Source organism: Podarcis liolepis (genome assembly GCF_965112155.1).
Source record: "Podarcis liolepis genome assembly, chromosome: Z".
In the NCBI taxonomy this organism is placed as follows: Eukaryota; Metazoa; Chordata; class Lepidosauria; order Squamata; family Lacertidae; genus Podarcis; species Podarcis liolepis.
Window position 1 is genome coordinate 32006545 of NC_139570.1, and position 54466 is coordinate 32061010.

Below are 54466 nucleotides of genomic sequence, written 5' to 3' on the forward strand. Positions count from 1 at the left end.
TTCTGTGCTTAAACAGCTCTCTCTCACATACACACACCTCAAAGCACAGACAGTCTCAGGCCCATGCCAGCGAGTTCTTATAGGTCCTTTCCAAGGCTTGCAAGACCTGCTGCTCTGCACTTTAGCAGGGATTTTGTGTTCAACCTGCTAAAAGATTAAAAAGCTGATGGAAACATCTTTAGGCTCATTCCCCTTGCCGTATGCCTAGTAACCACAGGTCTGAGCAGTTTCTTTCTGGCACGAGTCTGAGTGGTTTCCCCCTTGCCCCACTCCATTGCCGGGGGAACCCCACTCTTTAGTGCTAAATCAGAGCAAAGGTCAATACAGAGACAACCCGTTTGTTCTAATTGAGTGCTAAAGAGACATTTTCCTTGGGGGGGAAAGCAGTGGGGCGAGAGGAAGTATGGATGAGCCCTTATTGAAATACTGTAGTTGGGTGCATGTTTGTGCATGTAGGAAGACAAGTTACAAAAAAAAACAACTTGCTGCTGTCCTCCAACCCTAACCATGGCCATTTCCCCATGACTACTGAGCATGGGCAAATGTTCACAGGCAGGTGTGTGAGAGAAAATGCGCTCCCACCAGAAAGAGGACTGAAAAGTGAGATGAGCGCCACACCCCATAGTCACCTTTGACTGGACTTAGCCGTCCAGGGGTCCTTTACCTTTTACCTTTGCTGGAGGGAGGGCCTTCCTTAATCCATCTTCAAGCAGAGCCCTGCTGAGCTGCACACTGTCGGAGCTGAACTTAATGACCTCTGAGAATCCTTCCAACTCAGCAGTGCTGTGAAAAGCAGTATCAACACAGTGCTGCCCACCTTCAGCCCACCTGTGACACAGAAACATTCCCTAGCAACAACTTCATGGCTCAAGCACAACCACTGATGGGTTTAGGAAAGCCTTCTGAGTCTCCCCTGTGACCACAACAGGCAATACTGGGCTCAGTGAAAAAACTGTTCTGACCTGCATGGAGGTAGCTTTCCGTCATATGTTAGGAAAGCCAGGGGGAAGTCCACCTCCCCCTTCCCTAATACCTCCTATGGCAACACCTATCCGCCACCGTGCTCTTTATGTCAATCATCTACATGGCAACAGGCCTGTGAATCAATCCTCAGTCCTTTGCACATGAAGCCTTGGTTTGTTTGCAAAGAGAGATTGAGAGGGAGGCAGTTTGCACCTGAAACCCACCCTCCCCAGGCCAGGAGATTCTGGCTTGGCCTACATGGGCAGCAGGTGCCTGTGGGTAACCTCAGAGCCACCAGTACCTGTCTAGGGGGCAGCACTATGTATATGGCAGGAGAGGGGAAACCCCCATGCAGGGCCATTGACTCATCCTCCCTTCCCAAAGCCAGAGGCCAAGGACAGGATCCCCATCCCCATCTTGCTAGTCCTCGATGCAGCCACTCAGGCCAAGTAGCTCCTGCCTCGCAGCTGAATCCTGGCTTGGTCTCACCAGGAGCTCCTTCTCCAAATGTTGGGCCTGCTGCAAGGTAGTGAGGTTCACCCTCCCGCTTCCCCAGAGTCCCTGTGAGGCTCGTTTTGTGACTGAATTGAACATGACACATCATTATTCGGATCATATTCCACAGTGTCAGAGCCCATCTCCCAGTCTGCCTGGATTTTCTCTCTGAGAAGAGGGCCTGGCTATCCCTGTCAGCGTCTTTTCCACATCCCACATGATCGCTCCCAGAGACAGCCCTTTAATGTAGCACTCACTCGTAAAGTATGTTCTCTTTAAAACATTTATTTGCAATTTACATCATGAGTAAATATTAATGGGATGAGGCTTTGAGCAAATGGAAACAGATTGTGAGGCTGACAGCAGGGGCAACTGCCTTCCCTGTGGCTTACACTAGTTCAGGATCCTGTTCTTCAGGGAGATGCTCTGTGCTTTTCACTGAGCTGTGCATTTTCCAGCTCTGGTGAGGGCTGCACTGACTGCCCCCATGTCCATTTATTTGACCTGCAAGGGGGGGGGATGAAGTAGAAAAGGTCCCCTCCCACCACCTCTCCTCATTCTGTTTAGCAGATTTGTGTGAAATGGCCATTGCTGAAAGCACCAACCTTGATGGGAAAGCTGGCTGCTTGCATCCAGCACGTTACATTTCCAGCTACCTATAAGAACATAATATTGGGATGTGAATAGATGCTAGGAGAGGATATAAAGTTAAAGGTAAAGGGACCCCTGACCATTAGGTCCAGTCGTGGATGACTCTGGGGTTGCAGCGCTTATCTCTCTTTACTGGCCAAGGGAGCCGGCGTACAGCTTCCGGGTCATGTGGCCAGCATGACTAAGCCGCTTCTGGCAAACCAGAGCAGCGCACGGAAACGCCGTTTACCTTCCCGCCGGAGCGGTACCTATTTATCTACTTGCATTTTGATGTGCTTTCGAACTGCTAGGTGGGCAGGAGCAGGGACCGAGCAACAGGAGCTCACCCGTCTCGGGGATTCAAACCACCGACCTTCTGATCAGCAAGTCCTAGGAGAGGATATATTTATTAGTTATTATCCCTCCTCCCTCATGTTTGTGAGTCAGCAGTGCTATCTCATTGCAGCTTAAAAGGGTATCTTAGGCTAATTTTAGCCTTTTCATTCAACTAATCCGGGACGTTTTAAGGCAGACTGGATTTTCCTGGAGTTTCCCCCTTTACTCCCCCTTAAAACAATAACCACACAAACAGTCTTGTAAAAGGTAAAAATAACATTTACTCACTCAGAATACTTTTTGAAGAGTAACAGACACAGCAGCTTTGTTCAGGCAGGCTTAAAATGGTAATTCAGTTACAAAGACATAATTAAGTCTAGCTTAAAATGGCATCTGAGCTGGAGCTCAGACTTGGCAGATGTTCTCACATTGCTGGCACAGCAGAAAGAGATGAAAAAGAATAAGGAGAGACTGCCAAGGCAGGCAGGAGAATATATACAGCTACACCCTCCCCCCTGTCAGGGCACAGTGGGAGCATCTCTTGCAAAGTTCTCTAGCAAGTTTACAGGAAAACTCCTTCAGCTCCTATTATGTGCCTATCTAGCAAAACATGAATTGTTGATTTGACAGCCTTTTAAACATCCCACACATAAGATGAGCCCTGCGGGATCAGGCCAATGGCCCATCTTAGTATAGTATCCTGTTCTCACAGTAGCCAGCCAGATGCCCCAAAAGGGAAGGAGCTTGCCAGCAGGACCTGAGCACAAGAGCCCTCTCTCCTTTGTGATTTTCAGCAACTGGAATTTAGAGCTGTTCGGTCTCTGGCCATGGAGACAGAGAACAGACATTGTAATAAACTACAGGGGGTGGGAGTGGTGGTGGAATTTGGAGGATATGCAGTAGGGTGAGTGAGGGGACAGCAATGGCTTTTTCTCAACTGAATATTACAGACAAAAGCATTTAAAATGTGTCAAGTCTACATAGAAAGCCTCCCTGGCCACTGCAGCACCACCAAACCCCTATATGTCCTAGCCAACATGGGTCAAGAGGGAAGCCTCACAGTCTCCCGGGGCAGCAACTCTTTAGACCGGAGGGGGCTGGCAGCTGCACCCTACAATCCCAGCTTTGGCAAGTGAGGAGGAAAGGAGAGGCGAACTTCAAAGTCCTCCTTTTGTGCAGACATTTACTGTAGGAAACTCAGAGATAGAGATAAGCAATCCAGTACACAATGTTGAACAGCAGGAAGGCTGTGGGGAAGAAAACCCGGGAGTAGGAGTCCAGGCGGGAAATGTGGATGCGGATTCTGCCCTCTCGCCAGGTGCCCGTCTGACAGTCCTCAATGCAGCAGAAGAACCGCTGACACTCCTTCCCTTCCAAGCAGGAGGGCTCCAAGTCTTCGCTCTCCACCTCTTCACTGTTGCCCTTGACTTCAGGGGGCCAGTGCACCAGGCTGTTGATGTTGATGGCAGTGTAGGAGGGCATCATCAGGTGGGCATGGCTGGCTGCCTGGAGAAGGACAAGGAGCAAATGAGAGAAGCAGAGAAGGGGCACAGGGGCTCCCCCCCATACCTTGTGGAACTGGCAATCAAGTGCTCGCTTGGAAGGTGGTAGCAGGCGCAGCTCAGGGGTGTCCTTTTCTCCATCCCTCTGGCACAACTTTCAGAGGGGGAATAGACCAGCTTGACCCCCTCCCTAACCAATTAGCCCAACTGCCTTCTGGGACAAGATTTGGGGGCCCCCAAGGATCATCTGGAGTGAGGAGCCACCCACCTCGCCCCACATCCTTTTTAATGCAAATTCCTGATGAACTTTGCACTGTTGACGCTTTTGGGGTGGTTGCACACTCCAAAAGCATCAAGAGCACAAAAGAATACTATTTGCAGCTGCAAAAAGCTTCAGGGCAGTCACAGTGCTTCACTTCCAGTCATCACATCTCCCGTAATTTGCTGCTTGAAACCTCATAACTTTGTTATACTGCAAAACGCTCTGGTTTATTTTTCTCTGGCTTTTCCCTCTGGACAGCAATAACATGGTAGCATCAGGGTAATACCACAGAGCTACTGATAAGGCAGAATAAATATACCACTAATGTGCTATTTATTGCATCAAGAGCATGTTGCAGAAAACATACCGGCTACAGCAAAATGCCAGCCTGGAGGGGTCCCTCATCACTTTCCTCCCTCTGCTGGCTCCTTCCCTTACCTGGATCCTTTAGAGGGACCCTGGGTGAGGCACCAAGCTCTGCCAGGCAGTGTCCCCCCCCGCCCCCCATCCTCTCACCAGTCTGGGTTTCCTGCTGCTATGCTGTGTTGGCTTCTTGTTTCCTGCCAGGTAGTTGAGGGTGGCATACTCCATGAGGGCTGCAAAGACGAAGATGAAGCACACTGAGACAAAGAGGTCCATGGCAGTGATGTACGAGACCCGGGGCAGGTGCTTGCGGGAGATGGTGCTCAGGGTAGTCATGGTGAGCACGGTGGTGATTCCTGGGAACAGGAGGAGAACACCTGGGTGAAACTGCTGGGCGCCTTGTTGAAGGTACAAGTTTAATTGTATATGAAATGTTGTATTTAATTGCATTGTATTCAAGTTGTTGTAAAAGAAGCTCTAGGCATATAGCTAGTAATTTTTCCACTTGGTGTGGCAGGCTACCTAGTGACTAAGCCTTGTGACTAGATCAGGGATACAGTGGTACGTCCAGTTACGAACTTAATTTGTTCCGGATGTCCATTCTTAACCCGAAACTGTTCTTAACCTGAGGTCCGCTTTCACTAATGGGGCCTCCCGCTGCTGCCGCACCACTGGCGCACAACTTCCGCTCCATCCCAGGGCAAAGTGTGCAACAAGGGGCATCTACTGCCTGGTTAGTGGAGCTCGTTACCCGAAGCATTTGTAAGAAGGATGGTACGTAACACAAGGTTCCACTGTATTAGGATTGCTACTCAACAGACAAGCTGTAATATGAGTGCTTCCATGTATGTGTACAAGTGGTGGCCATTTTAGGCACATCCAACTGACGCGCAATTGCCAATGTGCAGGTCCTTTTGGACCTGGAAGAGGGCAGAATGGAGAAGGAACAGGGTGTAATGGTTATAAGCACTCCACCAATGTGCATGGGGGCCAGAAACAGAACACCCCCCCCAAAAAAAAAATGGTTGCCACCTGTATATATGTAAATGAGACTGTTTGCAACACAAAGGTGCAGGTAGGCTGTTTCCAGCAAGCAGGAGAAGGACAAAAACACAGTATGTTGACTTTAGCAGAAAGTTACATTTTATTAAAGACATTTAAAACCTCACCCTAGGATTAGTGTAAGCAAGGTTTGTAAGAATGAAACTCAGTGCTTGTTTTTCTGCAATGTATCTTTTTGTTACTTTGTAATATTTAAAACCTTGCTCTGCAAGTAAAAATTTATTTCTTGAGCTGAAGAAAATTTATTTCTACACAAGGGTCAGATCAGATCTTCCTCTGGCACCATATTTAACATGCCTATGACCACCAAGTGGAGTGAGCGAGCCATGGGAAACCATGGACATGGGGCTTGGCTTCACAGGCTTCGGGGAAGGGGCTGGACGGGGTCAGCACAGTTGCTGTGAAGGTGTATGAAATCCACGTGGATTGGTTTTTCAATGCTGCTACTAATAAAATCAAATATATATTCTTCCTAATTCTCCTCTCCCCCCCTCCACAATCCACACCCATTTTTGATGATGTTTAATTTAGACCCCCACCCCCATCCACCCAAAATATTTGCCATTAAAATGCCATGTTTGAAAAGCATCCTTAATTGTCTTAAAAGCCAAACAAGACTCAGGATGCAGAGAATTCTAATGAGATTGAGACAAGGAGCTGCTTTAGGCCGTGGTTGAAATTGCTGATAGAGGTGGGTTTGTTCCTCCCAAGAAACTTGGCATCTTTTCCCCTGGTGGGCAAAGGGGGGTGGTCCAGAGATCCTATCACACACAGGACAATAATTTGGCATGTTGCAGGGCAGGAGGAAGTGCAGAGAGACAGGGGTGCAGAGGCAGGGGAAGAACCAACTCTCTGGTAGGAAAAATAGCCTGCCTGGAGCCATGAGCTCTGCATTTGTTCAAAGAGCCCACACCTCCAGCTCCAGAACTTGTCCTCTGGTCTTCTCCAGCTGTGAGTACCAGTTGTAGATGCCATGACAGGACCTGGGGCTGAGCCAAGAAGATCCCCATGTACCCTAAACCTGCCCCACAAATGAGGGTGTGCATGGAACTGGAACATCACCCACAATCACCAAGTAGATTATTATTGTTGCAAAGGTTGCACACAACCCCAATTCTGCCAAGTAGTGCATGAGATCCCAGGGGGTTCCAGATGCTCACCCAGAGATGTGTTTCTGTTGAGAATCAAGATGCAGTGGAGGCTGAAGTGTCTTTTAAAAATATGGTTTAATTACACATATTTACACCTGAGTTTATGGAATGTGTTAGGTTTTAGGGGAGGGGTAGTACTTCTGGCTATGCTCCTTCTGGGGACGTTTGTCTACCTTTGCTTCCCACCCTGCACTCATCTCTCAACTGTGGCTCCTAGAAGCTGTCAGAATGTGACAATGGGCACACCGTGGGAAATGGTTTCCACTGACCAGCTAAACCAGGTAGCCAATGGGTCTCAAACCCTCAGTGAGTTAGGGACTTCTCACTGCATGCAGTCTATGTTGGATTGAGCGGATGAGACCAATAATCATTCCAATGGTCAAGAAGGCAGTTTCTGCACATGCTGTAGAGGGAAGGGAGGAGCAGATGGGGCTCATCAACTTGGGAAGGTAGCCCATCTAAGAAAAGGTAAACTTTGATTCTATACCTCCACTGCCTTGCAGCTATACTCATTCATCAGAAAGGCTTCGAGGGTAAACCCTGATGAACAGTCCATACATGAACAGCCTTGTGTGTCATATTTGGGAGAAGAAAAGGCTGAGGAGGGAAACCTACACAAATCAGGAGTGGAGTCCCTAAGGCAGTTGGATAGTGCCTTGTATGCTTCCTTTAGGCAGCTCCTGCAGCTGAGTTGGTGCCAAACATATAGCTCTGCTTTCCTTTGGACCACCGGAGAGGTGCTGCTAACACAGCAGTTTCACCCCTAACAATATATTCCATTGTGTCTTGAGACTGACGGCTGCCAACAACACCAGTGGTGTTAGACCTCTTTGCCTTTGGGCCACAGCCCTCCCCTGCAAGGGTCTTCCCCTCCTCACAAGAGTCATTCTAATTCCCTCAGCTTCCCTCCAGCTTGCTTCATCTCTTCCCTCTCAGTTTTGAGTGAACTAGCCTTCTTGCTCCATCATGCCATGCTGCCTGGTGTAGTCATCCCACTGAGATGGAATAACCACTGAACTTGGCTCCACCTCTTGGGTGCTGCAGGGGTTAACCAGGGCTGAGGGCAATGCCTTCCTTACCCAGAGATGTTCTGGCTGGTGTAGAGTCTCTCTTGATCCAGAAGGAGACCCAGGAAAGGACCACCGTCAGGATGCAGGGGATGTAGGTCTGGATGGCAAAGTACCCCATCCGCCTGCTCAGGTCAAAGGAGACGGTCATGACTATGTACTCCCCTAGAGAAGGCCACAGAGAGGCGGGCAGGTCAGAAGAACAGGCCACTCCGCAAATCACATTGCTACCTCTGCATGCCTTGATTTTATGCTGGGCTGCTGCAGAGGTCATGGCTTCCAGCTTGAAAGGCCATCTAAAGGCACCACACATGGCCTGATACTTGTATTTTCAGTTGAGGTAACACAGGAAATGACCCAATACCTACGTAATCTGACCATTCGTCCATCCAGCTTAGTATTGTCTATGCCAGGCATGGGCAAACTCGACCCTTGAGATGTTTTGGGACTACAGTTCCCATCATCCCTGACCACTGGTCCTGTTAGTTAGGGATGATAAGAATTGTAGTCCCAAACCATCTGGAGGGCCAAGTTTGCCCATGACAGGTCTATGCTGACTGGCAGCAATGGCTCCTCAGGGTTTAGGCAGCGAATGTTTCTTAACACTACCTGGAGATGCCCAGCATGAGACTGAAACTGGGATCTTCTGCATGCCAAGCAGGTGTTCTGCCAGACATAGGCCCTTCCCAAGGGGGAGGCTGTGCTTCTGCATCAATGCTCAACAATGTCTGGAACTACCTTCACCACTGGAGCTGCACCTGCTCCATTTTCCTCCTTGGCTCCTAAATCCTTTTGCTCACCACTTTGTAGGAAACATGTCTGTGAGAACTCTGGGTGTGGCCGACACGAGGGTCCAGAATAAGAGACCAGGAGGAAGACCTGCCCCCCTACAGTCCTGCCCCCCACAGTCTGGTCTGTGTGATGATCTATGCGTGCTTACAATGTGCCATATATGTGCATATATGAGGAAGGATACTTGATTGCTTTGTGAAAGGAAGGCCCCGTGGAGAATCCCCCCCCCAGTTTATTAACTGAATAACCTTGCTTTCTTTTAGCCAAATATTACAACATATTGGACAATGCAGGAGACATTCTGAACATTTTCAGTCACAGAGGTCAGCCTCCAGCAACCAAATTCAACTAGCCGGGAAAATGCATGATTAAGGCAGCCACCTTCCTGGAAGAAGGAACACTTGCCTTTTAGGCCTATCAGAGAGAATGGCTCCAATTAAAACCTTCTTTTTCCAAGCAATAAAAAATCCTCATTTGCAGTCTGCCAATCATAAATGGATTAAGAGTATGGATTAATCAATGCATGATTTTAGCATAAATATTTCCTTTTCCAATATAGCTTGTAGGAGTTTTGAATGTGCTCAGTAAGTGGGGCTCAGGAACTGCAAGGGGACTTCCAGGGAACTGGACGTATTAAAATGAACTCCAGAGAGCCCAAAGAGGTCCTGTGCCAGAGTGGAGGGGAAGCCCTGAAGGATGTGGTGGTGGTGCCCTAAGGACAGCCTGGTATCTGCTTTTGGGAGCGGGGGAAGGAAAAGGAAGCAGCTACAGCTTCTGTGGACTCTCAGCAAGAACTGGGGGGGCCCTGAGAGAGGCTGCCTCTGCACCCTCCACTCCCGCCTCCTCCTGCCCTCCCAACCCTCCAGTCTCCAAACTATTCACTTGTTTTTCATGTGAAAAAGCCACCACCTACAATGTGCCCAACTCCTGTGGGACAAATGTCTTACCAGCACCTGTCCTGAGCACCTCAGATGTGTTCCTCAGACCTGTGAAGTCAAACTGGTAGAGCCTCCAAGTTCGCTGGTCAGAGACTTCAATAGAGTACCTTCTCCAGCGGTAGATGATCTCCTCTCGTGGGTAGCCATCTGGAAGGAGCAGAGCAGACACAGGCAGGAAGGTCAAGGCCCATGTAAGGTGGATTCTCTTGCAAGCCACCTCACAGCTCCTCCCTCCTTTTAATTTGATGAAAGGGGCTTTACACTCTGTCCCCCAGGAGATATGTGATGTGCCCACTGGGCTGGCTCAGAAGAACTGCTAACCAAGGAAGATGTGCAAGGACTGTTTTTAACCACCCTGCCCATCTGTGGAAGGTTCCTGATTGCATCTCCTCACCAGGGAAGGGTCTATGTAGCTCAGTGGTAGAGCATCTGCCTTTTATGCAGAAGGTCCCAGGTTCAATCCACAGCAGCATCTCCAGGTAGGGTTGCAAAGGACTTCTTTCTTGAAACCCTGGGGTACCATTGCTACCAGTCAGTGTAGACAATACTGAGATAGATTGTTTCCTTTTTTGCTTCACATTATATTCAGGGCAACAGAGGGGGTCAGGAGGCCATGAGCTGCCTGGTGGTAGCTGGCAACCTCCCTTCCTAACAAGGGGCAAGACAGGGCAGCTGTCTACCAGCTCCATCTGGTACACAGGCTGAGACCCTACCTGCCCACAGACTGCCTCGCCAGAGTGGTGCATGCTTTGGTTATCTCTCACTTGGACTACTGCAATGTGGGGCTACCTTTGAAGGTGAACTACAACTAATCCAGAATGTCGCAGCTAGAATGGTGACTGGGAGCAGCCACTGAGACTACATAACACCAGTTATGAGAGCCAGTGTGGTGTAGTGGTTAAGAGCGGTAGTCACGTAATCTGGGAAACCGGGTTCGTGTCTCCGCTCCTCCACATGCAGCTGCTGGGTGACCTTGGGCCAGTCACACTTCTGTGAAGTCTCTCAGCCCCACTCACCTCACAGAGTGTTTGTTGTGGGGGAGGAAGGGCAAGGAGAATGTTAGCCACTTTGAGACTCCTGAAGGGGAGTGAAAGGCGGGATATCAAATCCAAACTCTTCTTCTTCTTCTTCTTCAGTCTTGAAAGACCTACATTGGCTCCCCGTACATTTCTGAGCACAATTCATAGTGTTGGTGTTGACCTTTAAAGCCCTAAATGGCCTCGGTCCAGTATACCTGAAGGAGCGTCTCCACCCCCATCGTTCTACCCAGACACTGAGGTCCAGCGCCGAGGGCCTTCTGGCGGTTCCCTCACTGCGAAAAGCCAAGTTACAGGGAACCAGGCAGAGGGCTTTCTCAGTAGTGGCACCCGCCCTGTGGAACACCCTCCCACCAAACAACAACTACCAGACTTTTAGAAGACATCTGAAGGCAGCCCTGTTTAGGGAAGCTTTTAATGTTTGATGGATTACTGTATTTTAATATTTTGTTGGAAGCCGCCCAGAGTGGCTGGGGAGGCCCAGCCAGATGGGCAGGGTAAAAATAATAAATTATTGTTATTGTTGTTGTTATTGTTATTGTTATAGATCTAAGGTTGCCATATGTCTGGAATTTCCCGGACACAGTCGGTATTCAGCCTTCGTAAACAGTCACCACGTGAAAATTGCTGAAATGTCTGGGGAAATCTGAACGTGTGGCAGCCCATGTTGGAAGTGTAGATTTTGCCAAATTAAAAATAGCTCAAAGACTCAGCCTTTGTCAGAAGCTGTTTGTGGTCCTGAATGTGATCAGACTGCCTCTCTCAAAAGTATGGCTGTTACCCTCAGACGTCCTTTCATTGGGATCCCCGTGCTTTTTGACTACTAATGATTTCAGAATATTTTATATTGTTATATTTCATTATACCCATGTTACAATTTTTTAATGATTTTGACTGGGTGCATCCATTTGCAAAATAGTAACTTAGCGAACTGTTCACCCCCACATCTTAAATTATTGCTGCTTTAATTTAATATTTATATAAATGTTTATACAACCCAACCCACTTCAATCTGCAGAACTGGCCATGTTACAGGTGCCACACAATGCTCATTCTGCATTTGGGAGGAATCAATCTTTTAGTGTGGCAGAACCCACACTTTGGAACTCCCTGCCTATTGACACAAGCAGGTGCCTTCCCTGTACTCTTTTAAGCACCTGCTGGAAATGTTTTTTTAGACAAGCCTACATATGTTTACATACGTTTCAATCTGTTTTTAGCTTGTTACATCTTTTAATTATTATCTGAACATTTAAACAGCTGTTTTCAACTGTTCTTTAACAGATAATTGTTTTATTCTTTTTGTAAACTACTTTGAGGATTTTCTTTCAATTCACATGGTGTATAAGTTTTATGAGATAGGTAAATAAATAAGATAAATATTGATAAGATAACAAAAATAAATCACTTTGCTAGGTAATGTTTTATCTTGTATTTCTCTTAGGATGGTTAAGTGAGCCTTTTTAAAAATAATAAAGAAAGTTCCCTGTTGAACTTATGATAAATAAAATTTGCGGACATTGACTGAAGAAATTTGGAACATGGGGATCCTAAGATTCTGCCTTATGCAGCCTGCAAGTGGCCTGGTCAATGTTTTGTATGGGAGACCACCTGGGAGCCCCCACCCATGATGAGGGAAATGCAGTATACAAATGTAAGGAGTGCCTTACGTTCTGAATCTGGCTGTTGGTCCACCAAGCACAGAGAGAGGCTCCTCACAGCAGCTCATGGCATCCCAGGTGCTTCTTGGTGGTGATGCTGCCAGGGATTGAATCCCGGACCTTCTGCATGCTAAGCAGGTGCTGAACCACAGATCCAAGCATGCACACATGCACACACCTCTCCCACTGCTGCTTTGGGTGTGGTTTCCTCTTTACCATTCCTCCCTGGGCAGATACCCTTGAAAAATGTCCCAGTGACTCCTTCTTAGGGTGCCCCCACTGGGGCATTTGGAGAGTGGTATGGGGAGGTGCCCATGCCCTTAACTGGCCCAGGCACCTTATTTGCTTCTGAGGAGGCAGCATAAGTGGTGGCGTACTGGTTATGGTATTGGACTAGGACCTGGAAGACCAGGGTTCAAGCTAAGCATGTGGCACTGTCATGTGTGAGTGTGGGAACATCTCCTTAGCTTCCTATCCAGCCACTAGCAGCCTCTAGAAGCCCCCCAGGAACAACAATGGCGGTGGTTGAGGAGGATGGAAGCTGCCAATCCCAAAAGGGCTTGGAGATAAAGCAGAAGGAGGACACAGTGGCTGTTAGCTCCCCACATTTAAAATGGGCAGCATTCTGCAGAGCACTCTGAGTTCTTTCCTCAATCAGTGTTGTCTTTTTCATTTGCAGTGGTACCTTGGGTTACAGATGCTTCAGGTTACAGACTCCGCTAACCCAGAATTAGGTAAAGCTTCAGGTTACAGACTCCGCTAACCTCAGGTAAAGAACTTTGCTTCAGGATGAGAACAGAAATCGTGCAGCGGTGGTGGGAGGCCCCATTAGCTAAAGTGGTACCTCAGGTTAAGAACAATTTCAGGTTAAGAATGGACCTCCAGAACGAATTAAGTTCTTAACCCGAGGTGCCACTGTATTGTTAATGGAACTACAGCCCTCCCTCTGCCCAGGGACTGGGGCACAAGCCCCTTCCCTCAGGTTGCAAATGCTTTGGGCGCCTTGCTCAGCTTTGTCTCTGACTGCTGGAGAATAATAACTGCCAGCCATGCTGCTACCCAAGGCCCTTCAACTGGGACACAGACTGTGGGCAAGACATGCAATCTGCCCCTCAACCATGACACCCTACCCCCCTCAGCTTGAAAGGACTCGTGACCTGTTCACCCTTGTCAGGCAAGCAAGAGATGCAAAAAGCCCCTATATCCTCTGACCAGGAGGCCTTCCCCACCATTCTCCGAGCACCTGGTAAGATCCAAACAGGTCTTATGCTGCTGGGATTTATACTTGTTTACTACCAAAAATCTGACACAGATGCAAGGGCTGCTCAGAAAGAGGAATGTTGGCGTGATATGGTCTTTCTCTCAAGGAAGAGAAGGAGGAAGGGAGGGAGGGAAGGAGAAGGGGAGAGAGAGATGGCTTTGAAGCCATGTTTGCTTTTTCTGGAACATCACTGGCCACAGACAGGTGTTTAGCTGACCTTCTGGCTTGGAATGAAAGGACACGACAGCATCTGGGACTTTGGACCCTGTTTGATCAACAATGGGCATGCAAAACTTTCCATTGCTAGTCCAAGCTGACGCCCTGCTGGCAGTGACAGAGCAAAGACTTTGCAAGCCAATCCATTTCTGTGCTAATTCTAGCACATTTTTGGAAGTGTGTCTGACCCATATGTGCCCTCTAACCTCAACAGGCCACTAGTCGTACTCTGGATGGTCGCAGGGGGCTTGACAGCACAGGTTCTTATAGACAGCATCCATCATTGTTCCACTTGTAATTGTTGGGTGCAGGCTGATTTGGGGATTGATTCAGACAGTTTTCTTACTGCTCATCTTTTGCAGGTGACTCCCTGCCCCATGCACACACACACACACACACACACAACAATCAAGGGTCTGAATCTGAGGGGGAATGGAGCTTCCACACAGCAGGAGCACAGATGTATTCAGGGAAGAGTCTCAATTTCTGAGTCCCTCCATAGGCATAAATAACATCCCCTCCCCCAGCAGTCTCACCATCAGAGTGGAAATGAGTTTCTATAAGGTTCCAGTCACGCATCAGGGCCACATGAGAAGCTATGAGGTGGGATTAGCATAGGGCCACCACTGGGCCCCATCTGTAGAGTTTCTGCATGTGCAATCCCTCCCCCCCCTCCCGGTACTCCCTGCTTCTCCCTGTGTTTAGGAAGTGAGGATGTGGCAGAGGAGGCAGGCAAAGCAGAAATGGGGACTCCAGCGAGCTGCCAGCTGCAGCTGTCTCTAGCATCCTGGTTTTCCTCTGCAAATTGAAATGTCAAAACTGTTTCAAAGCAGCGATCTTGATGCCTATATATGATAAATCCTCCCGGGGCTGTGGGAGATACCTCGTAGCATAGCTAAACTATGTTTATAATTAATTGCCAGGCATGCGTGGCGTGTACTGTTAATTAGCTAAGATGCAGAGGAGATGGGGACAGGCTGGGAGGGGCCGCTCAGAGCCACGTGGGTGGGCAACAGGGAGAGGGAGGAGGCTGTGCACAGGATCTGTAGCAGTGACATGACAGGCGGTGGCAGGCTGAAGGGCTGGTGCAGTCCAGGAAACAGCAGCAGCACCAGCCAGAAAGCAAACAAATGAACAGGCTGAAGGCGGGGAGCGGGAGGGGGTTTGGAAGGCGACTGTCCCATTAAAAAGGCAGGGAGGGAGGGAAGGAAGGAGCATCATGATGGCGTCCTCTTTGGCTCCCATCCATACTCAGAGCCACTAAATCAGAATCTGAGTCTATGGGCTGAAAGGGGCTTTGTGTGTTTGGAAGCACATGATGGCCACTGTGAGAGAGAAAGAGACAGACAGACAGAGAAAGCTGTCATTGCTAACAATCTACAAAGAAAAGGACTCCATGGGCCACTGCGAGGGAGGGAGGCTGCTGTGAGGACTGCGCCCACACAGAATTTATAGAGATCTGGGGAAGAAGGAAGAACATAAGACGAGCCTGCTGAGCCAGGCCAAAAGGGGCAACCTAATCATAGAATGGTAGAGTTGGAAGGGACCTCGAGGGTCATCTAGTCCAACCCCCTGCAAGGCAGGAATCTCAACTAAAGCATCCATGACAGATGGTCATCTAACCTCTGCATAAAAACTCCAAGGAAGGAGAGTTCACCACCTCCTGAGGGAGTCCGTTCCCCAGTCGAACAGCTCTTGCTGTCAGAAAGTTCTTCCTGATAGTTGATTGGAATCTCCTTGAATGCATTGGTTTGGGTCCTACCCTCCTGAGTAGGAGAAAACAACCATCTTCCATGTGGCAGCTCTTTAGATATTTGAAGATGGCTATCATATCTTCTCTCTGTCTCCTCTTATCCAAGCTAAACATACTCAGCTCCCTCAACCACTCCTCATAAGGCTTGGTTTCCAGACCCTTGATCATCTTGGTCACCCTCCTCTGCATACATTCTAGCTTGTCAACATCCTTCTTAAGTTGTGGCACCCAGAACTGGACACAGTATTCCAGGTGTGGTCTAACCTAGGCAGAATAGAGTGGTACTATCATGTTCCTTGACCTGGACACTAGACTTCTGTTGATGTTGCCTATCATAACATTGGCTTTTTTGCTGTTGCATCACACTGTTGACTCATGTTAAGCTTGTGGTCTTCTGGGACCCCCATTTCTTAGACACAACAGCCTCCACTGTATCTTGATTTTCAACAAAAACCCAACCCTGGATGAGCACATGGAACGCCCTGGATTCTCGTACACTGCTCAGCAGAGCTTGGAGGTGGCATTCAACCTCTGCATTAACATTATTTGCTTGGTGATTGAGGTGGAGTGTTCTAGTTCCATGCACAGCCTCTTTGTGGGGCAAGTTTAGCATCTTTTTGCCCTACCCTTCAGTCCCATGGCCCTGTCATGACATCTATGCAACCGGTACTCACAACTGGAGAAGACCAGAGGGCAGGAGTGGGTATCCATTGGGAAGTTCTGCAGCTGGAGGAGGCACTCAGCTTCAATGGTCAACCTGGGGAAGAGATGGAGATGGGGAATACTAGTTTGACAGCTGCTGCAGAAGCACAACTAACCTTGTATGAACATCAATACTTCTGGAGCCTCTCTGGAGCATTTTAGCATCCCCTCAAAGGGTGTGTCAGAAGCCACCTGAGGCCACCAAACCCACATTTAGGCCCATTTCATGATCCATTTATTTCATTCTAAGGCTGGATGTCTCCTTCCCTCTGTGATCCAGTCTGAGAGCAAATGGACCTGGATCCATTCTGCACGAAGAGGCCAGTTGGATGGTCTCTTTGTAGGTGAAAGCCAGGGAGAGACAACCACAAAACCATTTGTGGTGTGACCCCCCCCCCATCCTTCCTGAATTTGCTTATTTTTTGCTGCCTTTCTCTCCCCTGACTCTTTCATCCCTGTTGAATGACTGCCTGGGAGCCAGAGGTTTACCTGAGCGTATAGAGGACTTTCCCATCATTCCAGATCCGGAGCAGCTGGTTGGGAGTGGTGATCCAGTGGGAGTCAGCCCTCTTAGAGTTCCTGAAAAAGGTGTCTGGGATCCAAATCCGGCTCACCATATTAGTGTTGAGGGTGAGAGCTTTGAGGGTGCTGTTGAAGCGAAGGCGCCGGTCATACCACGTTTGGGCGAAGAATATGTCAATGGTGTATTCCTGTGAGAGGCACAAAAGAACATTATCCACAGCCTGCTTGAAACTGAGACCTGCAGCTCTTCATCCTGATGGGTGACATTTGGTGGAGATCATTATTAGCATTTGTATTGCAGGGAGTTGGACTAGATGACTCTTGGGGGTCCCTTAAGTGGCTTTTCAGGACCAGGCTCTCACAAAGTGAAGCACATAAAGGAATGATAACAGGTTACATTGGCTGTACAATCACTTGCTCAGAATCACACGAGTAATGAACCCCCTCAAGGAAAGGAAGCAATGAAGAGATGAGTTCCCAAGGTCCTTTGCACTGAAGGGCAAGTCACTCAAAAGGGGGCTCCATAACTTCCTCTCAAGAAGACCCCATCTCTCATACATATTAAACTATTGATTTTACTGGTAGCAGATCCTCTGAAACACATGTTAGTTGTAGTGTACAGGCAGGGTGACATGGTGGTCCCAAATCTGCATTATCCAGACTGAGAGATGTTCCGAAATACAGAAAAAAACATGTGCAGAGACGGCCTTGAAAGGTGGGAGCACTCACTGAGCAGCAGCAGCTCACTAGCCGTGTAAGCCAGCAGAGGGAGGGCATGTCTGTCCCTGTGACATCAAAAAAGGGGGCTGTAGAGGGGACAGGTTAGGGTTAGGCAAGAAGGAAGCCAGTCAAACCAGCTCCCTCCTTCTGAAATGCTTGAAAGTTTGAATAAGGCAACAAATTGGTGCCATCTATGGGTAGCTATGGGGGGCAGGACCCCCCAATATTTTCAAGGAGGGCCATAGTCTCCCCCACCCCCCAATTCCACTGTGATACTCAAAGCATGTGGCAGCGGGAAGCATCTTCACCCTGGCGTGTCCCTTTGAGGATCACCAGAGTGGCTTCTAGAAAAGTGCTCTGGCAAGCTCCCCAAAGGACACACCAGTTCAAAGCATCTTCGTGCTGGCACATCTTCTGCCAGGGATGCAGTGAAGGTAAGGTGGCTGGTGGTCAGGAGGTGGCAGGTGGCAGGCCAAGTCGGCCTGGCTGGGTTGGGGGAGGAGAGGCACATATGCAACATCATATACGCACAATGGGCCCTTGCAATGTTGGGGGGCAACTCAGTCACTCAGCCTGGGCAACAGTTCTGGACAAAATGCTTTTAAAAGAGAAACCTAATATTACAGTTTGAGAAGTTCAGGGTCTCTTTTCAACCTTTTCCTGGCTTCTTTCTTCAACAGCAATGCAGCTCTCCCACATCGCTTTACTTTCTTTGTTCCATTCTGTTGACTGTCTTCTTTCTAAACACCTTATTTTCTAGTTTGACATACAATATTTTCACTCCCTTCCCCTGACAACCTTTCAATCAACCAGAAGGAGAGTTCCATCCTCCTTAATTGCCAGGTTCCTGGGCTGAACATTTTGCTCTCCTTTGTAAAAGTAAAACCTTTTCTTACGAACTACTGACACTCCTGTTCTTGTGCAAACTTTCGACCTTCCTGTGAAGGAGAACCAAAGACAAAATGGCTGGAGGTCCTATTCTGTGCCACTGCTCCTCACCTCCCATGCCCCAAAGTGGTGCTCATGGGTGTAGCCAATATTTATTTAGGGGGGGGCAGGCTTCATCTTGGTGGGGGCAGAACTGAGTTATTTGCAACGCAATTGGTCAGTTAGTTATTTTTATTCATTTACAGTGGTACCTCGGGTTAAGTACTTAATTCGTTCCGGAGGTCCGTTCTTAACCTGAAACTGTTCTTAAACTGAAGCACCACTTTAGCTAATGGGGCCTCCTGCTGCAGCCGTGCCGCCAGAGCACGATTTCTGTTCTCATCCTGAAGCAAAGTTCTTAACCCAAGGTAATATTTCTGGGTTAGCGGAGTCTGTAACCTGAAGCGTATGTAACCTGAAGCATGTGTAACTTGAGGTACCACTGTACTTGATTGACCCATGGTGGTGCTGCAGATTCCCTGCCCTCTAGAGCAAATAATGAAGATAAACCTTGCCTGGTTGGATTGGGTTCCTTCTAGGTGCTCCCTGGTGGGCAGTTGCTAAACTAATCCTCTCAGTCTCTTGCTGGGATGGCTAAAAGGTCCCCATAGTTGCTAAATGTCACATGCTACCTTGTGACAGAAGAATACATCTGTATGGAGGAACCAGAACCCAGGTGCTTCTGCCAAGAACCTTGAGGCTGACACAGACTATACAGGATCAGAGATGAGGTGTCATTGCAATCTCTGGCTCAGTCACAAGGCACTTTTCCAAAAAGCAAATTTCTTGGTCACCTGAGGACCAGGAGGCTGATGCACAGGACTGTCCCACAAGGGCAGTTGGAGAGCAAGAGAATTGCCTTAGATTTTGCAAGGTAGGGGGTTTCTGGAAATGCAACCTAGAGCATATAGCTCAGGATTCCCTTCCCCTGCTATGAGCTTTGAGAGTTCAGTTCAAAGACATGCTGGGAATATTTCCTGCAGGTAGACACACACAGAGAGAATGGAAGCAATGAAGCAACACAGCCCAGAACAAAGGCCACCTCCTTGCAACTTGTAAGCTTCACTGGGACACAAGTTAAAGACATAGGAAACATCCCAATAGTTTAGTGAATATTTAATGTGTTTCATAATTTAATTCATCTAGATGCCCAAGCCCATCCAGATGCACTCAAGAAATCTGAAGCACATTACTAAATACAGCCCAGTCAAAACACACAGGCAGGATATGTTGCTGCTTTGGTTCAGGGGCAGCTTCTTTTCTGCTCCCCTCCCCATAAAAAATCAAAACTGTCCTCCCATGTATGTTCCACTCTAACTTTTATGGAAGGGGGCAGTTGAAAAAAAACCTGGAGCAACTATTAATTTGCCCTGGACAATTGTCCCCCATGCCCTGCTCTGTGCAATAAATCAGATATTAACCCCCTGGAAACATAGTGACTGGAGTGTCCTTTGTTTGGCTTTGATGTGGCTGCCCACACAGCTCTTGAATGCTGCTGAGGTACTGCGCTAGTACTTTCAGCTGGAAGTGGAATTAAAATGCAAATTCACACATAGATATAGTGCTGTTTGCCCCATCAAACTCAGCACTGCCTGTCTCTATGGATAAGATCTTATATACTTCTGTGGGGCTTAAGTCCCATTCCGCTATGGTTCTGTTTCTCACTGTCCCTTTGATAAGCAGTTTCCTCCTTGCTCCTTCCCTTTAAAACACCTAGTTAGTTCCTGTTCCTTTCTAGCCATGTGATTCCTGGGCTGAAAGTTAATTAGTCAGTTTTGGCTTTCAGTTAATTACTGGTTTCCTCACTCCAGCTAGAACAACTTCCTGTTATTTTATTTGCAAATGCTTTTGTTTCAAAGAAGAAACCAGCAATTAAATTCTCCTTTCTTGCTCCTAAGGATCAGGAACTGACCAAGGATTCCACTAGATGGCCTGTCAATTCAGCCTTCATCCTGATTTGCTTGAACAAAGCTTATGTAGTAGTTAGACTATATCCAGTTTTATTGGTTATTCATTCTGATTTCATTACAGGTTGGGTATGCAATGGTGAACAATCATCCTAAATTCATCCTGATTTGCTTGTGGTGGGTTTACACATACTCTTTCAATGAGTTGTTCATGCCACAATTTCCCCATAACTTTCCAAACTGTAAAAAGTCATTTTTTAAAAGTAGATATATTGTGCTGTGGTGACAAGAGTGCTTTAATCCACTGTAAACATGCCAATCAAAAAAGTTACAGTGTGCCCTTGAATCCTTCCCTCAAAATACTGACAGACTGGACACACCATAATTATTGTCACTCAAGAAGGTGAGAGAACCAGAAGCAACTAAACAGCTGCTCAAAAAGGAAACTTTCACTTAAAGGCACAGTAACCCTGCCAAGCCTCAGTGGAACTGCACCAGTACACACCTGCTACGCTGGTATTATGACTGCATTCCTTAAGTGAGGAAAGTGCCTCTACAGATCAGGTGTAGAAAACAGCAACAGGAAGAGAACCACAGAAGAATGTCATTGGGGTTCAGTGTCAAGAAAAAGTGCTTTCCAGTAGCACCTTAGAGACCAACTAAGTTTGTTATTGATATGAGTTTTTGTGTGCATGCACACTTCTTCAGGTACCTAAAGATATATGAAGAAGTGTGCATGCACATGAAAGCTCAGACTAATAACAAACTTAGTTGGTCTCTAAGGTGCTACTGGAAAGAATTTTTTAATTTTGTTTTGACTATGGCAGATCAACAAGGCTACCTACCTGTAACAAGAAATAGTGCCTGCATAGACCAACTGGTTGGTGCCATGGAAGCAAAACAATTTTCTGATGGAGAATCTGAATTATTTTAGAGCCTGGCCTGGCTCAGATGAGATTCCCCCCAAAATGGCTCTGTTGCAGCTCTCATTTGTCTCCCTTTTCTTCAGAAAGACTGCAGGACAAACAGTTGCTCTTCCTGTTCTCTTTCTTTTACCTGATCAGACCCTGCTCCTGCACCAGTAATGGTTGCCATATGGCTTGGAAGCAACATCTGCCACAGGCTCTCTGAGAAAGGCTGAACAATCAGACTATCCTAGGGCCTGTCCCCAGCCTATTGGAGGAATTTGGGAAGAAGGGCTAGATATAAATTAAATAAACAAACAAACAGATTATACACATAATGCAGAATTGCTCATCAACAGGCTTCTTCCACCAGTTCTAATGCACATTGCAGTTAAGGTGGCCTTTAAGTAACCCAGGTGCAAAGAGTCAACAGGCATCATACAGTGGCTCAAGTCTTAGCCTTGGGGTCAAATGTGGCTTAGCTTTGATTAACATTTCCTCTTTTGGCCTCTGTTCCTCAACTGCCCATTGGGCCTGTAAGGGGACAGAGAGCCTTTCCAGGAAGGTCAGGGCACCCTCTACCAGCTACAGCAATGAGATGTATGTCTGCTCCTCCCCATGGACCATTTTTACAACACCCCCCCCCCAGACCACATGCAGTGAGGCCAGTTATACTCCTGTAGCACCTCCTGTGGCAACACCACCTCCCAAGCAGGTGCAGCCTGACACTATTAGCAGCAGATCATAATGACCTAGATGCATATGCTCAGCTCATGACTAGCAGTCCTCACCTAAGAGACCAGGAGAGAACTTGAGCATGACATCATCCAAGTTCTGTTCAGGATAACACAACATGTCTGTAGTTAAGAAGACAAGGCTTTTGATAGGAAGAAGCTGGAGGCTGTACAGCATAATTATGGGATTGGAGTGTCACCACCACCGCTGGACCACCTGCTCACTGACCTTCCCCTATTCACAGTACTTTAACACACTTCCACTCAAAGTTGGGGAGAGCTGCAGCTGAGCTGGGGTTCTGCTCTCCAACAGGCAAGAAGTGTAGGAGATTTGCAGTCAAAATCTAACAATACATATTCTGGAATTAGTAAGTCTAGGGGCTAATGACCACAGAATGACAGAAATGTAATTGGTGGAGAGAGAGGGCTATGTGATGTAATTTCCCCTGTTTCCAGTGGCAGGAAGAAATGAGAGATATAATCCCTTATCCTTCCTGTTGCACACTCTCTCTTTGTTCTTCTGCACCATGTTTTCAATGGAGATGGATATATGTCTATGCTCTCACTGAGTGCAAATTCCATTTTAGAAGTCAGCTATGTATTTTGTAACCTAGAAGTATTTTTACATGCATTGCTTTTGCTGCTGTTGTTTGCTGAAAATGTGTGCAATACTTTAAGTAAGTAAAGTCTATTTTCAACTTACTTTACAGTGTGGTTTGATTTTTTTCACACACACACACACACACGGTTTGATTCTCTCTCTCTCTCTCTCTCTCTCTCTCTCTCTCACACGCGCACACACACACACACACACACACACACACCCCAATCATGGTAATTATAGAGGGGGGAGTCAGCTTGCTAAATATAATGAGCTGTACCAACCTTTCCTAAGCTTCTAGTTTTCTGCCAAGGGGTGGTAATCTAAACCTCCGCCCTACTCAGCTTCTAAGTGCAAATGCTAAACTGACTATTCTAACTAAGTCTCCACACATAATGGGGGACTGGAGGGATAATTGTAATTACTGTATTTTTCGCCCAATAGGGTGCACCGGCCCATAGGGCGCACCTAGTTTTTTTTGGGGGGAATAAAGGAAAAAAAATATTTCCCCACCAGGCGCGGGGCTGGGAAGGGGGAAGGCTAAGCTTCCCCTGACCCCAGCCCCCAGCCCCCAGAACAGGTTGCTATCCGCAAGCCTTGGGAGCCCGGCGGGAACTCCCACCGGTCTCCCCAAGCTTGTGGATATCTGCCCGAAGCCCGGGGCACACTGCTAAGCGCGCACCAGGCTTCGGGATGCAGGCTGCTATCCGCAAGCCTGGGGAGACCGGCGCAACTTCCTGCTGGTCTCCCCAAGCTTGCGGATATCTGCCCGAAGCAGATGTTCTCCGCTCCCCGGGTTTTGGGCTGCAGGCTGCTATCCACAAGCCTAGGGAGCCCGGCGGGAAGTCGCACCGGGCTCCCAAGGCTTGCGGATATCTGCCTGAAGCCTGGGGCACGCCCCGCTGCGCTCCCCAGGTTTTGGGCTGCAGGCTGCTGTCCGCAAGCCTTGGGAGCCCGGCAGGAAATCCCGCGGGCTCCCAAGGCTTGCAGAGAGCTTCCTGAAGCCTGGAGAGCGAGAGGGGTCGGTGCGCACTAACCCCTCTCACTCTCCAGGCTTCAGCGAAAGCCTGCATTCGCCCCATAGGATGCACACACATTTCCCCTTCATTTTTGGAGGGGAAAAAGTGCATCCTGTAGGGCGAAAAATACGGTAATATATCCTCTCCTACCTACTAAATCCATCCCACAAGAAGAAGATGGGCTGTACTGTCCCTTCCCCTTCTCTGGTCTAGGGGTCATTAGAAAAGGATCTGAAAATAAAAGTGCCAGTATCATAATGCCATTATTGAAATCTATGGTGCAACCACATTTATTATAGTGTGTGAAGTTCTAGTCACCTCACCTCAAAAAGGATACTCTGGACTTGGAAAACATTCAGAAAAGGGCAAGCAAAATAGTCCAGCAAGATGCTGGAATGACTCCCCAGTGAAGGAAGATTGCAGCATTTGGGAATTTTTAGTTTAATGAAAAGGGAATGAAAAGGTGACAAGATAGTTTGTAAAATTATGCATGGCACAAAGAAAGTGTATACAGAAAAGTTTTTCTCCCTGTCTCCTGGAGCTCATGGACATCCTACAAAGCTGAGTGTTGGGATTCAGGACAGATAAAAAGAAGGACATTTTAGTTAAATTTTGGAGCTTGTCCCCTCAAGAGGCAGTGATGGCCACCAACCTGGATGTCATTAAAAGACAACTGGTCAAATTTGTGGAGGAGAGGACCATTGATGCCTACTAGCCATAATGACTATGTTCTGCTTCCATAGTCAGAGAAACGAAAGCTTCTGCAAACCAGTTGCTGGAAACCACAGGAGGGCTCTTGGTCTTGTCTTCTAGGCATAGCATCACCCTCATCAGCAGCAGCCAGCCAGAGCTTCTACTCTTCCTCCTCCTCCTGGTTATCAAATTTGTCATGCAAGAATTTAATATTTACATTTTTCTGCTGTCTTAAGAATAGAGTGCTGTCCTTCGTCCTGAAGCCTTACAGCACTTTACAGAATATAAAAAGAGCCTCTTAAAATTTGCTAGTTCAAAGGAAGAGTTTTTGCAGCCTTCGTTCCTTCCTGTGAGCAGGCTTTTCACAAATGAAAGCTGCTCCTCTAGCACAGCGCCCTACCTCTCCTTTCTTAGTATGCATGGCAGCAGCTTCAGCAAAGAGGCTCGGCATTATAGCTTTAAAAAGGTTCTTATTATTTGCCGAGGAAATGCTGATGGCTTACTGAAAACACATGTTCAGTGGTTTAACAGGGAAAGGGTCTCTTCACCCCTTTGAATAAGCAATTGGCAATGAAAAAGGGATTAGCTCAGCCTGCTCCAGTGGAAGGCTGAGCAACGATGAGGCCAAGGGTGGAGGGGGAGGAATGATTCTGTGGGGCTGGAAGATTCCTAGTCTCAGCCGACCATATAAGAAAGAGGACAGGGCATGGGCAACTTCAATCCCAGCTGACTTCAGGGGGACTTTGCATCTAGTAATTCTGGCAGTACTAAGTCCCTAACATATTGGCGGTGGGTGGGTGGGTGGTTATCTCCGTGTGCATATTCTCTGGTGAGTATACAGGTGAGATAAGAAGATAACAACATAAGAACAGCCCTGCTGGATCAGGCCAGTGTCACACCTAGCCTAGCATCCTGTTATCACAGTGGCCCACTAGATACCTCAGTGGGAAACCCTCAAGCAGGATTCAAGCACAAGAGCACCCTTCCCTTCTGCGGTTTCCAGAAACTAGGATTCGGAAGCATCACAGCCTCCAACCATGGAGGCACAGCATAGCCATATAGGATAGTAGCTACTGATATTCTTCACCTCTTCCATTAATTTGGAGGATCCTCTGTTAAAGCCATCCATGTTGGTTGTTATCATTGCCTCCTGTGGAAGCAAGTTCCATAGTTGAAGAATGCACTGTATGTAGGATTTTATTCTTTTAATCTATCCTGAATCTTCTAACATTGAGCTTCACTGGATGCCCACAAGTCACTTTCTTTCTTTCCTTCTCTCCTTCCCCCCCCCAACCCACTTATACGCATATCCGCCACTCCACATTTCTTCCAGTTTCCACTGTTCTCCCAAAGGGTTCAACACTCACCATGTGGATCACAGAGACAGGCCCAATGCTGTTTACGTAGATGTCCACATCAATGAAAGTGGGCTTGACTGTAAAAGAGACCACAAAAGAGAGGACAGGTCAGCCATAGGAGAGGGGTATATGCCAAGGGCAGCCACGAGGATAGGTGAGCTCAGTGATTTATGTGTTCCCAAAAGTGCACCCAAAAGTGGCTCTGAAAACAATACAACAATACAATCCAATGAAATTCAATGAGAATGTGCAGACAGCAAACATAACAGCAGTAAGAGAACACAATAATTAAAACTTTAAAAAAAATAAATGCCCATGAACACAAATCAGTTTTCTGTGCCTACTTAAAAGTGAGCCATGAAGGGGCCTGGGGCATCTCTCATTGGGAGGCTGATCCATAATTTGGATGCCACCCACAGTCAAAAAGTCCACACCTGCTATGCCTGTGCCCAGAACAAGATTGCCCCAATGATGAGACATGGAGAAGCAGCCACCTCAGATGGGAAAAGATCCCAAGGCGGTACTTTTATGGGCACCCCACCTACCCTGCCTGTGCCACCTGCTTCTGCTGCCACTGGAGAAATAGCCACTGGTGCCAATTTCCTCCAATATCTCATAGTGGAGGCGATAGGGCAGGCAGTGCAATAGTGGTGTAACATGGGGGATTGAGGGGGCTGTCACCCCAGGCACAGTTGGGGGGATCACGTGCCCTGCCCCATCATGATCTGCTGTGTACTCAGCACCCTGGAGCCTGAGGGCACTATGAAAAGGACATAATGAGTCATGGCGCCCTCTCTGTGAGCCAAGCAACACTCGTAAAAGCAGTGCTGTGCTCGCAGGGCCCAGGGTGGACACCTGCTCACAGAATGTTTTTGTGAGTTTTGCAAAGCGACACTGGGCCTGTGGGGCACCATGAGTGCACCCTGCTTTGCAGCAGTGGGCAAGGCTCACTCCAGTAGCACACCCTGCCCATGGACCTGTCCCTTGGTGCACCCTCCGCATGCCCAAGCACGCACCCACCCACCCTACGTGCATGCCACTCCTGAGTGAGGCTTTGCAAGGGCTTCTCCTTAAGAAGCTCTTACAAAACCTCACTGCTGAGCAGGAAAGGGGGAGATTAAGCAAAGACTTCACTTTAAGGAAAAGCTCTTCTTGAATCTCCCCACCTTGCTGGTAGGGTGACATGGCTTTGCAAGGACTGCTCCTTGAGGGGAAGCCCTTGTGAAGCCTAACAGCTGCCCATCACGAGGCCAACAGTGGAACAGTTTGCTGCTGGTGCCTAAACACCTCAGGCTACCCCTGGCCCAGAGGAGAGCACCGTTAAGAGAAGTTATTGAAAAGATTCCTTTGGAAGTTGGCAGTTCCTTGCAGCTGAAGCAGCTGAAGCAAGTGCCACAAATTGAACCCAAAAACATTTTAGACTCCAATGAAGAATACAATCTGCTCTGCTGCTCCCAGAGAACTCTCTGTCAGCTAAAGTTTCTGGGCTCACTTGGAAGGGCAGCCTACGGAGCAAACTAATGCTAACATTTTTTTTTTAAGTAGCCACAATAAAAAAAGAAGCAGAAACAGCAGGTGTGGAGCCCTGATCCAGAAAGTGTTTTCGATCTGGATCAGGAGCATGTGCTAGTTTTTCTGCTGAAAATTGTCCCCTATCTAGCAGTTGGGTAGGGAAAATTTTCCAGTAGAAAACTGACCTGGGGCCCCTCTATGGCTGCTTTTTCTCAAAAGTAAAAGTAGCCAGAATAAGCTGGCACCCAGTGTACACCCACCTGCCCACCCAGACTGACTATAAGTAAGCAAGAGGTAGACTGAGACTGGGGCTGCACCCCTTTTGCTCTCATTGCTCACCCTCTACTACTTTTGCCCTTTGCCTCTACACCCCAGTGCTGCTGGACTTGGGAACCTGGTGCTCAGCATACAAAACATTGATGCCAGCAATCAATCATGTCCCATGTGCTCCCCCTTTCTTTGCAACCTGCACCCTTCAGTCAAGGGTGCCTTCCAGCTGAGGTCTCCCTTGGGAGGAGGAAAACTTACTGCTGATATCGGGGCGCAGCTTGTTGTCATAGTTCTGGAGGAGGGAGTTGAGGATCTGTGTGGCATCCGTCTCCTGGGCTTTGGGGGTCAGGACCCAGGTTTTGTTGGTGTTGCTGAGGTAATCGTAGTCATATTCCTCTGTGCTCTCTGCCCTGCAAGGGAAACAGGAAGTCCATGGCGGAGCAGGCAATGGGAAAAGCATATGTCGATCTCAGACCCTGGACAGTTGCTGACAGTCAAAGGGGCAGCTACTCAGGGGCAGGTGGGTGCAGCAGGGGACATTTCTGCCCACCAACACCATCGCAACATTTTGGAGAGGACGTATATAACACAACAGTCATACGTGAACCTCAATACAAGTTGATGTGCTATAGCACTGCAGCTTCTTCTCCTGCAGTACAAATCAATACAATATAGGACTATCTGTGTTCCTGGTACTTTGCATAGCACAAGAGGAGAACTCCATGTCCCAAGCAGCATACAATCAAAATTCAGCACAGGGGAAAGCAGGAGAAGTATGGGTGAAAATGACCAGCAGGGGGTAACGCAAGAAGCAGTATGCACCTGTGACAGTTCCCCCTGCTTAGGCTTACTCCCAGGGTAAGGAATCATAGGGCATGGGATCCAGGGGGTGCTCATTTGAATAAATGCCGTTCAAGTCACAGAAGCAGAGTCCAAATTGTGGGGAAATAAATATACGAATCCCTGTGACCCATGTGTGTGGGGTAAATAACAAAAGAATCAGCTAGGTGCCTGGATTCAACATGTGGGGCTAAACTCACTTTGCAGTAGGAGAGAGCACCCAGTAGCAGAGTTCAAACTCACAAAAGTTTAGCAGCAGTATAACATGGGAAAATAGGTTGTTAGACCCCTTATCCTGTTTGGCAGTATAAAGAGCTCCCCTCTTTCTATCTCTCCTGCAATTAACAGACCACACACTGTTAAGTACATTTAAAATGCTTTGCTTAAAGGTGTGTGGTCTGTTCATTGCAAGAGAGGTAGAAAGAGAGTAGCTTGTTCAAAAGGTTAGATGAATGCGTTTATCCAAACAGCAGCAAGAAGAACACAGGCAGAATACTTGGGGGGGGGGGAGCGAGATACAAAAAGATAGTTTCAAACACATGGTCTATGCTTGGAGTGAAGATTAGACACGTACTTCCTGATAGGATACATCGTGAAAAGGGTGGCAAGAGGAAGAGAATGTTCCACTTCCTTACTCATTGGCGAGCGTGTGTGTGTGTTACCTAGTTGAGTCTAGGAATCCAGCTCTGTGGTTTTAACCCCTTATCACACTAACTAGCTAGCACTCATGCATAGTTATGTTTGACTGCAATTTCCCCCACAAAGGACATGCTCATGCAGAGATAACTTCTGACAAAAGTGAAGGCTGCAAAGAGCTAGGGCTGTAAAGAACTGGAGGCTTGAGTGGCAGGTGCTCTGCTGCACTATATCTGTACAGTTCTGGCTACCTCATCTCAAAAAGGAGATTGAAGAGCTGGAGAAGTTTCAGAAAAGGGCAACCAAAATGATCAATTAGATGGAGCAACTCCTCTATGTTGCAGCATTTGGGGCTTTTTAATTTAGAGAAAAGGCAAGTAAGAGGCAACGTGATAGAAGTTTATAAAATTATGCATGGCATGGAGAAAGTGGACAGAGAAAACTAACCGACCCCCCTCAGGAACACTAGAATTTGTAGGTGTCAAATGAAGCTGAGTGTTGGAAGATTCAGGACAGATAACATGAAGTCCTTTATGCAGCACAGAGTTATCCGATGGAACTCCCTTCCACAGGAGGCAATCATGGCCACCAACTTGGATGTTCTTAATAGAGGATTAGACAAATTCATGGAGAAAGCTATCCATGGACTTCCGGGGAGGCGCCTCCAGCAATGGCTGGATTCCTCTGATTGGGAGGAATCAGCTCCGTGGAAATCTGGGTCTGGCCGCCACGGCAAAGGCGGAGACCCGTTAAAAATCACAGGCGGGAGACCATTCATGTCTCCCATGATTATCATATTGTAATCCAAATAGTCCATCAACGTTTCATGAAGTCTCTTAAAGAAGTCGGATTTGCCTTCATTTGGTGCATAAATTCCGACAACTAGAAATTTTTCTCCTTGTACTTGTATCTCCACAGCCAGATATCTCCCTTGTTCATCTTTGAATATCATTTTTGGAGCCCATTTCTCTTTCACATATATTACAACTCCTCTCTTCTTGACTTTGTCTGATGAAATAAATTCTTGTCCTAGCCTTCTGTTTGTAAGTAATCTCCTGTGGGCTCTAGTTATATGAGTTTCTTGTAAACATATCAAGTCCAGTTGTTCTCTATTTAATACATGAAATACTTGTCTTCTCTTCAAAGGCCCATTGAGCCCATTACAATTCCAACTAAGGAATTGCAGAGCCATCTTTCTATTTTTCTGAGGCTCCTCCAACAGCTCCCAATTGTTGCTCTTCTTCTGATGGTGGTGGTTTTTGTCCAAACGAGAGATTCAGGATGTCCAACGCTCTCCTCTGTTCTGCAAGTGCGTCCACAGTCCCCTTCTGTAGATCCTCCTGGTATCTTGCCAAAAATTTGTCTTTATCTTGAATTGTCTTTATTTTCACTTTGTTTGCCTTGTAATCAAATGACAGCCCTTGTGGGAATTCCCACCTGAAGCGGATAGAGTTTTTCTTTAATAAAAGGGCTAAATCCTTATAGAAGTTTCTTAAGTCCAGAATATATTTTGGGATGTCTTTGAAGATCTGTACAGCTGAATTTCCAATTTGCAAGGCCTTTTCAAAGTGTAGTCCCAATATTTTGTCTCTTTCCTCCTTGGATCTGAGTGTGATCAAACAGTCTCTCGGGGTCTTTCTGTTTTGCTTTTTGCCCAATCTAAAGGCAGTCGTAATTTTGAATTCGTCTTCCTGGAGGTCCCAACAGTCCACAAACTCCCGTGTCAAGTATTCCACAAGGTTGTCTCTTTCATTCTCCGGAATCAGTCTTATTTTTAAATTTCTCTCTTTCCTCTGTAACTCCCACAAGGCCAAAGTTGCATCATGCTCATAGACCTTCTTGGCGATCGGCTCTAACTTCTCCTGTGTCTCTCCCGCAGTAGCTTTGGCGTCTTCGGCAAGTCTTAGGGAGTCTCCACCAATATGGACAAGGCACAAAGACTAACAGTCACCAAAGAAGGGAGACTCCCTAAGACTTTTTTCGAAATGACTGAAAACATGGACTTGATAGACATTTGGAGAACAAGGAACCCTCTGGAGAGAGAGGGAACCTTTTTCTCCCAAGCAATGATGACCTGGACCAGAATCGATCAAATCTGGGTTACTAGTGGAATGGCTCCAAAGATTAAGAAAGTGGAAATCTGCCCAAAAACTTGCTCCGACCATAACGCCGTGAAGATGGAGATGAAACTCACAATAACTGGTCAATTTAGATGGAGAATGAATGACACCCTCTTTCGTGATAAGGAGATTCTCACGAAGGCCCAAAAGACTCTAAAAGACTATTTTGAAATAAATTTGAGGACCGACGTGGAGAAAAGAGTGATCTGGGATGCAAGCAAAGCGGTTATGAGAGGATTTTTGATTCAACAAAATTCAATAAAGAAGAAAAAACAAAATGAGAAAAAAGAGAAGATTTTGGAAATGATAAAGGAAGGAGAGAGGAAATTAAGAACAAAACCAAAGTCTCAAGACATTCTAAGAGAGATCAAGCTATATCAAACACAATACATGGAATTGATGAACCAAGAGATTGAATGGAAGATAAAGCAAATGAAGCAAAAGACCTTTGAATCAGCAAATAAATGTGGTAAACTTTTGGCATGGCAACTGAAGAAAAGGCAGAAACTAAATACAGTTACAAGCCTTGAGGTGGATGGAAAGAATATATCTAAACCCAATGAAATCAGAAATTGCTTTTTAAGTTATTTCAAAAAACTCTACACTCAAGGCCCGCAAAATGAAGAAGATATAGATAAATTCCTTGGAAAATATGGATTACAAAACATCTCTCATCAAAGCAAGATGGACTTGAACCAGAGAATCTCAGAACAAGAGATAGAGGCTGCCATTCAGAATATGCAACTGGGCAAATCTCCGGGACCAGATGGACTGACTTCCAGATACTACAAATCGCTGAAGGAATGGTTGACTCAACCACTAAGAGAAGTTTGTAATGAGATCCTTGAGGGAAAAAGGGCGCCTGAATCGTGGAAAGAGGCATATATTTCACTCATACCAAAGTCAGAGACTGAAAAGACCCAACTCAAGAACTACCGCCCAATATCACTCCTTAATGTGGATTACAAAATTTTTGCAGACATTTTGGCAAAAAGATTTAAAAGAGTTTTGATGGAGAAGATTCATAAGGACCAAGCAGGCTTTCTCCCTAAAAGACACCTGGCAGACAATGTAAGGAATGTAATAGACATTCTGGAAAAGCTAGAGGTGAATATAAACACTAAAGCAGTATTGATCTTTGTGGATGCGGAGAAAGCCTTTGACAATATTTCTTGGAGTTTTATGAAGAAGAATCTTCATGGGATGGGGGTAGGCCGGGGTTTTGAGAATGGTATGGCTGCAATATATTCTGAACAAAAAGCTAAACTGATTGTAAACAATGTTGTGACTGAGGAACTTAAGATAGAAAAAGGAACACGACAGGGGTGCCCGATTTCCCCATTACTTTTTATTTCAGTTCTGGAGGTGTTGCTGAACATGATAAGAAATGACCAGCAGGTCAAAGGTGTGCAGGTCGGAGCTAAACATTATAAGTTAAGAGCGTTCGCAGATGACCTAGTATTGACTTTGCAAGAGCCAAACACTAGTACGAAAAAGGTATTAGAAATAATACAACAGTTTGGCCAGGTAGCTGGATTTAAGTTGAACAAGCAAAAAACCAAAGTTTTAGGGAAAAACCTAACAGATATGGAAAAGGAGAAATTTCAAGAGGAAACAGGTTTGACTGTGGTCAAGAAGGTTAAATACCTAGGGGTTTACTTAACATCTAAGAATCAGAATTTGTACAAGGACAATTATGAAAAATGTTGGTTAGAAATCAAAAAAGATTTAGAAATATGGTCAAATTTGAAACTGTCAATGTTAGGCCGAATTGCAGTAATCAAAATGAATGTATTGCCTAGAATGTTATTTTTGTTTCAGACCTTGCAGATTATTGATAAGATGGAATGTTTTAAGAGGTGGCACAAAGACATTTCGAAATTTGTCTGGCAGGGCAAAAAGCCCCGAATTAAATTTAAAATATTGACAGATGCTAAAGAAAGAGGGGGATTTGCCCTGCCGGACCTGAAACTGTACTATGAGGCAGCAGCTCTTTGCTGGCTCAAAGAATGGATGCTCCTCGAGAACACGGACATCTTGGATCTGGAAGGTTTCAATAACGCTTTTGGTTGGCATGCATATCTTTGGTATGATAAAGCTAACAGTGCCTTTAAAAATCACATTGTCAGAAAAGCATTGTTTAATGTTTGGGTAAGATATAAAGATCTATTGGAAAACAAAACCCCTAGATGGGTCTCACCAGTGGAGGCTAAAGCAGTGAAGAAACTCAATATGGAGGTCGGATGGCCGAAGTATTGGGAAATTTTAGAACAGGATGGAGATAAGTTCAAACTACAAAGTCAGGAGAAATTGAAGCATAAAGTAGAAAATTGGTTCCAATATCGTCAAATAATGGAATTTTTTAAACAGGACAGGAAAATCGGTTTCCAGGTGGAAAAATCAAAATTAGAAACCGAACTGTTAGAACCCAATACTAAGAATTTATCTAGAATGTACAACTTGCTGTTGAAATGGAACACACAGGATGAAACAGTTAAATCGGCTATGATTAAGTGGGCTCAGGATGTTGGACATAACATTATGTCAGCTGACTGGGAATGGTTATGGAACACCGGTATTAAATTTACGGCATGTAATGCCTTAAAGGAAAACATTATGAAAATGGTATACAGGTGGTACATGACCCCAGTCAAGCTGGCAAAAATCTATCATTTGCCCGATAATAAATGTTGGAAGTGTAAAGAGACTGAAGGTACCTTTTATCACCTTTGGTGGACATGCCCGAAGATTAAGGCCTTCTGGGAAACGATCTATAATGAAATGAAAAAGGTACTTAAATGTACCTTCCCTAAAAAACCAGAGGCCTTTCTCTTGGGCATTGTCGGCCAACTGGTGACAAAGAAAGATAGAGCTTTTTTCATGTATGCTACAACAGCAGCAAGAATACTCATCGCAAAGTATTGGAAGACACAAGATTTACCCACTGTGGAAGAATGGCAGATGAAAGTGATGGACTATATGACACTGGCCGAGATGACAGGCAGAATCCGTGACCAACGAAAAGAGACGGTGGAAGAAGAGTGGAAAAAATTTAAAAGGTATCTTAAGGACTACCATAAACTTAATGAATGCTAAAATGTTGTGGTTTCCAGAAGCAAAAGGGTACAGGGATACAAGGTTAGACTATAAAAGAGGACTAAGATGATAAAGACTGGAAAATTACAATTGGAAGTTGCTAGTTGAATTTTGGACATTGGGATGCAGAGAGGGGGGGTATGGGGAAGTCCAAGAAAAGAGGTTTATGAAAATATGTTTGAAAAATCACAGGCGGGAGAAGCCTGTGAGCGTGGGATTCGGCGGGCACCTTTTGCGCCTCCCCCACTCGTGGGAAAACCTGGTTTCGGGGATCCGGAGCGACGTGGGGTGAGCGGTGCGGTGCTTCGAATCATCTGCTTCTTCCACGGAGCGAAGCCGCATAGCTGTTGTCGGAGAGCGCTGACTTTTTCCTGTGGACAATTTGACTCTAAAGTAACTACCCGTGAGTAGAGCTTAATCGGGAAAATTGGATTTTTAAAACGTCTAATTTGGCATCGAAATGGGGAAGGTTCAATACAGGAAGTCCGCCTTCCCCTTTTGTAAATAGACTGAAGCAATTGAGGCTGCAAGCTGAAGTCTTGGAAAGCTTTTTGTAAAAGACTAAATTTCCATAAGTAAAGAATATAATCTCCCCCTTGGAGGCAGGAGAGGGGGGGGGAGTTGTGGACTGAGTTTGCCTGCGGAAGAGACCAAGAGAAGTAAAATACCGCCGCTCGGACCCTGGGAACGGGCTGCTAGTAGGTCCGACATTTGGTGGGACGTTTATTGACAGCGTTTGGATCATTCATTGACAGTTAGCATAAGAGAAGACACATTGTTTCTACTGTCTCCAGCAGTGAAAGTAACTGAAAATTGAAATTAGTTTTGGGTCGTTTGAACTGTGCCTATAAGAGGATATTATTTATCAATACAAATAGAAACTGTTTCCCTCTAGTGGAAGTTCTTGAAACTGGCAGCTATATAAGATCTGGGCTGGGAAATTTCCAGCTCACAAGAAAACGGATGTGATAAATATGAAAGTGGATGCTGCAAATATTAAAATTGACTTAATGGTAGAAAGTTTAAATAACCTGGGACAAAAGGTGAATACCAATACAGAAACCACCCAGAAATTGATACAGGAATCTACCCTGACACGGCAAACTGCGGATGAAGTTAAGGAGGAAACCCTTGCTGCTGAAGTTAAAGTAATTCAACTGGAGAGAGAGAGAGTCCCATCCATACAAGGACAACTTGATGAATACAAGCTGACACTTGTTATGACTGAACTTAAAGAGAAACAGATGAAATTGAGGATCAGAGCCCTACCTGAGGAAAAGGAAAGCTTGATAGAGTTTCAGGAGGAGATAGGACTAACATTGGTTGAGAAAGAGAGGTATTTGGGGGTTAGTATGACCGCCAGAAATGTGAATCTATTCAAGGGCAACTGTGAAGGACGTTGGCTTGAAGAGAAGGGGGATTTGGAAATAGGGTTAAATTGGAAGTTGTTATTGTTGGGCCGAGTTGCTGTGGTGGGGACGAGGGTTGTGGGGATGTTGGGGATGTTGCTTTTGTTTCAAACATTGCAAGCTTTGGATGGGAGGGATTGTCTCAGGAGGTGGCAGAGGGATGTCTCTAGATTTGGTTGGCAGAGCAGGAAGCCTCGAGTAAAATTTAAGATATTAACGGATGCTAAAGAAGGAGGTGGACTTGCCCTGCCAGACCCTTAAATTTTGTTGTGAATCATCTGCTTTTTGCTGGCTGAGAGAATCGGCAGAATCCGAGACCAGGGAGAAGAGCTGGTGGAAGAAGACTGGAAGTTTAAAGACTATTTATAGAAATATTGCAAAATTAATGAATGTTAGAACAAAGTTGGAATGAAGTTATATGGCTTTAGCAGAAATGTTATAAGGAATTAAGTATAAATAGATTAATAGAGCATTAAAGGGAACAAAATAAGGTTAGAATGTGTTAAGATAGGATAGGATAGAAAACAGAGGAAGATGGAAAGGAATTGCTGAAACAATTAATTGATGTGGAATACAAAAAGGGAGGTGTGAGGAAGTCGTGGAAATAAGCGAACGAAAGATATGACATTGAAATTGTTTAATGTGCTTTAAATGGTCTTTGTTTTGTTTTATTTGTCTTATGTGTTAGTGTTTTGTAGTGTTTTTGTATTGTATTGTGTTGTTTTTCGTTTGTTTTTTCTTTTTTCTTTTTTGTTTGTAGTGTTTAAATTTTTGGAAACTCAATAAATATTATTTTAAAAAAGAGAGAGAGAAAGCTATCCATGGCTACTTGCCACAATAACTATGTTCTTCCTCTACAGGCAGTAATGCTTCGGAATGGCAGCTGCTGGAAACCAGAGGAAGGGAGAGTGCTCTTTTGCTCAGGTCCTACTTGTGGGCTTCCATTTTGAGCATCTGCTTGGCCACTGCAAGAACAGGATGCTGGGCTAGATGAGCCCCCTTTGGCCTGATACATCAGGGCTCATTTTATGTTCTTATGCTCTTTTGAATCCCAGGCAGGAAAACTGAGAGATCATTTCAATATGTGCCATTGGGTAACTTGACTGCTGTGATGTGCCCCAGCACACGTGCACGCACGCACACACACACCGTAATACAATAAGGCACTGGATTTAAAGACGTGTGCCTCGAGATGCCCCTTCCTCTGCCTGCTTATTGATTCAATTTTAGTGAGAAGTTTACAATCTCCCCTCCCAGCTTCCACTTCCCAGTAATAAGCAGGGGAAGCTCTTCCATCTCCCAGGTGTAATAAGTGATGGCAAGGCTCCTGCAGGCACCAAGCAATTAGGGAGGTGCAGGGGACATGCCTTGTGCCTGTTAATGGAAATGTCACACGCAGCAAACATTTTGCAATCAAGAGCTGAGCAGGCTGGAGGAGATGTTGTGTCAAGACACAGCAATTCAATCTGGCAACTTGTGAAAGGTACAGCCCAGCTCTTGTCTTGCTCAGACAGAATCAAGTGGAAAAGGTATTCATGCCTGACATACTGTAAAACCTGCTTGTCAAAACAAGCACCTCTCTTGACCAGGCAATTCATGAAAAGGCAGCTCAGGTGGGAGAGACCTACTGGAGCACTATCATCCTGTGTGTGTGTGTGTGTGCACGCGCGAGTGCACACACACACGCATGCACACACACACACACACACATTTTATGGTGGGTGTGCATGATGGGCTGTGGGGGGCAGGCAAGCTAAGGGACAGCTTTGCTCCCTGGCCAGGGATGTGTCAGCCATATTAATTAACAGATTCAGAAGAGAAAGATGGGTTTTGACATCCCCTCCTTGGGTGATGCTTGACATTATCCCAAAATTAAGCCATGTCAGCAGAGGCCACGCACACTTGGTTAAAGAAAGAGCACCCAGACCTCAGCTACTGTAGTCAGCTCAGAAGGGGGCAACAAAAACACACCAGATTGGCAGATTCAGAGATTAGTTTCCAGATCTGAATTGTGCTGTTTTTCTGGTCCAGACACTTCTGAGGAGGTGAGTAAGCTCATCAACTCTGATTGGCAGTCCATGTGGGAAATAATAGTTCAGCCGAAATAAAATTTCATGTGTTGCTAGATAAGCAAAGGCACATGGGGCTCCCCTGTATATTCATAGAGAGAGCACTTTGTGAGGTCACATCCCCTGCTTATCTGCACAGGGAAAGGTAACCAAAAGAAGAAGAATCCTTACTACTTATGTCCTGCTCAGAGCTCAGTCTCCTTCCCCATGTAACAAAAGAGAGAGGATGCTTGTCTGTGCTCTTCTGAGCACAGACTCCATTTTGATCTCAACCATATATTTTGTAATGTACAAGTAGATTCTGCCTGTCTTGTTTTTTACTGCTGCTTACTGCTCAATCAAATCTGAAGCTTTATGTAAGTAAACAAAAAATATATTCTTGCATTATAGACTTCTCTGTGTTTATTTTGTTTAGAGGGATAAAAAGGGGAAGATACAATCTGCTGAACCATCCTGGATAATAATATTATGGTAAAGCAACCCTTTGTCTCAGGAGTTTCCACATTTTATAATGCAAAGAAATGTCAGTTTTAAACTCTGCTTACTAGGCATTAAGCTCATACAAGTAAGAGGAGGGATAAATAAGAATATCCTACCCTACACTCCAAATCCATTCAAATCCATCCAACATCCCACAGGCTTGCATTTGTTCAGTCACCCATAATTTGTGGTTGCCACCAGTCTCTTCCCCCCTGGTAGGTACAGAGAACAGGGTCACCTCTCATTTGCAGGGGGTGTCAAGATGAGGGGCTCGGGGTAGGCTTGGGAGTCACGGGCAGGCAGCACGCCGAATGTCACCACCCCTCAGTGATAACACCCAAGGTGGACCAACCCCACTGCTCCCCTTCCTCCCCCACTGTATGAGGGAAGGCATACAGTGGAGTTGGGGTTGGAAAGGGAGGATTAGCTTGGGGAAATGGAGGCAGAGAACAAGGTGACCTGATAGTTGATTGATAAAACTGTGGGGAGTGGAGGAGATTCTCTCAAAGCAGTAATCACTTGAGGACCTCTGATGAAACTTGTTGCCAGTAAGAAGATCCAATAAGATGCCCATAATGGGAAACCCACCAGCAGGACCCAGGCACAACAGTGACTTTCCCCTCCTGTAGCTTCTAGCAACTGGTAATCTGAAAGAAACATCCTCCGACTGTGGAGGCAGAGTAGAGCCATTGTGACAGAAGCGTTTGAGGTTTAGACTCCAGTTTGTGGGATAAGATTTGTTAGTTTTAAGGTGTTACAAGACTCTTCCTTGCTACCAGAGCAACAAATCTTGGCCTCTACCCTTGAAATGGCTGTCAGCAGAGAGCAGATGGAAGGAGAACATCTTCATAATTCACAGACACGGTCCACTGCTGAGATATTGGGATGGCCTGTCATACAGATGATTTTAAAACTCAGAGGTGAACAGCCTAACTTCAATCATCAGGGCAGCCACCAATCCCCCCATGTAGCAGAACAACCTGCTGCTGAACACCAATTGTGGCAGAATACTGGGCTACATGGACCTTGGATGACTCAGAAAGGTTATGCTTATATTCCAGTGCAAGCCCCCCCCCCCAACTTTGGGGCCTGCTGGCACATTTGAGAGGGTATCATTTAGGACACCACTCACAAAATTGCTTTTGCAGGGCATGGAAAGGGAAGAATATAAAAGCTGGATAGGATCCTCTTTAATTGGCCTGATTTTGACATGGGGTTTCCCCAAGCCACCATCCCCATGTGACAGCTGATTCTGAAGTCATCTCTAGCCTGCCATAGTTTGGTTGCTCCTTGGGATGTTTGCAAAGGGAGAGGACCATAGTTGATTGACATACTTTGCATGAAGAAGGTCACAGTTCCATGGATCTCACAGCCTGCAGCCTATTTGGCTGGATGGACAAGAGTTGCCATATATCAAAAAGTAAAATTCCTGACATCTGCAAAATTGACAAACCCCAAAATTGTTGAGCATTTTTTGGGAACAAACCCAAATTGTTTAGCTCTTTCCCCCAACAGTAATTTTTAAGGTTTTGGAACTGTTTCCACTGTTTTTTCCATGTTGCCAGACATCTGGGTTTTCCCTGACATTTTGCCACTTTGGCAAATCTCCCCCCCCCCCCCGCGCTCCCATTTTTACACCCCAAAACCAGGACATGTCAGGAATTTTCCTTATGCGTGGCAAGCCTAGGATGGACTGAAGGCAGCTCCATCTGTTCATGAGAGGGATCAATCACTGGCCCCCTGCCTGCATTCTGGCAAAAGAGGGGTGTAGGAGAAGGGCATTATTTGTGACAAGGAGGCTTGGCAGCAAGGAAGTGATCAAGGTCTCAGTTTACCATCTTCACTCTTCTCTCAAAGTGCCCTCTAACAGCATGTAGTAATTTGCATGGATAAACTGGTTCCTCACTTAAAGCCTGCTGTGGATTTCCCATCACATTTTCAAAGACGTCCTGTGAGACGATGGTTGATCTGCTGACAGCATTGTTGCCAACACAACAATATACACCTCAGCTCCAGTTTCAAATGATTTTCTAAGCAAGGACTGGGTCTCCCCCTCCTCCCAGGAGAATATCCATCATGGTCATGCTATCTTCTAAATAATGCACTGAAATTTGGGGGAGGATTTCTTCAAACTAGTCAATTAATCACCTGACGTGGGTAACTAACAAATTAATTATCTCAGACTGTATCTGTGTTGGATTTGAAATCCATTTTTATATATATGAAATTGTTTTATATGTGTTTTCATTGCTAAATTGCTTCAAGGTGTTTCAAAGGAAGTGATCTGTAAAATAATTAATTAATCATCTGATGTAAACTAAAGGCTTAGGATACCTCTCAGTCCAAGTTGAAAGCTCAGCTTTTGATTTAGTTTCAAAATCAAAACTAGTTCAGGTGTTGTTGTTGTTTTAAGGTGAAGAAGGAATAGGAGGAGGAGCATGGCAGCTGCGGGCTACAGGGGCTGGCAGTGGGTTCTGTGCAGGGGTGGTGGGGGCTAGGATCTGGCCCTTGGCAAATACCTCCCCTTGACCTGAGGATTGTGGCTGCACAAACCCACTGAAAGGGAGCACTAATGGGTCTATTCAGGATTTAGAGACAACAGCCAAAGGAATAGCCGCAGATATCCAGGATGGAGACTGAGCTGAGCCTCATCAGAGGGCTCTGTCCCAGAACCTGTTAGAACATCATCCAGAGGAGAGTTGTTCTATACCTGTCTGTCCCCCATCACTGAATAACTGCATCTGGGACCAACCTTTCAAACTGCGGGCCCAGGCTTCTTAGTCTGTGTTTATGGATCCAGCCCCAGGACTTTTCTCTTGAGGTCATCATCACAGCAAATCCCCCCCATCTCCCCCCCCCTAGAAAAGCATCATGGCCTCAGGGTGCCCTGGACAGGGCTCAGCTTGCCTCCTTGCCTCACCTGTTGTTGTCTGCTGCCTCTAGCCTTTGCACAACTGCCCTCAAAAGGACACTGTGACCGCTTGGGGTGATGCATGGCAGAGAAGAGACAGGTAAGAGGGCCTGCACTGCAATGGGACCAAAGACCCCTCTGGCTCATGAGCAGACTATCTCTTTGCCAGTGAAGTTTTTCATTTTGAATTTTAAGTTTTATTTTTGAATTTGGCACATTTTTCTCAATTTTTCAATTTTGTGATCTCCCCCCATTTTTTAATGTTTGGGATTGCTAGTGAGAATTTTATTGTTGAGGCAAACTTTAAGCTCTCCAAACTTACAGAGGACAACTATATCTGCTGGAGAATAATAATAATAATAATAATAATAATAATAATAATAATAATAATAATAATAATAATAATTTCCCCAGACACTCTAGGCGGCTCCCAACAGAATATTAAAAACATGATAAAACATCAAACATTAAAAACTTCCCTAAACAGAAACCAGATTTAAAATGAAATGCATTTTGCCATGCATTGAGCTAGAATGGATCAGAGGAGGGAGCCAAGAAGCCGTAACAGCAAAGGGGAAATGGGATTAAGAGAGTGATATAGCAGCATCACTCCCCTTTGACAATATTTCAGCTTCTGAAATGATTCACACAGCGAAAGACGAAACTGCTGCTCAGATGCTTGATAATCTAGAGGCTGCATCTGCATATACAAGCAAGACCTAAGGGTTTTAGTAGACCACAAGCTAAACATGAGTCAACAATGTGATACAGCAGCAAAAACACACACCCTAATGATCTTCTAGGCTGCATCAATAGAAGTATAGTGTCCAGATCAAGGGAAATAAGTAAGTATTGTTCTATTCTGCCTAGGTCAGACTACACCTAGAATACTGAATCCAGTTCTTGGTGCCACATTTAAGAAAGGTATTGACAAGCTGGAACATGTACAGAGGAGGGCAACCAAGATGATCAAGGGTTTGAAAATCAAGCCTTATAAGAAACAGTTGAGGGAGTTTTTGAGGTTATTAATACTGCACATTTGGAAGCAGTTGGATGAATAAAAACTGACTCTTCTTTGAAATAAAAATTCTCCAGTGCAAAAATGTGGTTCAGAACCTTTACTTACAGAACTTTACTCCAAACATAACACTAAAAGTTACATTCAGTTAGATGCATGATTTCTTACACTGTTCCCATCATAAGGCATAATGTCTTAGATCAAAAATAACTTGCATGCTGAGTTAAAAATCAAAGCTCTGACTCTTCTCCATTCCAGCCTCCATTATCCTGAGGCTGTTTACTGGAAACAGAATCAACACATCCTTTCTCTCAGTAGCTTGAAAAACAAAAGAGCACCCCCACCTAAGATGCATGTCTACAGATTAGCATATGCATAGACCTGTAACACAATCCTTTTTCATGAGATTTAAACATCTTGTGACTGGGCCACAAAGATACAGCCCCACTTAATGATTAACCAGTTAGGCTCTCTTCAGCTTCAATGGAAATTTCCAGTCATGTTTCACAGTATGTATAACGCACGCAGATTATATATTTATTTTCCATTCCAATACAGTGGTACCTCGGGTTAAGTACTTAATTCATTCCGGAGGTCCATTCTTAACCTGAAACTGTTCTTAACCTGAAGCACCACTTTAGCTAATGGGGCCTCCTGCTGCCACTGTGCCGCCGCTGCACGATTTCTGTTCTCATCTTAAAGCAAAGTTCTTAACCTGAGGTACTATTTCTGGGTTAGCGGAGTCTGTAACCTGAAGCGTCTGTAACCTGAAGCGTCTGTAACCCGAGGTACAACTGTATATATTAAACAGTTAACAGGAGTTTAGCTTAGAAAATAGGAGATTGGTATGAGATATGATCGCCATCTTCAAAAATCCAAAGGGCTGCCACATGGAAGATGGAGCAAGCTTGTTTTCCCCTGCTCTGGAGGGTACAACCCAAACCAATGACCAAGTTACAAGAAAGGAGATTCTGACTAAACACCAGGAAGAGATTTCTAACAGTAAGAGCTGTGCACTCTTCTTCCTTGAAGGTTTCTACACAGAGATTGGATGGCCATTTGTCCTGGATGCTTTAGTTGAGATTCTTGCATTGCAGGGGGTTGGGCTAGATCAGGGGTCTGCAACCTGCGGCTCCGGAGCCGCATGTGGCTCTTTTACACCTTTGCCGCGGCTCCGGGGCGAATACTAGCGAGGGGAGGAGGCGCATTGTGCGCCCCGACACTCCCCACTGTGGCGGGTGCTGTACTGGCTGTGACGTCGCATGGGGGTGGTGCATGCGTTAGTCACGCACCGTCCCGACATCACCTTCCCACCCGCTGTCAGATCGCGGCTCTGGAGATATATTTGTTTTAAATGTCGCAGTGGTTTTGCGGCTCCCAGTTTTTTTCCCCTTCGGAAACGGGTCCAAGTGGCTCTTTTTGTCTTAAAGGTTGCAGACCCCTGGGCTAGATAATGCTCTGGATCCGTTCCAGCTCTACAATTCTATGATTCTATAGGTTCAGGTATACTAAGTGGCAACTGAAGTGAAAAACTCACCCCTTGCAGTGAGTCCTGTATGTTCCAGAACTGAACTGCAACATGATGAATGTGTCCACTTTGGGCAGAAAAGGTTTCAGTTTCGGAAAACCCTAGTCAAAGATAATGGCAAAGAGTATTGTTCAAATGTCATGACAAGCCTTCTGGAAGAGGAGCGTTCCCTACACCCCACAACAGAGTGCAGCTGCAGAGAGAAAGATCTAGTGCGGAAGTGGCAAGATGCATGCAAATCTTCCCAAACGTATGTGGGGAGACGCAGTAGCCACTGTGGAATACCTCCAGAACAGACTACCAACTAAGGGAACTATATACACACCTTTTGAACTTTCACACCCAACTTGTTACACATACATGTTTTTGGCAGCATTGTCCATAGCTACATATTCAAAGAGAATGGGCACAAGCTGGACTCCAGAACAGAAAAAACGAATTCTACTTAGTTACTCTTCTGGAGGAGAATGCTACAGAATTATGGGCTTAAAGACAGGAAATGTCAGCTCAAGACATGTAGTTTATTTTGATGAGCACAGCAAAGCTGACAAAAGAGGAACTGTTGTAAATTTCTCTGAGCAACCACAGGAAGAAACACAAGACGTCATGTACTTCCCACAACTAATATAACAGTCCAGATCTGCAGTCTACTGTAACAGCACCCTTGTACAGGGGATGAACAGGAAGAAGGCACAGAGGACTAGACTACCAGCAGTAGCAGCAGAAGTGATGAGGAACAGTCTGATGGGGAGATGCCTGAATTTGAAGAAAGTGATGAGGAAACTGAGGCAATTCCAGAACCAGAGGTCAGACACTCAGCCAGTTCAAACAGAGGTGTTCCACCACTAAGACTGTCCTGCATTGTGAGGTTGATGCAACCCCTAGAACCTTTCACCAGGGAAGAGATAGAAGGGATGCTAGACACTGAAGCTTGCCTCTGGATGAATCCTGCACAGGAAAAAATAGATGCACTGCACCAGAACAAAATCTGGTCTCTCACCAAGCTTCCTCAGAAGAAGGGGATTGGAAGTAAGTGGGTGATCAAGGTAAAGCAGGGTGCAGATAATTCAGTGCTATAAAGTGAGGTTGGTAACCTGTGGCTCCTCTCAGAAATATGAAGAAGACTATGATGGAACATTTGATCCTGTTGTAAGATACACTACCATTAGAATGCTTTTAAGCATAGCAGCTTCTAGGTGAATAGAAGTGAGACACATAGACATTAAAGCAGCATTTTTGCACAGCAAAATCTCAGACAACAAGATTTACATGAAGTAACCCAAAGTTTTTATCTAACCAAATTAAGCACATTTAGTGTGTAAACTTCAGAAGTGACTCTATAGCCTCAAGCAAGCTGCTAGGCAGGGATCAGCAAACTTTTTCAGCACTGGGCAAGTCTACTGTCCCTCAGAACTTGTGGAGGGCCAGACTATTATTATTTGGGGGGACGGGACAAAAAACCGAACGAATTCCTATGCCCCACAAATAACCCAGAGATGCATTTTAAATAAAAGCACACATTCTACTCATGTAAAAACACCCGGCAGGCCCCACAAATAACCCAGAGATGTATTTTAAATAAAAGGACACATTCTACTCATGTAAAAACACACTGATTCCCAGACCATCCATGGGCTGGATTTAGAAGGTGATTGGCCTGGATTCGGCCCCCGGACCTTAGTTTGCCAACCCATGTGCTAGAGCATGGAATAAAAACTTACATAGCATGCTCATACAACTAGAGTAAAAACAAGGCTACACAGAAAAGTATTTGAACACTAAATGCAAAAATGGACTATTTTGGACATTATGGACATTATGTTTTGGCATTCGCTGATGATGTTTTTATTGCAACTGAAATGACCAGGACTACACACAAGTGCTAAAGCATCTAAGCAAGGATATGGAAGTTAAAGGATTAGGAAAAGCTCACTACTATTTAGGTTTTCAAATAGAGAAGAAGATTAATAATTTCTTTTAAGTCAAAAGCAGAATGTCACTGAACTGCTTGACAATCTGGAGATGCAAGAAGCACACCCAGTTGCAACAGCTATGAACACTGGCTTTTTAAAGAGCCAAGAACACTCAAGACTATTGCCTGACAACAATCAGTACAGGTCAGCAAAAGGAAAACTTTTGTACCTGACCACCACCACTAGGCCAGATATTGGCAACACAGTTGGAATTCTGAGCAAAAAAAGTATGATCACCCACTGAACTGTAAACTTAAGTTGCCAGCTGACAGTCACCCTGAACTCGTAGGTTAAATGGACATTGACTAGGCTGGGGACTCTAAAGAGTTTAAATCCACAGGTGTTTATTTTTTCTCATGTTTGCAAAGGCTCCCATTTCTTTGGGCAATTATAAACAGAATGGTGTACGTTTATCTTCTGCTACAGAGGTGTGCAGAGAGTTAGCCTGGCTCAATCAACTGACCAAAGACTTTGGGTTAGTGCAGGAGAGGACCTTTTGACTGATTGATAGAGGACAACCAGAGTTGTCTGAAGCTGTCATGGAGTGAGAATTTTCACTCAAGAACCAAGCATATTGGGGGAATTTATCACCTTGCGTGTGAGGCAATTCAAGATGTACTTGTAGAACTGGCTTATTGCCAGACAACATAAATAACTGCTGATCTTCTCACCAAACCTCTACTGAGAGACAGTTTCCAGAATCTTCGAGTCAAGATGGGACTCAGGGTGGTTAATAAAATGTGCATGAAATTGTTATATATGCCTGAGAAGGGGGTTGTGGAGAAATGATGCCTCAGTCAAAATGTAAAATTCCATATTTGCTGGATGAACAAAGGCTGAAGACACAAGGCATCCCCTGTAAATTCCTAGAGGGCACTCCGTGAGGTCACACCCTCTGCTTGGAGGGGCAGGAAAGGTAACAGTAGGAATATAATTCTTATTACCTCCTTCCTGCTCAGAGAACACCCTCTTTCTCACTATGCTGCTGTAGGGATAGGATGCAGGGTCTGTGTGGTCCTGATCTAAATAATGTATTTTGTATCTAGAAGTGTACTTTGCCTGACTTATTTCACTGCTATTTTCTACTTGATTCGAGTCTGCAACTATGTAAGAAAACAATATTTTTATGTCCTTGCATTACAGACTCCTGTGTTGTTATTTTATTTAGAGGAATAAATAAAGGAGAAGATCCAGTCTGCCAAAGGCATCCTGGATAACTATAGAAAGCTACACAGCTTAGTTCCTAGTTTCCTTGTCAAGGCTGTGAAGGATGCTATATTTTTAACTCTGATAACTAGATGTGAATCCCACTCAAGTGAATTAAAGGAAAGATAGTTAATAAATAATATATCCTATCCCACCTTCCAAATCTATCCCAGCAGCTGCCTCTCCCCCCCCCCTCTTGGTTCTGAACCATCCTAACTTGAGTCTTAAAGAAGGTCAGAGAAGCCTCCCAGCCAGGGAACCTGATGCTGCTCCACTAAGCGCTTGCAAAGAGCCTGGAATCCCCCCTCCACACACACATCCCCATTTTACAGGCGCGAAGGGTGAGGCCAAGCAGGCAGTTCCCCTTCCACCTTTCTCCGCGGGACACGACTCGGAGTGCCTGCGCTCAGACTAAAAGGTCCCCAGAGCTCTCCCGCGCTCCTCAGTCAGCATGCAGGGAACGAGTGTGGCATTCTCAAACAAGTTGTTGGGGCTGGGATATGCCAGAGCGCGGCGGCGGTGGCGACGTGTCCGTGGCCGACTTGTCGTAGGTCCCAGAGAGAGTATGGGGCATGCTGGAGCCGTAGGCAGGGCGCTTGCTCACCTCGTTCGGGAGGCTGAACCGAGGACCAGGTACATCAGGAGAACTTTCCCAGCGCTCATCCTCAGGAGGGCGCTGCCCGAGCCCCGCCGCAGGCGCCCGGAGGTACTCCTCCACCTTCGGGGAGGCAGGCAGGCAGGCCGGCAGCCGGACCACCGGACGAGAAAGGCGTCGGCGTCGGCAGGAAACCCGTCCTCCTGGTCCGGACAGTAGCGCATCCGCCGTGGGGACGGCCTCTGCGGGGACGGGACGCGGGACTACACGGTCTGGGCTCCGGGAGCGCAAACACTTGTGGCTGCCGCCGCCGCTACCAGCGAGCAAGGAAGAAGGAATCGGTGGAGAAGTGGCGGCGGCGGCAGCGAAGGGACCGGCATTCCCTCAGGAGGGTGCCTCGACGTGCTGGCAGCAACGAGCACAGCCGAGCGCAATCTGATCCGAACCCCAAGCCTGGAGGGCGCGTGAGTGGGGGAGTCGCGCCAAACCTCCGCCGAAGCGCGACTAGGCGCTGCCGCCCGTCGGGCGAGATCGACACGTCCACAGCCTCTCAGCCCAGCCCTCTCCTCGCTCTCTTGCTTGGGCTACCGACTCCTGGCTCCCCCTTATCCTTCGGGAGAGAAGGGTAAAAGTTTAGCATCGCGCCGCCTAGCCGCCCTCCGCTGTTTTGGCCCAGCAAGCGAAGTGTGTGCGTGAGACGCAACCGGGCCGGGCTGGCGGGCGTGCAGGAGAGCGGCTCCCATCCTACTGGGTCCTAACGCCCCATCTGCTGGTCTTGGGTGGAGGAAGGAGCCGGCGACATTGGCAAAGAGCAGCGTCCCCAGGCCCCCAAAGGCAGTGTCCCTCGATATGTCAGAGGGCTACTCCCGGGGGAAGGAGGGTCTGGACGCGCCGAAGGAAGCTAGAAGGGGCTGCGCGGGAAATGCTGGAAGGTCTTCACCTGCTGTTAGAAGGAGAGCAAGGAGGGAGCCAGTATAACTTCTCTAGAGAGGGAATTCCAAATTTGCTTGTGAGCAGCTACCACTGAGAAGGCCTCTCCCATTCAGTGGACCTGTCAAGTCATGAGGCTCTCACAAATTTCTAACTACTTTGGGGGATATCATACACACAAGTGGCTACCAGCCATGATGGTTATGCTCTGTTTCCACAGTCAGAGGAAATAATGCTTTTTTCTACTAGTTGTTGGGAACTGCAGGGTAAGAGCAGAGCGCTCTTGTGATTGGGTTCTGCTTGTGGGCTTTTTCTGAGAGGAGATATGATAGCCATTTTCAAATATATATAAAGCACTGTCAAATGGAAGATGGTGCAAGCTTGTTTTCTCAACCAGCTACAAATCCACATAACAGTTACCTCGCCCAGCCAACATTTTACCAAATTTTCTGCAAGAATATCAAGATACACTACATCCACAGAGTTCCCCTGATCTACCAAGCTTGTAACTCTATCAAAAAGAAAGAGATTTGTCTGGCATGACTTGCTTTTGAGCAACTCATGCTGCGTCTTAGTAACCACAGCATCCTTTTGTATGTGCTCACAGATTGATTGTTTAATTAGGACCTTTCCTGTTATCACTGTCAAGCTCACTGGACAGTAGTTACCTGGGTCTTCTCCCCTCCCTCTTTGAAGAGAGAGACAACATTTACTCTCCTCCAGTTTGCAGGGACTTCACCTGTTCTCCAAGAATTCTCAAGGATTATAGACAAAAGCTCCAAGATTACATCCACAAGCTCCTTGGCTTCAGCTCATCAGGCCCTGGAGATTTGAATTCATTTAAAGTAACTAGGTGTTCCTTTACCACCTCTTTTCCTATCTTCGGCTGCAGCTACTTCCTGGCATTGTTTATTCTGTTATCACCAGGTTTGGCACTGCTTTCCTTTTGGATGTAGACAGAGGCAAAGTAGGTGCTCAGCAGTTCTGCCTTCTCTATGCCACCCAATAGCATTTTTCCACCTTCTCCACACAGGGGATGTACTACTTGCTTGTTCTTCCTCTTGCTTCAAACATAGCTGAAGAAACCTTTTTTATTCTTTTTAACCTGTCTCGCAAGCCTGAGCTCATTCTGAGCTTTGGCCTGAGTGACATTCACCCTGCAGCTGTTGGCTATTCATGCATACTCTCCTTTTGTGATTTCCTCTTTCTTCAATTTATTATACATGCCCTTCTTAAATCTTAGCTCATCTCTAAGCTCCTTATGCAGCCCCACCATTTTCTTTAGATGCCTCCCACTTCTTTTTCTTGTTAGAATTGTCTGCATTTGTGCCTTCAGTATTTCGCCTCTAAGAAATTCCCATCCATCTTGGACTCACTTCTCTTTTGAGTATTTTTGACATGGGATTTCACCTGGTAGTTCCTTCAGCTTTTGGAAATCAGCCTTCTTAAAGCCCAGAGTGCATGCCTGACTACACTCAGCTTTCTTTCACCTCTGTATAGTGAAACTCAGGAGAAAACAATTACTTCCTCCCAAGTTTTTTTAGTACTTCCATTTTGGTGATCAGTTCTTCTCTTTTGGTGAGGACCAGGTCCAAGACAGATGATTCCTTTGTTGCTTCTTCCACCTTCTGGGAAATGAAACTGTCAGTGAGGCTATGGAGCAATTTGTTGGACCTTACATTCATGGCAGAGTTTGAGTCCCAACAAATGTCTAGTCTCCCATTGCAACTATATCTCTCCTTTTTGAACCTTTGGTAATCAGCTCTAGGAAGGCGTTATCCAAGTCTGGCTTGGCGATCTATGGCAAACACCCACTGTAAGGTCTCTGTTGTTTCCTTATCCTACAATTTTTACCCATATACTCTCAATATGCCTTCTGGGTCATGGGTCACTTTACAAGCAGAATGCTACTACTTCTCCCTTCCTGTTTAGTCTATTCCCTCTAATACACCTGTATTTCTACATTCTAGTCCTTAGTTTCATCCCACCAGGTTTCAGTAATGCCTACTAGGTCATATTTGCCATCCTGCATTAAAAGCTCTGATTTGTCTTCCTTGTTTCCCATACTCTGCATTTGTGTAGAGCCAATGATACCATGAGTCATTCTCTCCACCTCCTTCCTTCTTGTAGTTCCCTGCCCTTTAGCAGGTTTCTGGAGTACCACCTCAGTTTCCTGTGCATCAATGAAGCTATTATCCCCAGGACCAGGTGTTCCCCTGTCATCTGTAGTGTTGCTTCCCTCGCCCTCGGGATTTAGTTTAAAGCTCTCCTAATCAGGTTCACAAGACTCTTAGCAAGCACATTCTTGCCAACTGCTGTGAGGTACAACTCATCTTTTACAAGAAGGTCTTCCTCAAAGAAGCAGAGACTTGTGCTTTCCAACAACAGATCATGGAGGCAGAGAAGAGCCACTACATAAATTTTTCCAATACTGTTTTAAATCCATCAGATTTGGTGCCCATCACCGCCTCTCATGGGAGAGAATTCCATAGCTTATGTGCTGCATGGTAGTACTTCCTTTCATCCATCCCCAGTCTTCCAAAATTCACCTGCATTGGATGCCCATGAGTTCTAGTGTTATGAGAGAGGGAGGAAAACTCAGGCCTCTTCCTCAAGAGGTAGACTGGGGCTACAGCAGAGATAAGAAGTTCGAGAAGGCAGCTCATGGTGGCCTGGCAATGGCCTCATGTGAACAGTTGTTGTGCTGCTGAGTTCTGCAGTACAAGTGGCAGTTGACAGTCATGCTGCTCAGATTCACACTGATGGTTCCAGTCCTTGGTGCAGGAAGGATGAATCTCCCACCCCTTCCTGGCCAAGTGGTTTGTTGTTAAGGAGTGTCTTTTCTGTGTTTAGGTCACAGCCTTCTATTTGAGGAGCTCAAGGTTCTAAGCCCCAAACAAAATGAACTTTTTCATCCATTGCCCCCTGCTCTCTGTGCCCTCCCTCAAACTTGCCCTCAGTGCTTTGTCCTCAATGGGCTCATTCTTATTGGGCAATGATGAGGCAAAAATTAGGGTTCTGCATTGTTTGTCTCTTGGCAAATGTAACCCCAGAGGAGGCAGGTGTATTTGGGCATCAGTCACCACCTGGTATTAGCCAGCCCTCACCTGCCTGCTTTCTTACTTTCAACCAGTGCAGAAGATGGTGCTGCTTGTCAGCTTCCTTCTCCTTAAGCTTACTGTTGCCCTTTGTAGAATTTGGCAGGGAAGAGGAGGAGGAGGAGGAGGAGGGAAGAAAACTAGGATTAACTGGCTTTGCTGGTCACTGAATTTGGCTTCATTTGATCTCTCGGCTTACTGCCCTATTTGTTCCAAAGGGTGCCAGCCTACAGCCCTGTTCTGTTGTATGATAATTGGAAGGCATGTTGTGGCACTGCTGCCCCTACTCACTGAAGGGTAACCTGGCCTGTGGGCCTTTGAGAAGCCCAGCCGCACTGAGGTGATGATGACTCTGGGTGGAGCAATATGCTCAATGATGTAAGCATCTCTCCTGTCCTATGGTCCCTCTTCAAGGGCAGTTGTCCCACACCAGACAAGCCAGCTGGGAAGAACCAGCGCAGAGCAGATGCTCTGTCCTGTCTTGCACATCATTGATCAGCCCTCCAGCTGGTCTCTGCTTCCAGCATCATTAGAGCCAGTGATGCTGCATGGATGAAGCAGGAAGGATTCATTTGGCTTCCAGGAGCCTGGTTGTGCTCCATGGGCTGACAGAGGGAACAGAAAGTGTTTTAGAAGTGCAGGTTGAGCAGTTGTGACAAGATGGAAATTCAGAAGAGATGGAAAGGGGAGGAAAGAAGTAGCTTCCCTCCTACTCTCTCTCCCCTCCCCAATATATCTGAGCACCTCTGTTCTTCAAGAGGGCCAACTCCCAGTGTAGAAAACCATTTCCCAGTAGAGCAGGCAAAGTGGAAAAGAGATAAAGAAACAGATGACATCATGTGAGATTAAACAAAAGCATACATGGAGCTCCTCCTAAAATCTCCTTCCCTTCACTGTTGTCAACAAAAGTATCCTCTGGTGACTTTGAAATTTCCTGTGGTGTGGCTGAAAAATTGGTGTCTGAGTGTTTCTTCCCAGCATATCTAGGAATTATTACTAGGGCCACACCCTATTATTTGTGGGCAGATTTGCTAATTTCTCTCTCTCTCTCTCTCTCTCTCTCTCTCTCTCTCTCTCTGTGTGTGTGTGTGTGTGTCCTTCCTGCTCTGCTGAATTTCAGTTTGGTTTTGAAACATAGGAATGCTAGTGCTGCAAACTGTGGTTTACACCAAAATCCCACATACCCTAATGCTCAGAATGCAAATAGTGGTGCACCTCTTTGCACAAATGATCACACACATGCAATTCACTATCTTTTTGACGGCACACACAACTGCAAATTGCTGTGACTCTTGGGTGTCTTCTCTCCTAATGTTTGCTAATCTTGTTTGTCACTCTTAAACCCAGGATAAATCTGTTGGTGGCAAAGAAAAACTTAACATATAACAGAGAACTCTCTGGATGGCAAAATACAAATTTGGAGCAAGTACTCTTTGGTCAGTGCTCCTGCAGATATTTAAAATCACAAAATATCCAGCAAGGTAAAGTGTGAAAATATATGCTGTTAGACCTTTAAAATATGCCCTTGTGAGTTCCTACTGAAGTTTCCCTCTTCCCCTAGCATAGTAAAAGGACCACATGCATGGTAAGTTAAAAACGGTTTACTTACAAACTCTCCAGAAACATTACACAGGCAGTAATGCTTGGCTTAGTTAACAGTGGTGAAAGTTCCTAAATTATTGGTATAGGAACAAAACAGCGGCTTGTAAGAGCCATGCAGTCTGAGCTGCAGCAACCTGCTCAAAACCTCATCACATGTTGATCTTCTCTTGTAGACTGAAGGGGAACAATAGGCTTGAATACCTTCCTCCCAAGGTGAAGGGAAGTGACCTAGCTAAGCCTGGCAGAACAGTTTTCTCTATAGTGTTAACCCCTTCATGCACTAATTAGACTTAGGCATGTTAGTTATATGAGGGTTGATATCCCACAGCCTGAGATGCTTAGAAGAGATGAAGGGGAGATGTACCACAAAGAGGAACACCCTTCCAAGGAGAGGAAGAAAGGAGGCCTCAGGAAGCCCCAGCAACATGAAAAACAGAAACAAGGAGAATGAAAGGGAAGCAAAGGAGAACCTTGCAGAAAACTCTCTCAGGAGCAGGCAAACAGGGTCCCCCTCAGAACAGGCAAACAGGGCCTCTGTGGTTCACTACTTTACATTTAATAGGATGGCAAGCTATAAATAATGCATTATTATGTAATGATCATTATTTCACTTGAAACACACTTCTGTGTCAAAAGCATCATTGTCTCAACTCCAGTTCTCACCCTAGTGTCATGCGAGTTGACTCTACTCTAGTGCCTGGAAAGGGTTGGTCCACTAGTGGAAAGGGTCCACTAGTGCCTGGAAAGGGTTGGTCAGGGCAGGAGGCTCTCAGTGTGGAGCTCTATGTGGAGTGTGGAGGATAAGGCCCTACCTTGTTGAGGTGTCAGTCTGGCCAGTGCTCAGCCCTGATGCTGAGGCACCACCTTTCATGAAGCCTGACAAAACAGCCCTTCCTCTAAGTTCAGTCTAAGTTCTGGACAACATTCCCCGCAGCCCCTAGCCCAGCTTGGCAACCTTGTAAGTGGGTTGCTCTTTGATAGCACAGAGAAGTTCAAAACATAAGAAGAGCCATGCAGCTGGATTAGTACAAAGGGGGCCCATTTTGCTGAGCATCTTCTTACACTGGTCAACCAGAAACCCCAAAGAGAAGCCTGTAAGTAGGACATGAGTGTACCTGCTGTGGGAGACTGCAGTCAAATTCAACAAATGTGTATTCTTGTTGATGAGTAAGTCTAAAGGTAAAGGGACCCCTGACCATTAGGTCCAGTCGTGACCAACTCTGGGGTTGCGGCGCTCATCTCGCTTTATTGGCCGAGGGAGCCGGCGTACAGCTTCCGGGTCATGTGGCCAGCATGACTAAGCTGCTTCTGGCGAACCAGAGCAGCGCGCGGAAACGCCGTTTACCTTCCCGCCAGAGCGGTACCTATTTATCTACTTGCACTTTGACGTGCTTTCAAACTGCTAGGTTGGCAAGAGCAGGGACCGAGCAATGGGAGCTCAGCCCATCACGGGGATTCAAACCGCCAACCTTCTGATCAGTAAGTCCTAGGCTCTGTGGTTTAACCCACAGCGCCACCCGCGTCCCTGAGTAAGTCTAGGTGCTGTAAATTTCTAGGTGGGCAGACTCAGACCATAGGAATGTAATTGGTGGAAAG

The 54466-nt window shown here is 46.2% G+C and overlaps 1 protein-coding gene across 2 annotated transcripts; it reads right to left on the minus strand.

The window, feature by feature from the left end:
• Window positions 1–2682: 2682 nt before the first annotated feature.
• LOC310698231 (gamma-aminobutyric acid receptor subunit gamma-4) lies at window positions 2683–48486 on the minus strand. Of its 2 annotated transcripts, XM_083485215.1 has the most exons (9): window positions 47250–47989; window positions 27618–27769; window positions 25587–25654; window positions 16681–16901; window positions 16164–16246; window positions 9571–9708; window positions 7844–7996; window positions 4705–4907; window positions 2683–3930 (listed from the first exon to the last, which is right to left on the minus strand). In XM_083485215.1, the coding sequence occupies exons 1-9, from the start codon at window positions 47462–47464 to the stop codon at window positions 3622–3624; spliced, it is 1542 nt and encodes a 513-aa protein (XP_083341341.1). In that variant the 5' UTR covers window positions 47465–47989; the 3' UTR covers window positions 2683–3621. The 2 variants fall into 2 exon arrangements, with proteins under 2 accessions (XP_083341341.1, XP_083341342.1); XM_083485216.1 differs by lacking the exon at window positions 7844–7996 and having other exon boundaries at window positions 47250–48486.
• Window positions 48487–54466: the final 5980 nt, after the last annotated feature.

Excerpts from the sequence above, each read along its gene's own strand:
- LOC310698231 (XM_083485215.1), bottom strand. The coding sequence starts at position 47,464 with ATGCGCTACTGTCCGGACCAGGAGGACGGGTTTCCTGCCGACGCCGAC. Across the intron at positions 16,902-25,586 it reads CTGTCTCTGTGATCCACATG|GAATACACCATTGACATATT; the intron begins GTGAGTGTTGAA and ends TGCCTCTCACAG. Across the intron at positions 9,709-16,163 it reads CCCTCTGGTCTTCTCCAGTT|ATGGCTACCCACGAGAGGAG; the intron begins GTGAGTACCGGT and ends TGCTCCTTCCAG.